The sequence below is a fragment of the Castanea sativa genome, chromosome 1 (genome assembly GCF_040712315.1).
Source record: "Castanea sativa cultivar Marrone di Chiusa Pesio chromosome 1, ASM4071231v1".
NCBI classification, from domain to species: Eukaryota; Viridiplantae; Streptophyta; class Magnoliopsida; order Fagales; family Fagaceae; genus Castanea; species Castanea sativa.
Genome location: NC_134013.1, coordinates 62,029,520 through 62,083,835, shown reverse-complemented (window position 1 = coordinate 62,083,835; position 54,316 = coordinate 62,029,520). Strand labels below are relative to the sequence as shown.

Here is a 54,316-nt window from a genome sequence, read left to right as displayed (position 1 = left end):
ATAGCATGGGTCAATAGACTGCTCTCCATCATGTCGATACCTAATACAAACTGCAATGACATGTGAACATGGTATCTTGTACAGTTTCCATTTTTGACATGTTCAAGTTCTTTGCAGCAGATTAACTCCATGTGTGTGATTCTCAAGTCCAACAGTCCCTGGATTATGCGGTGTATCTACTTGATATGATTGTTGTTGCGCGCTCAATCTCGTCACCCTATGATGCTCCGCCTTCCCATAGGCAGGTATCATCGCGAACCATGGATGGGGCTTGACATGTCTCCCTATGGGCAAACTTATGGGATGGACCCGCATCATCATGTGCCATGGAGCTTGTGTCATAACTAGTGTCCAAACACCTCTCATCTGCTGTCTGACTTACCTCCTCCATGGTGTGGTTATGCACGGGTGTGTGACGCCCACCAGATGTGTGATGGTGACCGGTTTTAGGGCGCCGACTAGATGTATGACGCTGACTAGATTGACGCCCTCTATGCCCTTAACGTCCACCTGCTTGCCGACCACACCATACAGCTGGTTCACTTGTGTTGCCCGCAGTGCGTGCATTGTCCAAGGTCAACTGACTGATCTCTTCAACAGATTGCAAGGCATTAATACAGTCGGTGTAGATCTCGGACCCTGGTTCGCACTTCGCCATAATCCTCAACTGTGATTCAACCTGTCACAAGTATACAAGAGTAGTGTTAGAAGGTTGAATTAAACTATACGAAGCGAGGTACATTTATTACAGAACAGTCTTTGTAAACTTACCAAAGTGTCCCAGTACGAGATCTCTTTTGTAATATGCCAAACAGTGCGGGGACAAAACCACACCATACACTCGTCATTGCAGCTCATCTCCCCATGAAAGGGTGGTGCATCAGCAATCGTGGCGTGCACAGCCCATCTAGCAATATGCGTGTCATGTTCTTTAGCGCAGTTTTTTTTGTGCTTGCCTTGGAGTGTTATCTTGTGAAGTTTAATTGAAGTATCGACATTGATCGGTACGCCTTGCTTCATCCCAAACTGATGGAGAACACGTTCGGGGTGATGGCCTTCAACCACCCAAAAATGTATGAGCAGCACGATAGACCTCCATATGTGTTGGCCTGCCATACAATATGCGGGTAGGGAACCCAAATTATTTCTATATGGCTCTTAGAAAATCTACAATGATCCAACAAATGCAAACAACCATATTAACAATATAATTAGAAAAAATGTGTAACAAATGTGAACAATACATGGCAACAATGTTTAACTCTGAAAGGTATTAGATTTATTCATTCCAAAGCGAATTGTAAGTACAACAACTACATGCCAAAGCGGTTCCCACTTATATAGCACGATACCTGATTTGGTCATAGCGAAGCAAGCGACACACGATAAGCGCGTAGGACGTGCATTAGATGTTCAGTTGTTATCTAAGACCCTTTCCATCTAGCAACCAACATAGACATAACCTTTGTATTAGTTATTTACATAATTCCCATGTGAAAAAAGTTAATGCAGAAATGTAAAATAGTAAATATCTAAGATCCTACATACTTGATAGCAAGTGGACCTGGGGGCAGTGCCTGGTGTGGATGCCTCATCACAGGACATATGTGTGGAAACCTTGCCCACGCCCACAATTACACTAACAGCAGTGCACCACCAATTTGGTTGGCTGTCTTCTCTGAAGCCTTACAGAAATGTCTATATAGCCAACTTAGTGCTGCACTACCACAACTATAATTCTTTCCATTGCTGATTGGATTGAAAAATTGTAGATACATGATTAACAGCTGTTTGCCAGACTTGTCCATAAACAGCATACTACCCAACATTTGGAGTATGTAAGACCAAGCATACTGCTGCACAAGCACCTCAGTGGCGTCAGTAGGGAGAGGGTTGCAAAACCGCTCCTCGAGCCATTTGGCTTTTATCCTTGGCCCTTCCATCATTGCAGTTTTCTTACCATAACCGACTGGTCTGTCTGGCGGACTATGCCCTAGCAATTCGTAGCAGAAGTCACGCCAATTATCCATATGGGTAAATCCCACCACCGGCAAGCCATGTACAGGTACCCCCATTATGACCTCTATGTCTTGTAGCGTGATGGTCATCTCACCGTGGGGCAAGTGGAATGAGTGCGTCTCTGGCCACTATCTCTCCACTAAGGCCGTGATTAGTGCATGGTCAAGGTCCATATGTGGGACCCGAAGTAGCCCATCTAACCCCGCATCTGTGATATAAGCAGCAATCCATGGATCTAACCCACCTTCAAACAGACCTTTCTCTCGGTGATGACAAGTCAGTACACCTGACACTTCTTGCAAACAGAGTAGCTTAGTATTAATAATAGCATTCACTAAGCACGTAATAATTACACTTCAAACTTAAATGCCAAAAATCTTTCTACTACATATATTGACTACGATTTTGGACAAGTGTATACCTCGCCTGCCAAAGGAGCATCCCAAAGCAAACTTGAACGATGCACAGCCTGCCTCGTTAAGACAGTCCTTATAGAGGGTCCTGCTAGATGTGGATCCATATCTAGCATAAATTAAAGGTGATTAATGGCCCATTAAGTGACTACTGGCCCATTAGGTCAAATGCAAAGCATAAACATTCTAATTCTCTTTTTAAGGAGCATGATAGATTCTAAATTCTAATTCTCTTTTTAAGGAGCATGCCCAAGGCCTAACCTTTTAGATCTTTTTAAAATATATATATATATATATATATATATATATATATATATATATATATATATATATATATCATCCTAAATAGATTTGAAAGCGCACACACACACACACACACACATATATATATATATACACGCACAAAGAAAAGAGACACATTTTATGGCCTCAGAAGCAAATAAAACATTTACTCATGCCTAAGCCACTTGCATTAGATATTAAAATGAACGAATACAAATATATTTTCTTTTCTCAAGTAATTAATCCCTTAAAACCAGCAAAGCCAGTATAAGTAGAGCTGACCTCCCTTGATCAATCCCAATTTGCAATATATATATATATATATAAGAGATATTCAAAGCAATCAAGTTCAACAAGTCTACACACAACTACCAATTTAACAAATAAAGAAACATAATTCAACACCCCCTTCACAACCCCACCACCACCATTAAAATCAGTCCTACCAGTTTGGTTCAACAAGGATCCCATCAACCACACTTATCCTAAAACTCTAATAAGGAAACTGTTCAAAGTCTTTTATTTTCCCAAGTCTCTAAAGCAACCAAACCAAACAAAGCATTACAAAGCCAAACTAGCGTTACAAAACCATAAATAGGAAAACTAGTAGAGAATCTGAGATGCGTTAGAGCAACCTCTTACAATTTTTCTTCAATAATCACCTATGACCTATCAAGTAATCCAGCCACATCTTTCATGGTCAAACTTAAGAAAATGTAAAAATCTAAGACTATACTAAAAAACCCACCTAATAAAAACGTAATTTTTAAAACCCACATAAAGTTTGCTACTTTAAATTTTGTAATCTTAAACAGAAGTGTTTTTTAAAAACTCATGGAAGTGTAAACCAGAAAGAAAAAAATTTACCAAAACGTTAATCTTTAAGTGCAAGGTCGCTGACGAGAGGAGAGTTCTTGTTTTATGTCGTCGATGAGATGCGCTTGTCTCCGGTGGAGTGAGTGCGAGGTCGCCGACGAGAGGAGAGTTCTTGATTTTTGCCGCCGATGAGATGGGCTTGTCTCCGGTGGAGTGAGGGTTTGGGGTTTGTACGTTTGGGTGTGAAGGAGAGTGAGAGTGTGTTCAGGTAAGTGAGTGGTGAGTGAGAAATGAGAGTGACAAATAAAATTTGAATCTTTTGTGTTTTTAGTGGTGTACAACTCGAGTGATACTCGAGTTTTAGGGACTTGGGTACTACTAAGACAGTACTCGAGTCCACCACACTCAAGTATTAATTTGTAAGATTTTGCCATCATACCCGAGACATACTCGAGTTTAGGGAACTCGGGTACTACACTAATGCAGTACTCGAGCTTCTTAAACTTGAGTATTACATGACATTTTTTAATACCAAATGCTAGATCAGCCTGGGACATGGTGGCAGAACTGCTAGGTACTCGAGTTTACGAAACTCGAGTACCAGTTAGTACTCTAGTAATGGTAGTACTCGAGTTTGAGAAACTCGAGTACTAGAAAAGTGGTAGATCACCATTTAATTCCGAAACAGTGCTAACTTGACAATAATTTCAGACAAAGGTGGTATTTGGCCATTTTGGCCTAAATGAAGTAAAAAACATTTTACACTTCCCTTCACGCAACTCCCCCCCCCCTCTCTCTCTCTCTCTCACGAGTCACGACTACAACAGCCCAATTCCCTCTCACTCTCTCAAGTTCTCTCTTTCCACAAACCAAAGCCATGGAGCCATTCATCACTCTCAGGTTCGTCGGCGTCACTCATGTCCAACGCCACTGCCACTTTTCGCTGTCTCGTACTCCACCATCATCAACTCCAACCATTGATTTTTGGTTCAAACTTTTTTTTTCTTTTTCCGGTCCAATGATTCAGTTCATTATCCTCCATCACTGGCTCCACTTCCACCTCCATTGTCGTTGACTGAACCACTGATTCTTAAATTAGGAATTTTTTTTTTACCGCTGCATTAGTTTATCATTAGGGTTTTTTGGCTGGTTTGTGGGTTTTGGTGGGTGGCTAGTGGCTGGGTTTAATTTGTGGGTTGCAATGAGTGGCTTATGGCTGGGTTTTTGAGTTGCGATGGATGGCTGAGATTCGGGGTGGGTTCTCCATGTCTTTGCACTGTGGGTTCTATTAGATTTCGATTGCTCTCTTTAAAAAAAAAAATTATGGTAATTTTTTTGTGGGTGATTTATGGTTGATAAATTTGAGTCGTTTATTATTGAATTTGAGAATTGAGTTTGGGTTGTTGAGAAGTTTGAGCTTGGGTTTGAGAATTTATGGTTTGATTCAGGTTTAGGATTTGATTGAAATTTGAGTTTGTTGGTTGAGAATTTTTGAGCTGGGTTTATCCTAATGGGAGGAAAATTTTATGCATTTCATGTACACAACTAAACACGGTAAAATGCAAATATTTTCAGTAAAATATTTTACATGTATAGTATTTTACACTTGAAAATATTTTATATCGAAACAAATGAATTGTTAGAGTTATATCAAGTGTAACCGAAACCAAAAAAGAATTTATTGAAATAACAGAACCTGTACAAACTACTTTGAATTTCCAACTAAGGTTTGTACACCACAAACAGACATCCATTCATGCATAATTTTATGGGTCATTTCAATTTTGAATGATTACTAGAAGGGCGATTTTACGGGCCATTTCAATTTCAAAGGACTACTAGAAGGATGAGTCCACAACGGAAACACTTTACAAAGTGTCAAATAAACTTTTTAAGTTTTTAGGGGCTGTTTGGTAGAGTAGTTTGAGATGAGATTTTTGTAATTTTTTGAAATACGTGTAGGTGAAAAAGTGTGTCAAAAGTGTGTAATATTATTTAAAATGTAAAAATGTGAGTTTGAAATGGTATAACAAACAGGCCCAAAATATTGTGAAATTGTCAATTATGGAAGGAAGTTTGTATAAGATAGCTTTTTATAATAGTATTTTTGAAACTTGTTTGGACACAAGGATAGGGCACTTAAAGTGAGAAATCCTACAAGCAAACAAACCCAATTAGGTTGTTATCAAACAATAGTATTGTGAAAAGAAACGTTTTCTTTAGGCCGAGCCAATAAAATAAAAAACCACACCATTAATGGTTCTCAATTTAAAATTTCATTCAATTTGATAGCATGTCGATTTTTCAGAGTTAAATTGGTATAATATAATTAAGGCTAAGCCAAAAATGTTGGTTTAGACACTGGATTTGGAGGGCCAAAGTGGGAATAAAAGTAAAATGTAAATTAATATTAGAGAAGCAATTTAAGATATAATTGAAACTAACCACCATACACCCTTGATGTAATGGTCACTCCATAAGTATAAGTGCTTGTGGGATGTGAGAGGAATGGTCAGGGGAAGAGTCGGGGTTCAAGTCTCTAGAAGAAAGCTTCACACATATATACACTTAGAGTAGAATTTCTATCTTGTATATAAAAAAAAAAAGATATAATTGAAACTTTAAGCAAAGTATGATCTATGGCATTTATCAACTTAAATGTGGACCATTATATATATACTATTCCAATGCTAATGCTATGTACGGTTAATTAAAAAAAATTATATAAAAGAAAAATATATTATCAAAACTGTAGTGAGTCACTTGTAACTTTAATATAATTTCACCTAGATTAAATTATAGAAATGCAAACATATATTAAGCTACTCGACGTAAGGATGGCTTATAATATGTAAATTTTACTATATTAAAAATAAAAAATTATGATAGATGATCAAAATACTTAAAATAAAATTTAAAATTTATTTTAACATACTTGAAATTTTTTGAAATATAATTTTAGTTGGATTAGATTTTTAAATTTCATGAAAATTAATTAATAAAGTTTTACCTAAATTGAACTATAGTTGGAATAAAAATTTAAATTACTCGAAACTTACCTTCTCAAAAAAAAAAAAAAAAAGTTCATAGATTTTTACCTAAAGTGAACTAATTTAATTAATGAAAATTTTAACATTTGTCATAGAAAGAAGATAGCCACTTGGCGCAGGCATAACTTCTAGACCCAACCTTTCTTATAGAGTATTGTGTATGATACAAAAATTTATTAGGTTATAATATATGTGGTAATCACATATTAAAAGTAGAGACTTAAAAGAGAAATTATATCGATCTAGTATTTAGAGTTTACTCAAGCAAACTTTCTGTTTGAGGATTGCTTGGGTGAAGACTGAGCGAAGTTCAAGTTTTAATGAATGCCCAAGCAAGTCATGTAAAGATCGATCGAACTTTATTTTTAAGTCTATTTGAGGTTTGCTTTGCGTTTGGTCAAGCAAAATCGTTTAAACTTCAGTTTTCAATAGAATTGTGCAAACAAGTGTACCTAAAAATTCTCACTATTACTAACATTTACTAATTGTTGCTAACTGTATTTAGAGTGTCTCACTCTTCATTGGTGACTTTTCAATAATGTCTCTTCATTCTCTATATATGCTGTTTTTTCCATATTCATTAAAAGGGTTAGAAAAATATTCAGAAATTTTACGAATTCTCTAAAATTGTTATTTGTAGAGCACTTATACTAGTCTAATGTTTATATTTTACTTGATTGAACTTTCTGTTTCAGGCTAGCTCGGATGAGTGAATCTTGAAGATTGAGTAACGCTTTTGTTTTCAGGATTACTTTAACATGTCACGCAAAGATAAATCAAACTTTCTATTTGAGGCCATTTCTATTCACTCATTTGGACAAAGTCATTCACTCATTTGGAACTTTTTTGTTGTTGTTGTTGTTGTAAAATTGTTATTAATGGCCACTGATTGTTATTAATCGTATTTAGAGTGTCATGAGTCATGACTCTTCATTGGTCACTTTTTAGTGCTACCCCTTCAATGATGTCTCTTCATTCTTTGTATATATTGTTCTTTTCATATTCACTAAAAAATTCAAAGTTTAAAGGTGGGAATTTCAGATGTAAAGCTATGTGTGGCCTGGTAAATTAACCGTGACAATAAATTTCTGTAAGGATCGCTTTCTCTTTTTTCCTTCAAATATGCAAGGCATCTTCTAACCTCAGACTTGACTTGTAAATATAATTCATGAGCTTTGTCCCTGTCTTTTAATTCCTGCTTCAAACCTTCAGAACATGATTAAAAATTAAGGTTAACAATTACTTGCATCTTACTTACCTCATAAAGAAAAACAAAAAAACAAAAACTTGCATAAAAAATTCAACCTATTAAAGCTCAAACTTCCAATGACTACCGCTCAAGCAGAGGCACAGGTTACAAAGGTCCTAAGATTCGGGTAAGATACAGACAAATTGAAGAATGAGGTTGACTTACAGCACCTACAATGTTTATTTGCTAATGTGGCCCTGCATAACAAACACCCTCTACTATATTGTATATCTGGCTTCATAAGAACACATGTTTCATGTTTTTCAGTTGGAAATGATAAGCTATAATCATATAAATGACCATACTGAGATGCCATATCAATGCAGGTTTGAACATAATTCCCTTAGTAAATAAGAGAATGGCATGGATAGATATGATAACAACTAGATGAATGTTGCTTGAAATTATTCTTCTTAGCCTGCTTCTAATGATTTGGGTATTTTGCATGATGATCTACCAATTGAATTTGTTTCCAATATAGGGGATATGTAAGGTGGCCATCAGTCCCAATTAGATGCACCGCAATATCATAAAGCCATTTTTTTTAAAGGTTCACTTTCATTTTAAAGAGGCCTTAAATTTTTATTTTTATTTTTAAATTCTTGTTTTAGGCTAAACTTGATACAGTACACTTTATTACTAGCATCAGACATTCAAAGATATTGGTCATCTAACTAATAATCATACCTTCTGTTTCAATGGGTTTGCCGAAGTAATAATAAAACCGACCAGGAAATTTCGGTAGAATTCCTGGAAAATGTAAATCTTGGTTTGCCACCTCCCCAGTAGCATCAGTCCTACAATTCAAGATCATGGTAAAATTAAAATAAGTAACAGGAAGAAAAGGGCAAAATAAAAGACCAAATTTATGGAAAGAAAAGATCCAATGGAAGTCAATGCCAGAGGAACTTAATATACCTTAAGTTTACAGCCGCATTTGTTAACTTCTCTATTTGATTCTTCAAGTAAGGAATCTTCATTTGGTCATCATAATCAAAAACTAGCTATCAGTTGAAAGAAACCATTTATTCATTAGTGAGAAAACCAGAAAAACCCAGTCACAAAAAAAGTGAATCTAAATATAAACAAGACAGAAACAGCAAATTGCAGTAATGTAGATATGTCAAGTTTAAACTTTTCTTCAAAGCAATTAGCATGTCATACCGTTCTCAAATGAACATCCCTATTTCATTGTGTACAGGGACACTGATAAAAAAGTTCACCTTAATTTACATAGAAAATTATAGGGAGAAACCCTTTGTTCAGCAATTATGGTTCTCTCCATATAATACAAGTAACATTATCAAACAAGGATAAGCACATACATGTAGAATTGTGAATTAAGATAAATTAATAAGACTATGAATATAGATCCAGATTTCAACGTTTAGATTTAAGAAAATTTGGAAGAAATAAGGCATCAAGTGATGACTCGTGCAAGTGGTATTCAACTAGCAGCTTAGCCAGCTATAAACTACAATTCTGTGCTGCATGCAGATGTGAAGATATGCATAGAATGGAAATTAATAATTGATGAAAAAAATGTTACAAAGTGAAGTTCTTAGCTTACTTCACTTATATCATCTTCTCCAACAGCACCAAAAGGTATGATTTTGGCTCCAAATCTTGCAGCCATCCTGACAAACTCTGACTGTTCTGGCCACATCAACTCGTATTCTTCACCCTGAAAGTACAAAAAACCAAGCATTTCAAAACTATTAAAGTTGTATATTCTAAAAAACACATCTCATTTATGTTGAAATGAAATGCACACAATCAATACATTCGAAAAAGAGTAACCATGTCTGCACATGTCAATGCATATAATTGTATAAATCACACCGGAGCCTGGAGGGAGAGAAGGCAACATTTTGCATGATGAGATCATCTAGCATTTCACCTTAGAATGTAAATTTCTTGAGTATTTTAATAATAAGCATTAAGGTTGAAGGGGATTTAATTTTCAGTAATAAGCTATAAATTCAAAAATAACCAAAGCATTGTAATTAACTCATCCAAAGGTTTGTGAACCATCCATTAATTCACTACCTTCTGTTCTAATTTTACTTGAAAAGGCAAGCCAAGTATTAGAATATCTTGGACTGCAAGTTGAGGTGGTGGAAGCAAATCAAGCAGAACCCAACCAGTAAATTGACAAATTTTGTTTTTTCCTAGCTTGGATTGAGCCTCGATTGAGAACACTACCAGAACTCAGGAAGGGCTAAGCTTAAGTTATAAGTCATATTTTAAAAAGCATGAAATTGTATGGGTTATATGTGTATGATCAATGACATAATAGATATCAGGAATTGATTTGCCTAGTTTTAAGAATACTTCATATTCTTTCCTTGTTTTAATCTTGACATTTTTTTATTATTAAAATTGTGAATTGTATATATATTGTGTAATACCCCAATTTTTATGATCATCACTGTCATTAATATTATTATTATAGAGTTAAGGTGCTATACGCGAGCACAGTAAGACAGGAGGAGACGATTATGTGATGCTACAAAATATGTGAGAGAACTAAAGTTTTAGAGCATACAATTTTGGGTGACAGTTTAAAATATAAAGGAAGATGTAAAGTGGAGGGTTACTTTGTGGGTTATGAATATAAAACCTTTAGTTTTCATTCTTTTCACAATTAGGGATTTTTCATTCTTTTCAGTTAGGGAAAAGTTAAGAGAATAAAACCTATTTGGATAAGAAGTTTAAGAGTTATCGGAATCCTTTGGAGTTCCAGCCTATCTAAACCACTAAACCTTAATAGCCTATCTAAGCCGATAAACCTTAAATTGAGGTTGATTAGAAATAAAAAGTCTTGGAAGCATATTTAAGCTGTTGGGTCTCTTCTTTATACGAGTGAATCATAAAAGAAAAAGGAAAGAAAAAGAGTTAGAGAAAGAGAAAGACGCTAGAGGCTAGAGGCTACATTAAAAGGATTAAGGATTAGAGGCAAACTTTGTTTGTAGCAAGGTAATTTGTCTCTCACTTAAGAGTCCTTTATGGGTTTTTGATTTAATATTAAGCCTTGATCACCAGTTGTGGGGTTTATATATACAACTAGGCCTGTTCGTACTACATATGTTGTAGTAACATTGATTACTGGTGGTGTACAGTTTAAGAGGATTGATGTTGGGTTTCACAATATTATGAATTTGGCAGTTACTTATGTATACCTTTTAATTGGTGAACTTGGATCAATTTATAGATTCTAAACCGCAAAACATGTATGAGAATGACTTTTACAACTTAATTATTCTATGATTGGTTGAGGACCTAAATATCAAGTGGTGGCCTAGAATATCAACTGTGGCTATAGAAGTTCGTTTGAACTTTAGTATTATAGATTAGCTTTTGGGGTAATATTGTTGCGGAGGGACCTTAATAAGGAATATTAAATTGATTAATTCAATGGTGTATACGAAAGTAGTTTCCATACCTTAGTTTTGTAGGACAGTAGGAAAGAAAATGAGTTTAGTTAGTAGGTTTCAATGATGAGATTTCATGCTTACTGATTGAAAGCATTCTTTTGTTTAGAGCACACGAAAGATTGAAGTGTTTGGCTGTGTTCAGATATATTAGCAAGAGAGATATGTAATTATACATAATATGCACAAGTTTTGTTGATTAGGTCCTTAGAAGTCAAAAGTTTTCAAAAGTTATGTTTTCAAGCATACGTTTTCTTAAGTTTATCAATAGCATTTTTACATCATTGAAAGAGAAACTTCGACTTTTATATAATGTTTTAAAGAGAAATTTCGATTTTTAAATAACGTTTTGAACATCTGCATCTTGTTTGAAAGATGATTTCTAAACTAAATTATATTTAGAAAAGAATTGAGTTTCAACATAAGTTTTCTAAAAAGGTTCTTGTTTTTGTTTAAAACCATTTGATTTCAAATTCGTATTCCGACTTTCCAAATGGTATTTAAAACGTTTCTGTGGGGAGTAAAAAAATCCAAGTGGGCATATGGGCCTTTGGACTGTAGCAAGGAGGGCCGACCTGCTCTTGGGCTAGGAATTTGTTAGTACTGCGAATCGGCTCATACGCCGAGGGTCCGAGGACACATCCGAGGGTAAGTTTCTCCTCGGATAGACCCAGGAGAACTCGGAGCTTCACTATGAAGGTCAAGGCAATATTCCGGAAAGACTGTTGGTTAAAAGGGAGAAACCGTGAACCTTCGAGGTACACCGGTGTTAAAAAAATACCAAAAGCAAAGACTGCCACCTCTACATTAAAGACTCTGCACCTACCTCCCTGGCCGCATTAATGGGGAAGTGACCCCTGAACAGTAAAACTGAAACTTCTGGTCACTATTCAAAGGCACTAAGAAAATAAATATCTAGGAGGGAGGGGGTTGGAGCAACACGTGGATAAAGTATCAGGAAAATAAGTATTTAAGGAGGATGAACGCCAAAGAAAAGGGGCGGTCTGTAACTAAGAAAGAAATTAAGAATTATAACTTTTAAGAAAGAAAGAGAAATAATACAGAAATAGTCCTCGGCTTATGTCCGAGGAGGCCTATCACCAATTATTATTTGTTATTTACAACTGTTTGTAACTCTTAGCCTGTTATCAAGTTCTCAGTACCTCTAACCTAGATTTCAAGCCCACACTCTACAAATTTGATTGTTTAAGGCTTATTGGGCCTGAGCCCGTAGTTGTCTTTGGGGTCCAGGTGCAATTGTGCACTTACAGTTTCTTTTCGCAAATTGAGTTTTTTTGGGTTACTTAAGAATTGTAAAATATTTATATAAACTACCCTGTCCCTATTTATTCCTTAAGAGAGTCAAGCATCCTCTTATTTATGTTCAATTTGATATTGTGATCTTCAATATGCCTTCGTATTTGGAATGATTGTTACTAATAAGTAAATTATTCTATTTTTGTATAAACTTTGCTTTTGTGATATGTGACTCATTATATGTTTTTAAAATTAATCAGATATATGTGTAAGCACGTTTAGAGGGTTATATGTGAGAATAAGTGTTGAACTCTCACCAGCAAGGGTTAGATGTTGATATCCGCTCACAGGATTGTATATGAGAATATGTGATGTGTATGTGACACTCTGCTCTGATAAATTATTTGTATGTATTTTCCAATAATTGTGGTATTCAATTACAAATGTGTTAAGTGGTTCATTATATGTTTTGGAAAACTATGTTTGGTATCATTTGAGTGGATTTGTGAAATTAAAATACTCATGCTTTGCTTCTATTCTGTTCATTTGTTGTGTATTGTGTATAATTGCTTACTAGATGTGTGACACACCTTATCAATTACAATTTTCAGATTAAAGTTTAGTTGGGAAACAATACCTTTGGATCGCTTTGTATAGTGCAAGGTAGAGTTTGGGATGATTGGAGCCTTATTTATCTTTATTTCGCTTTAGTCTTTATAATAATTGGAGATTATTTCCAATTATGGATGTTTAGAGATTGTAAGCAGTTTATTAAGAATATAATTTATTCGGAGTTTTACTTAATTTTGAAATTAATTATGTTTATGAAAATATGCAAGATCAACAAGTTAGTCATGCATCCAAATTCATATTCTATAGATTTGGGTCGTGACATATTGCTTTGGTCAACATGAAACCACCTGACTCAACTGGTTCCAACTTCCAACTCAAGCAGAGTTGACCAGGGACATGGTGAGGCTAGGTTGTGCTGTGGGCCAAAGGTGTCATCGCAGGGGTTGAGCAACGGTAACCGCTTCCCAACCCAACCAGCCAGAGTTGCAGCCAATTGAAAGAGGAAAATTCATATTACTTCTGAAGCCATGTTACTGAACTTTTATTCACCAAAAAAGAAGTAAACTAGAAAGGGAAGAAAAAAACATGATTTAACCTTCTTGTGTGTATAATAAAAGTAAATCAAGGTAAAATGTTACCTTCCGATGAGAAGCCTCACGCACGCCTCCTGGATACAGCAGGACATGGGACTTGGAAGACAGAAGCTTGAATAAGTTAGATGCTGAGACAGGAACTGCCCCCATAATTCTGAATGTGTCATATTGTGACACATCAAGAAACGTTTCCTGTATATTGCCTTTTTTCATAAACAACATTGGATGTGCTATCCCCCTCACTAGGATATTTCTTTCCCGAAAAATATTGGCTATCAAGGGAACCAATTCAAATCCCAGTAACATGTGATAGCCTACTAGCAAGACTGGACCCTCTGAAGGTATTCCAGCAAGGCCCCTCACAATCTTCCCATCCTCTAAAGTTGAGAGCATAACAGGGCTAGTAAAAGCACTAATCCATCTGTGAACGTCAAAAGTGTGAGACAGTAATGCCCAAAATGTGTTTTACCACACCGAATCAATCAGAAAACTCTATAAATAAATTTAAAAAAAAAAAAAAAGATGTCTCCAGGTTTGTCAGTTTTTTTTTTGTGAAGAGTTTGGTAGATTCATATAACAAACAAGACAGAAAGTCTACACGCTTACAGACTTTACAACGCTGAAACCAGAGAGCAAACAAAACTACCAACTAGCACTCCCATTACAAACTAAGCATTAACGGTCTGTTTGGTTCAGAGGATAAAAAACGAGAGGATAGAAAAGATTTTAATTTTCCTCATTTGTGTTTGATTGAGAGTAGAAAGGTAGAAGAATGAAAAACTTTTTTATTTGGTCAAAAAAAATTAGAAAATAAAAAAAATTATAAATTTACTTACATGTCCCCGTAAGATAAACAAAAAGATAACACTTTATATATATATATGAATAAGCAATTTTTTTTTTTTTAAAAAGAACACAAGAAATTTAAGAGCTTAAAATTGTTTTCTAAAAAACCAAGAAAAAAAAAAAAAAGGAGGCCTAAAAAACCAAAACTGGTGAAAAAAAAGAGGAAACAAATAAGGCATAAAAAAAAATTAAAAACAACATATAGGTTGTCAACGTTGGCAGGGACAAAAAAAAAAAAAAAAAAAAAAACTTTGTCACGTTGGAGGCATGGGCATTTTAGTCCAAAATTTTGAGCCCCGCTTTCACTCTTATTTTCTTGTCGTTTTGAGAAGATTGAGTTTTAGTGAGCTTGGAGAGAAAACAACCGGACTGTACCATTTTTCTCTCCCTCTCCCTTTCAACCAAACACCCTTCCTACTCATTTTCTCTCATATTTTCCATTTTTTTTTTCCATCCTCCCTAAAATCATCCCAACCAAACATACCCTGAAGCATCTAAAGCATTTGCTTAAACTAAAGAAAACACTAGAGGTTTGCCAGGTTTGGTGTAAGCATTCTGAAGTTTATGCATATTGATCAGTGCAGTATGCTATAAGATATATAGTCCACTTTCAAAGGCATTCTCCAATCTAATCGCACAGATGCAATGAAAGTTTAAAGCAATCATATCTCTCTATTCTGTTAGCCACCTTTTTATCTAGTTTCATATGCATATTGTTCTATGATAAGTTTTAATGTTTTTAGCAGACAAGATAATACAAACCGTTATCTCTGGCTGACCGGCTGACACGAACAGAAGCACCTACGAGTGTGGTGCGGCAACAGGGCAATTTTTGAAAAAGTAGGACATGAGTGCGGCGGGATACGTTTATTAATTAATTATTAAATATATTTTTATTTTTATTTTCATTATATTGCTAAGTTTTTTTTTTTTTTTTTTTCATGTAATGGTAAATATATGTCAATTTAAGAGTAATAATTAATGAAAAAGTGAATACATAACCATTACAGGATAAATCAACAAAAGAAAAAAGCAATCAACATTTTTTCTTTCAATCAAAAGTAAAACTTATCAAAAAAATAAAAAGCAATCAACAGTTTTTTTTAATTATTAAAATAAGAAAAGAAATCAACATTTTTTTTTTTCAATCAAGAAATCAAAATTGTTGCGAAAATATTGTGCTTATAAGTTATAACATTACTCTTTATATAATAAAACTTTTTAGTTTTAAAATTTTTTATATAAAACATTTATGCACTTACTTGTATGGTTTATTAAGCATACTCATGGGCACTAGCATATCTGTAACACACTACTAAAGAGAGAAAAGATAAGGAGAGAAGGACAGAAACTGCCGGTGGTAAAAAAAAAAAAAATCCGTAGGGGACGTGCGTGCAGCTACATCCAGGCCACACGCCGCGTCCCCAAGCATCCGACACAGGTGCGGCGAACCTGTGCTTCCCAGACACGAACTGACACACCCCATACCCATATATAAGCTATGGATGGACTGGTCAAGTACCAAGAATTTTAACGTGTTATTTCAGAAAGTATCTGGTAGAAAATATGACTTACTTGTTGTCTTCCGCTACTTTTTTGAACTCAGTAGGGGTTGGTAGCATGTAGTCCGAAACATAGTCGAGGTATTTTCCACGGCGATAGAAGCTAGCACCCTTGATGATAGTTACCAAATCAATACCATCTTCCTGCCAAACATGGGCAGTACTTCAAAATGAATCATAAAAATAATCCAAGATTCATGTGATATATCTGAAACTCATAATATTATTATTTGAGAACTATATAATGTATTTATTTATATGAAAAATTCAGTAATTTTGCACATAATATAAGGTTAAAGGATCTGTTTAAAAACAGTAGTTTTATGTCTTGTTCACACAAATGCTGATACATGATAATCAGGCATAAAACATACATCAAACATACATTTTCAGATATGAATACCCCCGCCCTCTCTTTTTTTCTCATCTTCTGTTTGCATAAAAGAAACCTTATTATTTCGAATTGTAAGGAGAGCATTCTAGACTTACTCAAAATTCATATCTAATTTTTGTGTGTTTCCAAGTCATTGACTACGCCAAAATAACAAGGCAAGTTATAAATTCTATTTTATACGTGCACACACGAGAGAGAGAGAGAGAGAGAGAGAGAGAGAGAGAGAATCCTACCAACAAGAGGAAATGACCACTGTTATTGAACTTACGAATCTCACATTTTGGAAGCGCATGACATAGTCTTTCACCTTCTTCTTGACTAGGTAGCAACTGATCCCTTCCACTAAAACAACACACAATGAACTCCACCCAATTATCCTTGAATGTACCACAAGATCAAAACAAGAAAAGCACAACAAGTATACATTGCACAACAATGCCTTTATAATAGAAGAGGAAAACAAGTTGAACAACAAAAACTGCTTATTCCACTGGAAAAGAGTTTGTGGAAACTTGTAGCCTATACTTAGAAGATGCATATGCCATTTACACAAGATATATGATCTCCAAATGACTGGGGCACCCATCGTCTAAAGAAAACTTGTTTTGATAGGCTTCACTTAATTCTATGAAGAAATGACTACAAGAAGACCAGTTACTACTAATACACTATTTGAGGAGTGAATTTTCTAAATGACCTAACTAAATGTTGAATAAAGTTTTTGACTCAGTCAGATGGGACTTTGTTCTTTCAGTGTTGAGGAGTGTTGACTTCGTTGCATTCTCTCTCATCATATTTCACATTCTGTTCTGTGATGTTGGGGAATCACTGTCAATACCACAGCTTAACCACAGGCAAAGAAAGAGTTTCCTTTCTTTGCTAAACATATGTTTGTTTACTTTGTTATTGAAGTAGGTTTTTTTTTTTTTTTTTTTTGGGGGGGGGGGGGGGGGGGGGGGTTTGGATCAAGTAGTAAAAAAAGAAAAACAAATAACAGGAGATTTGGTTTCCAAAATAAGTATTGAACTGGGTTTTCTTATAGAATAGAATAAGAACCTGGAAAGTATCAGCGTTTGAGCTTTTACAGCATGCAGGCGTGAATTGGAGACTGCTGAACCTGATTTAAGCATCTGCAGCTTCCAGCGAAGTGTTTCTCTGGGTAAGATATCAGCCAGAACCTGTGAATCCATTCATCAAAGGATTAAGGACATGCCAGCTATCTCGTGTGAACTCCCCACAGAAGTCAGTAGTTAATATTTTAAAGTCACATAGAATTGCAAGTGATATTAAACTTAGCCAAAGCAATTACAATTTCAGATGGCCCAGATGAGGGCATCTAATCTAGGCATGTAAGTGAAGAGTATCACAATATATTCTTTTAACAGTCCTTGATATATTCAATGATGAAATATATTTAGTCTCATAGGAGTTTCAATCTCTTCTAGACAATAGTTAAATAACATTCAAACTTTAATATAACGCTAGTCTATGAATGTTCTAAAGTTGAACCTTACAGAAAGGTAAGATGAAATTGCATCTAGATCCTGTGATAGCTCTCCAACTGTTTGTTGCAGAGGAAGTCCCTTCACCACACTCTCTATTGCCGTCCTCAAAGGTTGACCTAGATGGATGAAAAATTACTGACAGCAAGGAGATTTATGTATAATATATATAACTACATATATAATACACATTTATTTATTTATGGATGTATGTGGGTATTGAGTCCTTAATTTGCAAATTGTACATTTCTCAGCATTAATAATTTTCACCATGCTTTGGATATGGAAAAGAGATACACTAAATCAGTTCCTGAATAGCAGTTTCAATTAGAAAAGAATTTGGTTTTCTTATTTCAGTTTCAATACGTTCATTTAAAAATAGAAATGCAACAGACTGATAGACCATATATTACATGCTCTCCAATTTTAAAAGAAAAGAAGTTCAGTCCCAGAATTCCGACAGTTTTGTCAGCCGGCCCTCTACACCTTCATTCAGTTAAGTGATATGGGAACAAAAAGCAGGCAAACATCTCCATTTACATCGAAATGGGGACGTGGATAAATGATTTGGGGTTAGAAGTTGACAACCTAGAAATCTGTTATAAGTTTGTACACCAAGGGAGAAAGGACTGGAGAAAATAAAAGAGACCTAGAATATATCGCAAATAAAAGAATTTGGATTTCTTATTTCGGTTTCAATATGTTCATTTGAAAATAGAAATGCAACAAACTGAAACCTATATAACAGAATCACATTATGCCTCTTTTATCTTGGCATCACATGGTCAATCACCTAAGATCAATCAGCAAACTCAACAAATTATAATCATCTCCCAATGGTCACAGTTGTGCGAGGATAACTAAGAATGTTTCCAGAGTCAAATGTTGGTCACTACAAGCTGAAATTCCAAGTATGATTTGAACGACTTCGACATAATCAAGTTATCAGCAGTCTTCATCTAGCTATTGTATAGACTTTCAGCAGTTTTAGGGGCTTTGATGGAGGCAACAGAGAGTTTTCGTTTCTGAGGCATGATCAAAGTTAACCCAAGGTGGAGACTTGTGAGTTGTGACATGGCTCGAATAGAATACTTATTATGTCAGTTAGCTACAGCTTTGTGTTCTCTTCATACTCGAAAACAATTAATTATTTGTGTTTGAGTGGTTTCAGGATGCCACATGCCGAAGTCTAGTTAGCTATATGAGAACCCCTTAATTGTTTGGAGAGGTTGTGCAGTGCAGCAAATAGGGTAGGTAAAAGAAACTTCTCTATTCTTTGTTATTTGTGAAAATGAGCTCATTGGGTGTATTTGGGGTTTGGGTTTTAAAAAAGTACCTCTCTATACTACCTTTGTAACATCCATATTTGCTAGTAAAATTTTCTCCTTATCGCTACCTGTGAATATAGGCCCAATGCTGAACCATCTAAATCTTTGGTGTTCTCTCATGTGTGTGGTTGTGTTTTTTCCAACATTTTATTCATTCCAATTAATCTCTTTCTCAAATCCATAATAAATTTTCACAATCCATATTGTGTTGGAGAGATTTGGGAGGCTCTTTTCCACAACACTTTTGATCACACAAGTTTCTAATCCCAAAGCGAGAAGAAATCTTTTAAGACGAGAGCCTTTCAATTGGCCACACAAGTTCCTACAACCAAGAAGGGTAGGAATCCTTTTCCATCACATGGCTTACTACATATCCAACTGAAAACAGGCTTTATTCCCCCCCTACAGGCTGCGCCCTAGTGCTGAGAATCGAGCCATGGTTCACAAATCTCCACATCGGTGGAAATCAAGCCACAAACACACATGGCTTGCAGATTTGGATGTTGCTCCCAGTCTCCCAAACCCAATAACCTGAGTCTATAATTATTTCTTTTTATCTGATTTGTAAAGAAAAAAAAAATGTAAACCCTTATTTTAGTGGTGAATCTTATATGTAATATCACGTGTTAAATTCATTTTCCTGACACAAAATTTACGTATCACGTGTTAATACGATACCATTCAATGAATATGAACAGGTTTGTAGGCTATGTTAGCTCCAAATGGAAAAAAATATGTATTTCAAGCAACTAGGAAAAAAAAAGAGGAAACAGGAAAAGCAAACCTGTCATCAGACTCAACATGTTAGGAGGGCTAAAAGGGAGTTGGTCGGGAATGAATTCCAATAATGTCATTAATGGCTGTAGTTGAGATCGGCTAATAGACGTAGCTGTGAAAAGAACATTAATTAGGCAATATAAAATAAAAAACAAAAAAAAAAAACAAGTGAATGTCATCTACTAAGAAGCTAATATTCTTGAGTGTTGAAGTGACTTCGAACCGGGGTTTGAAACCAAACTTCTCCTCAGGAGGATAGATGGGGCGATTCAGGTGAGATCCAATGTAGATCCAACTTTCTATTCAATCGTGGGATCCGGGCGGTCCGGGGGGGACCACCACGGCTCCTCTCTTCTCGAGAATCCATACATCCCTTATCAGTATATGGACAGCTCTTTATTTGTATGACTTAGATGTCTCGTATTTCTCGAAAAAGCGATTCGAAAGAGCATTTTTTTTTAAAAAGACCTCTCTATAGTCATAACTCTTTATTCTACCAGCAGAGTTACTCATTTTATGGGGGGAAAAGCTAAAGCTGAAAGCAATGGTTGTTTCAAAGAGACTAAATTCTTACTTGGGTTAGCCAAAATTAGCACAAGATCAATATCAGGATTAGAAGCTGCTACAGCCAGAGCAAGGCATCCTCCAAAAGATTCTCCAACAAGATATATAGGTCTGTTGGGTGAACGGTCGTTCTCTGATCGAATAGTTTTTTCCACCTGCTTCACCAGGTCTAAACCATGAAAATTTACGGTAATTAGATTCAAAATAAGAAAAGAAAGGTTGGTTTTATTCTCAACCAATCTCTTCATGATACGCCATTAGAATTCCCATAGGACAGCTCAGGCACTATGTTTTGATCTCAATATGAGTACCTTAAACCTCAGACCAGAGCAACAGTTGATGTGACAGTTATTGCTACACTATTTATCACCAATGATACACAGACTCTCAAGTATATTGCATGCAGTAACAAAAGGTAGTAAAGAGAGAGAGAGAGAGGACCTGTAAATGGTGTTCGATCCATGACAGGAATGTGCAAGCACCATATCTCAAAAATCCTACATCCAAAGGGGAAAAAACTCATAAATTAGGCAGTGTCATATAATTATAAATTATTAGCTTGTAGCCATTCTTTCTTTCTTCTATGTCTTTATATTTCTCTCTTGATGGCTAGTGGAGAATTCTGTGTATGACAAGTAGCTTTCAAATTCTCCATTACTTCTATTTGATAACTCAAAGAAAAAATGATGGTACTCATTGTTCATAGAATTCAAATCAGGGTGAATACTTACTTTCCAATTCTACGATGATTCTTAATGAGTCCAAGGCCGACGCTAAGAATGCCTGTAAAGTTCCAAAGTAAAAATAGTATACAGTGAGTACTATCCTTCGTCTAGAAGACGAAGGTAGTAATAATAATAACAATAATAGTAACAATAAACTTGATATGGATACAAAGCTTAATAATAAATTTGAGATGCATACGAAAGTGAGCCTGGCACTGTTTTAAGGAGCTGCTAAAAAGCTTAAAGTTTAAAATCTTTAACAGAAAATACAATTAGTTTGGTCCCTAACCTTTTAGTACCGTGTCAATTTAATCTTTACTCTCTACCATTATCTATTAGATAAAAATTGTTGACATAGCAAACAACTAAAATAAAAAATTAGTTTATTGCCACATTTTTAGAAACTAATTTTTTACTTTGGCCGTTAGCTATGTTAGCAATTTTCGGTACTAAATTGACACTGCACCGAAAGGTCATAGACTAAATTGACACAATTGAAATGTTAAGGATCAAATTAAAATATAGTGTAAAGAATAGGAATCAAATACATAGTTTACCCAAAATAATTTCAATGGTGGGCCTAGATTAGAATTGGTAACAATTTGCCACTTATAATTTCCGGTGAAATTATTGTAAAAATATTTTGAACATAGCGTTACTCATCATAAAATGTATAAAAATCAATTAATTTTCGTTAGATTAAATCATATATATCATTTTTATATGACCTTAGCATACATAGTTTAATATAAGAGAAATATGGTAATGAACAAAATGGAAAAAAATTCTTTTGGAGTCAGTTTTCTTATGTTTAAGGATGACATTTTCTATCACAAAATGCAAGTCAACAGAAAATAAGTCCAATAGATTAAATACTAGTTTTTTTTTTTTCCACATATACAGTAATTTCACAACAAATTATAAGTGATGTCACAAATCACAATATATGTGATTCTTGAACTTCAACCATTTAATAAATAAATGTTTGAAATGTATTTTGGTGATTAGTGTCGCATCAATTTTTAAGTTCATGTAGTAAAAATCGTAAATATCCATAGCATTTCTCTTTTGTGATATACCAAAAGAAAATGCGATCAAAACAAAGTGTTAATTGGTACTGTAAGGACCAAAAACGCATAAAATCAGCTTAAAGACTTTGCTGTTCGTTTATTTACTAAAGGTCCAAATACAATACATTTGGTAGAGAGGGTTTAACAACAAAGGTCCCCCTTCCATATCTTCCAGCCCCTATTTATATCATTCATTCCTCTTATCTCAGCCTTACACCTTGCCATCTATCAAGCTTTTCCCCCCGACACCTGTCTGTCGGTAACAGAACAAAGCTCTTACTCTGCGTTACATACTGTTCAGGTCATATCTACATTAATGCAACAGACAAAGTTGGTATTTTCTAATTAATGCGGCCAGAAAGGTTGGTGCCAGACATTTAATGCAATCTTATAGGTTATCCTGCCACATTCAGATATTTGCAATATGTCCCTTATGTCATCAGTGTCCGTGCCACCTCATCTTCGGGTATTGTCAGGTGAAGTTCCTTATTCCTTTATATCCTCTTGCTTGCTACGTGTTAGCCTTCCCTTCCTCGGGTCCTCGGGTCCTCAGGCTCCTGGGTCCTCGGCACCTCACAACAGCCCCTTTAACACTTGAGTTATTAACCATAAATTAATAACTAAGTTTTAACTTCGCCTACACGCTTCTTACCTGTCCCTTTGTTTTCACACGTACAGACGTCTTTTCACTGCCCCATGACCCGCGTCTGGCGCCTCGTATCCCACGATGGAGCATTTATGGAGTCTGGCGTTTCTTTTCCCGCGCACGTTCTACGGCTGGATGGGTAATGTACGGCTTAGATTTCGCTTCCAGTTATGAGCGGGAAAGTTACCGCCCTTATTTTTACCTCATTACTTCTACTTTCTCACCCCTATAAAAGCAAACCTTCAAGCTGGATGCAATTCATTTTGGCATTTTGAAGTATTAAAAGAAGAGTGAGCTCCCGAGGACCAATTTTAAGCGATCTTTAGAGGTGTGTTCATTTTCCTTTTGCTTCTTTCTATTTGCGTGCTTTTCTCCTTTTGTCACGGGGATTAATGGGTAGGTATGCTAAGCTAGTTAACACAGACGAGGCAAAGGCTGCCTTTAAAAACCGATATAGGATCCCCGATGACGTAGACATCATGTATTGTGAGGAAGAAGAGATTCCACTCGTATCTCGCCCACCTGAATCCGTTTTGATTCCCATGATTGCGTTTATCGAGGGGGGCATGGAAATTCCTATGGGTAGAGTAACCAGGGATTTTTTAATAAACTATAGGCTTACCCCCTCGCAGTGTTCCCCAAACGTCCTTAGAATTTTAGGATGCGTAGACGCACTTAACCGAAGGATGGGGACCAATTTGACATGGCAAGATGTAAATTGGGTGTACAACTGCCAAAAAGGGGATAGGACTAAATATTACATGAAATGTAGATTCCCCTCCATTAGGTTGATCTCTTGCTTACCCGATTCAAGTAAAGGGATGGATGAAGATTACCTTGTCATCTCGGGCAATTGGCATGACGGCTTACACTGCCCTACCCGAGAAGGGACGCCAGGTAGTGTTCCCGAGGACTGACCTAGTACTTAGGAATGACCAAATTCTTTTTATGTGTTTTATTCTGCTTAACTTATTCATTCTAACAATTTCATTCCTTATTGCAGACGATTTCCATACCGCTCCGAACTTATCTGCTGTGAACCATGCTGATCTAAACTGGATTCTTTGGTCAGAAATATTTGTACACCGGGACGGACAACTCCGAGCAGCCCACATCATCCTCGGGTACACACCATCTACCAAACGTTTCCAAAGCCCGATGAACGTAATCAAAGTGAAGGATCTACGATTAGCTCAGATTGACGTTGCGGCCCCTGGATTCCTACTGCCCGCACCTCCGCCTGCAGGAACCCAAGACGCACAGCTTCCTACCCCACTTGCCGCCCAATTACTTTATCCTCCTTTGGACCAAGCTGCTAATCTTGTCGCAGAGGAAAGATTTGCCACGCCCGAGCCAGATCCTCCCGAGGTGACCGAGAAGGATTTTGAAGTATTCTACCGCCCAGACGCTCCTTCCAGTTCCCACCTGTCGACCAGCGTAATGGGTTTTCAAGAGAAAGAGCCCGACCTGTTGGCCTTATTGCAGGTGCACGCAGGCGATTCTTCACCGGCGGTGCCGGTCCCTCCTTGTCCGATTACCCCGGCTGTTACTCGTGCACCTTCCTCGGAGGTGGCGGACAAAAAACGAAAAAGATGCCAAAGTAGCAAAAATGTGATAGAAATCGAAGAAGGGGAGAGTCTTGACTCTTCTGCTAAAGATACCAGGGCTGGGAAAGCCCTTTCCAAAAAAGTTGCTCCTATTGGTTCGTCGAAGGACCCCAGTAGTGAGTCTACAAGGAAGGCGTCAGCCTGGCGACCCAACTTCACCCTCAGCTCGGGTCACCCTGTTTTGGATGATGCCAACTTGAGGGATCCGAAGAAGGGAAGCTCGAGCCTGGTGGCCGAATGTTTAGAGAAGGCTCTATGCCTTCCTGAAGATATGGCTGAGTTGCGGTCATTCCGCAAGAGAGAAGTCTTCCTGTCTTTGAAACATGATTTAGCCAAGGTATTTCTTAAATCTTTGCACATTCTGTTTATGAGCTTAACTGTTTGTTATGACTAACTCTGTTAATTCAAATGTCTCATAGGCGGTCCAGGCTTCTTTTATGGCCGAAGAGTGGGTAGACCATTCGCTGGATCTAGCCCGAAAAGCTGAGCATAATGCCGAGGCGGCAGTGAGGGCACAAAAAGAAGCCGAGTTAAATTTAAAAGAAACCCTCACTCGCTTGTCTGAGGTAGAAAAAGCCCATAAAAATGCTGAGGTTGCCTTGCAAAGCTATGAATCGCAAGCAAACCTTGCTCTTGAGGCCCAAAAGCAGGCTCAAAATAGGCTCGCTCTCACTGTTGTTGAGCTTAAGCAAGTGCAAGGGTTGCTTGCCACCAAGGAACAGGAGTAGGCCGCAGCTGAACAAGCAGCATACGATGCTGGAATGAAAAAGGCCTCGGATAGCTTGACCGCCCAACTCAAAGGGGTTGTTAGGGCGTTTTGTTTGGAGGTATGGGGTCATGCTCTGGACGCTGCCGGGGTAGCTGCCGATGCTGAACTCCGGGCTCCAGACAATGTTTACTACCCCGCAGCATTGCGACTAGCTCCTGCTCCCCTCATGCCACCAAGTGAACCTGCTGCGCCCATTCCTGCTCCTGACCCTTCTGATGCGCCCACCACGAAAAACCCTTCTCCCACAGCTCAGCCCGTGGAAGAAGTAATTAAGGGTGATTTGGCTGAAGAGCCAACAAAAAAGAAGAAAAAAGATAAAGAAACAGAGAAAAGAAAAGACAAGCAGCTTGTTGCTTAGTCATTTTTTGTTGTTGTCTTCTTCATTTTTTCTTTTACGGGTGTAAGGGGCTATATGATTGCTCCATTTTTGTAACGAATATTTTCTAAGAAACTAATATTAGCCTTTCTCTCTTTGTTTTTTTTTTTTTTTATGCAACTCTTATTACCATATGTTGCCGTTCAACTGTCACTTTGTACGCATTCAGATAGAAGCTTACACGAATTAAAAATCATAATATCACTTCAAAGTTGTTCATTATTATACTTGTGATTTTAAGAAACACAAAAGGATTAAACTCGGGAACCATAACTTAACTGCGTAACCTTTCATGACGTGTGAGAACTGAAGTATGAAACAAGATTAGCTGAACACACCTAAGGTTTGTTTACACTTATACTTAACTGTTTGAGATACATTAGCCCTTACCTTGTCAGATTTATGACTCTTGAGTTATGGTCCGAGGAGCCAGTTGAAATCAGTTTAACACTTGTGTTTTTACAAGTGATCAACTTCTCTTAGACTTGTGGCCCGAGGAGCCGAACAAGAGCTAAGGTCAGTTTAACACTTATGCCTTTGCAAGTGGTTAATTTCTCTTAGACTTGTGGCCCGAAGAGCCGAACAAGAGCTAAGGTCAGTTTAACACTTATGCCTTTGCAAGTGGTTAATTTCTCTTAGACTTGTGGCCCGAAGAGCCGAACAAGAGCTAAGGTTATTTTCACACTTATGCTTTTGCAAGTGGTTAATTTCTCTTAGACTTGTGGCCCGAGAAGCCAAACAAGAGCTAAGGTCAGTCTAACACTTATGCTTTTGCAAGTGGTTAATTTCTCTTAGACTTGTGGCCCGAGGAGCCGAACAAGAGCTAAGGTCAGTTTAACACTTATGATTTGGTAGATGCAAGATTGATACGCATAACAGCAAGGCGACAACATTCATGGTACAAAAGGAAATTTTCTTAATAATAATAACGTCGTAAGTTATTTACATTCCAAGGACGAGGCACCACCCTCCCGTCTAGATCTTCTAAATGATAAGCCCCTACACCTGCTAATGAAATGATTTTATATGGCCCTTCCCAATTGGGTCCCAACTTTCCCCAAGCAGGACTTCTTGCTGCACCCACTATTTTCCTCAACACCAAATCACCTGGTACTAGGGGCCTGGACCTAACTCCTTTGTCATACGTCTGTTTGAGTTTCTGCCGATAGTTATCCATCTTCACGCTGGCTACTTCTCTTCTTTCCTCAATAGTATTCAAACAATCAAACATCCTATCACGATTATTTGCGTTGTCATACTGGTCAGATTTCAGGGTGGGAAAGCCCGATTCTAATGGTATGATAGCTTCCATACCATACGCCATTGAAAAGGGTGTCTCGCCTGTCGATCTTCGGGGTGTAGTGCGATAGGCCCATAATACATGAGGCAACTCTTCTACCCAGCCTCCTTTAGCGTCATCCAATCGTTTCTTCAACCCTGCCAAGATGACTTTATTTGTTGCTTCGGCCTGACCATTTCCTTGAGGATAGGACGGTGTTGAATATCCATTTCTTATTCCCATTTCTGCACAGTACCGTCGGAAAGCCTTGCTATCAAATTGAAGCCCGTTATCAGAAATCAAGGTGTGAGGGATTCCAAAGCGAGTTATGATGTTTTTCCAGATGAATTTCTTTGCATCCACATCCCTAATGTTGGCTAACGGCTCGGCTTCCACCCACTTCGTGAAGTAATCCGTACCGACAATGAGCCATCTCTTATTACCAATTGCCCGAGGAAAAGGTCCAACAATATCTAAACCCCACTTAGCGAAGGGCCATGGACTGGTCAACGGATTTAAAACACCTCCTGGTTGATGAATGTTTGGCGCAAATCTTTGACATTGATCACATTTCTTGGCATACTCTTGGGAGGTTTTCTGCATGCTCGGCCACCAATACCCTTGAGTCATGGCTCTATGAGCTAATGATCTTCCTCCGGTATGGCTCCCACACACCCCCTCATGCAACTCTTCCAACAAAGGTTCCACGGCTTCAGGATGTACGCAAAGCAGGTACGGCCCTGCATAGGAACGCCTATAGAGCTTCTGCTCTTCCAACAACCAATAACGGGGAGCACTTCTTCGTACCTTCTCGGCCATTGTTCCATCTTCAGGTAGTACTCTGTGCTGCAAGAAAGTTATAATTGGGTCCATCCAGCTTGGGCCCACATGAACGCTGTGAACCCATACCGCCGAGATGCTGGTCAAGCTAGAGGTCAGTAAATCCTCCACCATGACCATACGTGGTAATTTCGAACCCAGTGAAGTGGCTAACATTGCTAATGAGTCAGCATGAGCGTTATGTCCCTTTGGGACTTGTTGTACTTTGAAACTTTCAAACAAACCCAACACCCCTTGGACTCGTTTGAGATAGCTTTTCATTCGTTCATCTTTTGCCTCAAATTCCCCATTAACTTGCCCTACCACTAATCTGGAATCACAATACAACCTCACTACCCTTCCTCCCAAGTGTTTAACCATTTGGGCACCCACCAAGAGAGCCTCGTACTCGGCCTCATTATTAGTGGCTGAGAATCTCAGCCTCAATGATTTTTCAATGACTAGCTTTTCGGGAGAAATTAACACGACCCCAACCCCGGCTCCTTTTCGATTTGATGCCCCATCCGTGTAGACTTCCCAAGGAGTGACGTTTTCCATCCCAATAGTCATTACTGTCATCATGGTATCTTCGTGATTAATCTAACCTTCCGTGAACTCGGCCACGAAGTCGGCAAGGATTTGCCCTTTGATAGCTGTCCGAGGCATATACTTGATATCATAAGCTCCCAGTTTGGTTCCCCACTTTGCTACACGACCCGTGTAGTTCGACTTCCTCATGATAGCTTGCAAAGGCAATTGAGTGAGTATTACTACGGTGTGAGCTTGAAAGTAATGGGGCAATTTCCTTGTTGCATGCACCACGACTAGAAGTGCTTTTTCCAAAAGTAGATATCGATGTTCTACTTCCTGTAAGGACTTGCTGATATAATATATTGGTCTCTGGACCCCATCATCATTCCGTATCAAGACAAGACTTACGGAGTGATTTGTGACAGCTAGGTAAGCATATAACACTTCTTCCTTCTCTGGTCTTGATAATATTGGTGGTCTAGATAGGTATTGCTTTAAGTCCTCAAAAGCCAAGTTGCATTCATTAGTCCACCGGAAATCTTTCCACTTATGCAAAAGGCGATAAAACGGGCGGCACCTATCTGCGGACCGAGATATGAACCTGTTCAAGGCTGCAATCATACCGGCTAACTTCTGCACTTCTTTCGGATTCCGAGGGGAATGCAAGCCTAAGACAGCCTTAATTTGATCGGGATTAACTTCAATTCCCCGATGAGTAATCATGTACCCTAAAAACTTTCCCGAGCCCACTCCAAAGGAACACTTTGATGCATTCAAGCGTAACTTGTGTTTCCTTAAAACTGAGAAAGTCTCATGCAAATCCTTCAAATGATCTTCCGTTTTTTTACTTTTAATTACCATATCATCAATATATGCTTCCATATTACGCCCTAACTGCGAATCGAACATTCTGGTCACCATCCGTTGGTAAGTGGATCCTGCGTTCTTAAGACCAAAGGGCATCTCGATAATGGTAGTTGCCATTAGGGGCGCGAAAAGCCGTCTTCTCCTGATCATTTAATGACAAAGGGATTTGATGATACCCCTGGAATGCGTCCAAGAAGCTCATTCGGGGATGCCCCACAGTCGCATCCACCAGTTGATCAATTCTGGGTATAGGGAAGGGATCCTTGGGACATGCCTTATTCAGATCTGTAAAATCAATACAGACTCTCCATTTCCCATTCTTCTTTTTTACCACGATAGTATTGGCCAGCCACTCAGGATAGAAGATCTCCTTGATTGCACCAGCTTGCTTTAGCTTACTAACCTTCTCTTTAACCGCCTCTGCGTGCTCTTGAGATGCTCGCCGAGGAGGTTGCTGTCTAGGCGTCGCATGGGGGTTAATATTCAAATGGTGGCAGATCACTTCTGGATTAATTCCTGGTACGTCATAAGTCGTCCATGCGAAAACATCAATATTATCCTGCAAGAATTGAACCAACTCCTCTCTTTCCTGTATCGGCAGCTTGGATCCGACTTGAAAATATTTCTCTTTATCTTCCTCAATAAATACCTTGTCTAGCTGCTCGGCAGAGCCCCCATCCTCATCTAGGCCGACTTCCTGAGCAGTCTCCTTTAATTGCTATGATGTCTCAAGAACTTCCGCTTCCAACGATCCTCGGCCTGTTCGAATAGTGGCAGACGTTAGACATTGCCTGGCTACCATTTGACTGCCATGTAGTACTCCCATGTTTCCTCGTATAGGGTACTTCACCATTACGTGTAAAGTAGATGAAACTGCCTCCATTGCATGCAGCCAAGGTCTAGCCAAAATGGCCGTGTACGGGGAGTATGCCGTAACAACTATGAAGTTTACCTGTACTTCGGAACCCTCCACCTGCACAGGCAACCTAATCATCCCTCGTGGGATCACCTGCTTTCCATCAAAACCGACCAACGGATGGTCATATTTTTCCAAATATTTTTCTCTCAATCTTAATCCATTAAATAGGTCCGGATACATAATCTCGGCACCACTTCCATCATCCACCAAGACTCGTTTCACATCATATCCCCCGATACGAACTGTAACCACCAAGGCGTCATCATGGGGTTGAAACGTACCTTCTTTATCCTTATCAGAAAATCCTAATATGGGCGTCGCCGAGAACTTCACTCTTTTATTTGCTTGGTGACTTTCTTCCATGACCTCATTCCCACATCTGTTTTGAACGGTCATGACCCGAGAAGGTTTCCCAAATTCTCCTCTCGGCTGGGTCAAGATGACGTTAATAGTGCCTAGAGATGGTTGAGGGGCATGACCCCAATATTCCGAGTGTCTAGTTGTTCCCTGTTCCCATCCGGCTTTGCCAATAAATGATTGATCTTCCCGGCCTTAATCAATTGATTCAGATGATCGCGCAGTGTCCGGCACTCCTCCATGGTGTGTCCCTTATCCTAATGATAATGGCAGTGGAGATTCTGATTTCTCATAGATGCATCGCCACTCATTTTGTTGGGTGGCCTAAAGTATGGTTCGTGCCGAATCTTCTCCAATATGTGATGCACGGGCTCGTTGAATAAGGAGTTAATTAGAGGCATTTCGGCAGTCATCGGGCGGCTTGAAAAGTTTCGTTTAGGCTGACTATCTTGAAACCCCCCTCCCCGAGGATCTTTCTTCTCCGGATACACTTTCATCTTTCCTTTGCTTTGCAACTAGTCCTCTTCTACCCGTTTATACTTGTCTATCCGGTCCATGAGTTGACGCATATCTACCGCGGCCTTCATCGTCAAGGACTTCCTTAACCCATGCTCCGTGGGAAGGCCCACTTTGAAAGTTCTCACGGCTACGCTCTCCACATCCCCATCAATTTCATTATACATTTCCCAATACCGATCAGAATAGGTTTTGAGTGTTTCACCTTCCCTCATAGTCATAGACAATAGAGCGTCCAAGGGTTTAGGAATCCTCGTACAAGTTATGAACCTAGCTCCAAATGCCCTAGTCAACTCTTCAAAAGACTTCAGAGAACCTTCAGCCAGAGCATCAAACCACCTCATGGCCACAGGCCCCAAACTAGAGGGAAACACTCTGCACATCAACGCCTCATTGTGCGAGTAAACGGCCATCTTTTGACTAAAATGACTAACGTGTTCCACAGGGTCAGTCCTCCCGTTGTACATAGTAAAAATGGGCTGAGAAAACCTACGAAGCAGTTTTGCCCTATTAATCCCGATCATAAAAGGGGATTTGGCGATTTGCCTTAGGGCTTTACCCATTGCATCGCTTCCATCATCATGATATATCCCATCGGTAGTTGGCCTCCCCATCTCCCTCTCCTTCTTTGCCCTATCACCCGAAGATACGCTGACACGGGTTGCACTTCGAGTAGGTTCAAACACTGGGGGCTCATTTCCTCCAAGGTTTGCTTCCGAACTATCACTGGAATCACAAGCATGACTCTTACGTTTCTGTTTTCTACTATCCACACGCTTGCGCAAGTAAGCTATCTCAGATTGCATTTGTTGCAACACCTCATCGCGAGACATGTGCCCCTCAGTTGGTGATCGCTGTTCAGCCCCCCGTCTGCTATCATGTGCTTCCACCACCGCTGAGATATGTCCCTTCCCTTTTCCTTGCTGGAAAATTGCAGTTACATCCCTGCTTCGTGAATTCACTGATTCCTCCCCTTCTAGATACGCCTCAGCCATATATGCCTAAATAGAATGTATTACGTTGTTGTTCCCACAGACGGTGCCAATTGTAAGGACCAAAAACGCATAAAATCAGCTTAAAGACTTCGCTGTTCATTTATTCACTAAAGGTCCAAATACAATACATTTGGTAGAGAGGGTTCAACAACAAAAGTCCCCCTTCCATATCTTCCAGCCCCTATTTATATCATTCATTCCTCTTATCTCAGCCTTACACATTGCCATCTATCAAGCTTTTCCCCCCGACACCTGTCTATCGGTAACAGAACAAAGCTCTTACTCTGCGTTACATACTGTTCAGGTCATATCTACATTAATGCAACGGACACAGTTGGTATTTTCTAATTAATGCGGCCAGAAAGGTTGGTGCCAGACATTTAATGCAATCTTATAGGTTATCCTGCCACATTCAGATATTTGCAATATGTCCCTTATGTCATCAGTGTCCGTGCCACCTCATCTTCGGGTATTGTCAGGTGAAGTTCCTTATTCCTTTATATCCTCTTGCTTGCTACGTGTTAGCCTTCCCTTCCTCGGGTCCTCGGGCTCCTGGGTCCTCGGCACCTCACAGGTACTTTAAAAGAGCAGGGAAGGTTTACCAATTTAAATTTTTAAACAACAGATTCTAAATAAAATGGGCATTTGGCTAAAGAGTTGCGGTCCAAAATAAATTATAAGAATTTAATCATAGTATATATATATATATCCACGCCCACTATGTTAAGAGGATCATTTCTCTAAAAAAAAAAAAGTTAAAGAGGATCATGACTTACGACATTAATGAACCTCGAATTGGACCGTGCATAATGATGGAGTCAAAATTTTATCAGACTATGATTTTTGAATGGAGTTTATATCTAGGTTTTAAAAACCAAACCGGCAGGTCTGACCGGTTTAACCAGGATCCGGCCTTCAATCCGGTCCGGTTATGGGCAAAAACCAAAAATGACTTAAAAACTGGAAAAATTCAGAACCGATTGATTCAACCTGAAAACAGGAACCAGCGTGGTCGAACTAGTTAATGGCTGGTTGGGTTGAAAACTTAGAACTACAATGTTTTTTGACTTTTTCCCAGCCTAAAACTACGTCGTTTTGGATAGGAACCTAAAAACTAACCTAAAAACATAATATTTAAGTTTATTATGTTAAGGATGATTGTTTTGTAATGTTATTGTAGGGGTATTGGGCCCAGTAATTTATTAAGGATGGCCCAACGAAGTCTTTTGGGCTAGAAACCCAAATCCGAAAACATCAAAATGATCATGGAGTATCTAAATGTCCAAATACGTCCGAGGAGTAGATTTGTCCTCGGATTGTTAAGCCGAGGACATAGGAAGAGAAGTTTAGTGTCCCCGGGTTATGTTATAAAGAATCCTACGACTATGGGAATACACTGTACACGTGGAGGACAATAGAAAGAGCGGTGGAATGTCTAAAGTAAAGCTGCTACCACCGCCCATACATTAAAAGCTCTGCAATTGATACGCTGACTGGATAGATGGAAGGATGGGACCTGAGCATGGAGCTTGGAACTTGGTCCCTAATCCCAGCGGGCTTTAGGGAAGAATGGATGGGACAAGTATCCGAAATCAGGATTGCAACCATAAAGTGGAAGATGATGAAGAGAAGAGAGAGGAGTATAAATAGAAGGGGAGACATACGAAGAAGGGAGAGGCTTTTTGAGGAAGAAAAAGAGTCAATAGTAGATGATAATCAATATTTGTATCCAAACTCAAGGAAATACTATTATAAACTATCCTCGGATTTCGTCCGAGGAGGAATTCTCAGTCTGACTTTTGCAAACAATTCTTTAATTTGTCCCATTGGGCCCAAAGCCCGTCCTTTCCCTGATTGTCTAAACCATCCTTGAAATCTAGATTACAAACCCATCCTCTACAAATTTATTGTAAAGAAAGGCCTTTCAAGCCCATATCCCTCCAGTCATAATTTGGGAATTTGAATTGTGTCCTTACAGTTATTATGTTAAATTCTTTACAAAGATGTTATATATTGTATTTTCTTTAAGAAAACATATTTATTACTGTTGGTTTGTTAGTTTTAGTATATTAAAAAATTATTAATTATTTATCTAATTTAAATAAATAATAATTAAATTATTTATGACGTTACCAGTTCGACCATCGGTTGGACTCCGATCCGATCAGAAAACTGGTAATTAGTTCATTTTTTGGTTTTCTCACCGTACAGGTTTTTAAAACCTTGGTTTATATCGATTTGTTTCTCATAAATAAATAATTTATCCTTGGGAGCCAAACAAAAATTTAAAATTTGATGAATGACTAATTGTTTTATATGCTATGTTCCTACTGTATATAATCATAGCATCCAACTTTACTGTGGCAATCTAGTCAATTACTCATTGCACACATCACTCATATATGCATTGGTCCATCATATTTAGGTTAATACCATAGGTTGAAACTTTCCTAAAAAAAAAAACAAAAACAAAAACAAAACAAAACATGCACGGGCTGCAACTAATAGCATTGACGTTTTTTATTATTATAAATTTTGGTTCTATGTCAAGAATATTATAAATAGCAATTCTTTAATAGGTGATACTTTTTTTTTTTTTTTCCTTCTTGAGATATTTTCAACCTATAGCAGTTTTGATTTTCTTAATATTATCATGCCAATATATCAATTAGTTTTTGGTGTAGATGGGAATTGAATCACAGATCTCTTATTCAACCATCAGCAACTTATTGAATTCCAAACATGGATTATTACAAAAACTTTTAGCCAATCAGAATCACACACATACAGAAAATTTTTACTCCAAAGTATTCTAATGGTTTGTAACCGAAAATCTAATCAGAAAGAGAAACTGAAAAGGTTTTTTGCGAGGTCTTCTCCACAAGTGACAATCTCCATCCCAATAAACACGTTCACGTGCACCTTGGTTTTTTTTTGGTGGTAAATTACAAATTGCATCTTTTTATTTTATCTAAAATTGATTTAAGTTTTATAACTTTTATTCATTTTCAATAGTCCTTCCATTTCCACCTGAGAGGCTGCCATGAGTGATCCAAAAGAACATAGTTTTAGTATTTTTTTTTTTTTTAATTTCCAAAACGATGTCAAAAGTTGAATAAAGGTAATAAAACTAAATTATTGAATTATTTTTAATATTTTTTAAAAACATATTGAATACATCAAAAACTACCGTACCTGCAAAGTATATTTTTAAAAATATATATATACTTGCCCTTTGTTTTAATATTTTTTAAAAATAAATAAGGAATTTTAATTATTTTTGAAACTACCAAATATAAAAGACTACAAAGTATAAACTTCATATTACTACATCCAACTCTAACCCAAATTTATATAAAATATAAAAATAAATATAGTGAAAAAATATACTTTCGTTTATCCTAAACCACAAACGATAAAAAAATAATTTATTATTGGTATATTGACGTGAAGTATGTCACTGAAATTTTCACAATTCCTCTTATGTTTTGTTTTTTAGTGAATAAGATGTACACAAGGAGGTGATTTTACATGCACCGAATAGTATACTTTATAAATTTTCTTTTTCTCATAAATGATGGGTAATTATTAAATATTTTGAGAGTATTATAAATATTTATTCTTTTCTCTTATATAATTGTGAGTTTCACTAATTAAATTTATTATAAAACTTACTATTTATGTAAGAAAAAAAAATACATATTTATAATACTTAAAAAATATTCAATAATTTTTCGTAAATGAGGAGGGGCACTCATTACAATAAAAATGCATTAAAAACTGTACAGAAAGTGACAGTAAAAATAAATAATTAAAAAAAACCGTAGTAATACACTAATACTTTATGCACACTCTCATATGAGGCGGACCCCACTCTTGAGACTCACCCCATGGGACCATGACTAACCCAATTGTCACCGGACTCACTCATACAGTCCCACCCGTGCAAAAGTTTGTTATGAACAAAAAATGAATCTTGGAAAATGTTTTCTTGAGAAAGAAAAAGTAATACTGTTCCACAGTAAACCAATGGTGGCCATACTAGAGTTTTTAAGGGTTCGTTTGGTGGGAAAGTTTGAGTAATATTGTTTGGGTATTTTTGATATATGTGTGTGTGAAAAATAGGTAAAAATGTGTGTAATGTTATTTAAAATGTAAAAATGTGTATTAGAACTAAGCTACCAAACATGACCTAAATATTTTTCATCAAATTATTGCTTGGTGATTACCAAAAGGTCATAAACCAAAAGCGTGGACAGAAAATCTACGAAAAGGGAAATCATATCAATAATAGTAATAAAGAAAAATGTTAACGGGTGCTTTTAGGGTAATAATTAACAATCTATTTAAAGAAAGTTTTTATGAAAAAAAAACAGTAATTAATATTTTGATAATTTTTTTCATGATGTCAAAATTTTCTTAAAATTGATTGTTAATCATTACCTTAAGGACATTTGTTAGCACGATCCATTAATAAAAAACGAGTACTCAATATCACATCATTAAAATAATTTCTTACAAATGAGTTCCTGTGGCCCTGTAATAAGTAATAACACTAACGTGTGCAATTAAGTTTTTGTTGAAATTTAAAATTTTATTTATTTACTAAAAATTAATAAAAATCAATTATATACACAAACAAATAAGTTAATACAAAAGCTCCAAAAAATTATTAGTTGAGACAACAATAATCAAATTTTACGACAAAATAGGGAAAATGGAAATGTTCAGTTTTGAGTAAAAAAATAAAAAAAATGATATGCCCATAACATTCTCACAATATTTTTACAACAAATTTTAAATGGCAAGTTGTTACCAGTTGTTATTCTTGAAGTAAAAAAGTAACCTTAATGTTAGGTTCAAATTTTAACCAATAACAACTAACCACCTGTAATTTGTTGTAAAAATATTGTAATTGTAGTATTTCTAAAAAAAATTATCAGTATCATCTATACTACTACTATTTAAGGACTTCCCTTATTTAGACTGAATTTTTTTTTTTGCCTAAAACACCGTTACATTCCTATATTTAAATAAAAACAAAACTAAAGAACAATTTAATAAAAATATAACTTAACTTTTACTAAAATATTACTTAAAAAATAGGGTCCTCTCTTATTAATTTTTAAATTTATTTATACACCTATCAATTAAATTCAAAATAAAAATGATGAGCATAAAATAAAAAACATAGATTTTTTTTTTTTTTGGGCTAGTAACACTAAAAAAGAAAGTCTCATGAATCGCGAGCTCATGATGAGGCTAGTAAATTCATAAGCAAAAATGGAAAGAGTGAGAAGCGAGAGATGACCTGGCAAAAAGAGAAGCAGAGGAGAGTTCTTCAACGGAGGACCACTCTCCAAAGGCGTGAACCACCGCGGCGGACCACCGTCCGATCTGCTTATCAACTCCTTTGATCGCTCAAAGTATTCCCTCCACACTCTCCCATTCTGCTCCACCTCATCAACACTTGCCGCTACTTCTGCCTCTCCTAATTCCTCACTTTTTTCCGAAAAACGACGCGTCGTCGTCGGAGTAGCTGTCGTCGTTGGCGTTTGCGTTTGCGTTTGCTCGGTGGAAACAGCAAGTCGCCGAAAGGAAATCGAATTTGACTTGCTAAACTTCCAGACCAGTGGAGTAAAATCCCGGTGGATTACCGGCGATAAACTGGAGGGAAAAATGGAAAATCCGGTGACCGCCATGGCAATGCTAGTAAACTCTCTGCTGCTGCACGGAAACACTACAGAGAGAGAGAGAGAGAGAGAGAGAGAGAGGGAGAGCTAGGCTTGCGGTCCTCTGGGCTCAGAGTCAGAGATGTAAAAAGGCCTCTCAAAATCTGAAAGAATTAAAATAATAAAGATACTATGCAAATAATACAGTAGTGACAGGAACAGGCTGAGCTGTGATAAATAATAGCCTATTTGACAGATAAGTTTTAGTAATATTTTTTACATTTTAAATAATATTACACACATTTTTATATACTTTTTTATTCACACATATATAAAAAATACTGAAAGAACATAATTCAAACTACTCATCTAAATAACTCCTAAATAGTTAGTGGTAAGAAAGAGAGAGAGGTGGAAGGGCAAACGTTTCATAGTTATGAGTAATGAAGGGTGGAGCGAAACGTTTCATTTATATATATATATATATATATTTTTTTTTTTTTTTTGTGGGCTCCATTCATTTTTATATGTTTGATTGTTTATACGCATCACTACTCAATTTTATGGAGCAACCACGCTTCCGACACTCTTTGTATTTTGTTAGGGGAGACATTAACCATTTATTTTTAAAAAGTTTTTAATGAGAATTAAAAAATTTGTCAAAAAAATTATTTACTTTTTTGTTTTTCATTAAAATTTTCTTAAAACCTCATATTTTATCATACAAATTTTTTTTTTCACAATTATCTATTATGACAGGCTGAGATTGATTGTCTATCATTTTCACATTAACTCTTTTTTTTTTTCGCCACTCATTACCTATGACTTGGTAAGTTGACATATAATTGAGATGTATAATAAAATGAGTGTTAGTGGTAGACTAGATGGATTTGATGTTCAATAAGTCTAGGAGTCACATATCTTATAGCAAACTTTACAAATTTCTAGCTAGTAAGTTGTTGATACAAATAATAAAGTGATTTCAATGGTAGAGCATATGATAATTAATACTAGAATGTCAGTTGTGAAATTTATTATCAAAAAATTGTTTTTGTAGCATTGCGCATATAATGTTATTCCAATCACAATACTGTATATCAATAATTGTAAAAATATTATATAAATTTTTTATATTTCTAGTGTGAGGGCAAGATTTTCTTGTAGCCCATGGCCCACTCGAAACAGTGGCTGTATCAAGTCAATCCAAGCCCAAAACAAAGAATATGTAAATAGAGAACAACACAACAGAGAATTGGCCCATTCTGAGGGTCGGATAGGGAAGAAAACAAGCAAAATCTAAGATTAAGTGAATCAATCACATTCTTTAAAGAAGTCCCGAGGAGACTAAGTTACAATCAAATAGCAGTGCTCATTACATTACTTTCACCACGCTCTTCCTGCTTTTCTCTCTTTTTTCCTCCCTCTCTACTACACTTGATCCTCTTCGACCTGCTTATATTTATCTATGCGATCCATAAGCTGGCACATATTTGAAGCGGTTTTCATTATCAATGACTTCCTCAGATCATGCTCAGCAGGGAGCCCCACCTTGAAGGTCCTTACAGCTACATCCTCAAAATCACTATCTATCTCATTGTAAGTTTCCCAATATCTATCCGAATAAGTCTTGAGTGTCTCCCATTTCCTCATCGCCATAGATAGTAACGAATCTAATGGTTTGGGGACTTTGCTGCACGTTATGAATCTAGCCCCAAATGCCCTCGCCAGTTCCTCTGTTAAGGGCATATTTTATGTAGTTGGCTAATTCTTTGACAAAACGTATTTTACTTGTAATTGGGCAGATCTAGAATGTGTTTAATACTTCAAGAAACATGTTGTTCAAGTTTAGTATTAAAGCCATGAAGATTGGACCAAGAAACAAGTGAAGAAAAGGCGTTCACTAAAGCTTGACAGATAGCTCGACACATGCGAACAGATAGCTCGACAGCTGCTCGACAGATAGCTATCTATCGAGGTTTAATGAGGCTCGACAAATACTATCTATCGAGGTATCTATCGAGATTACGAAAATCAAAATTTTCAGATTTGATTTTCGGCTTATGCTTTTGTATTTGTGTAGGGTTTCTTTTCTCACAACCCTAGACATATATAAGGCTTATTTTAAAGGTCGTCACATAAGATAATACAATGAGAACATATGCAAAAGGTGATCGAAACCTTATTCTCTCTAAAAGAAGCTACTACGTCTTTACGTCTTAGGGTTTTGTAACCAAGTGCTTCTTGATCTTCATTGTTGATGAAGTGAAGAACTTTGCAGCCAACATTCTTCTTCTTCAAGTTGGTGAGTGAGTCACGTACTAGGATTCGTGCAAAGGAGTTAGTCACGTACTGGAATTCGTGCAAAGGAGTTAGTCACGTACTGGGATCCGTGCATTAAAGGGTGATGTTCATATATTGAAGAGTTCAGAGATATTGAAGAGTTCAGAGGTTTTGAAGCGGTAAAAGGTTTCTGCTGTGAGTTTATTTATGGGGATTGTAGAGTCTAGGGACAAAGGTTTTGTACTAGATCTGAAACTTCTCTTTACTATAGTGAATTGTTTTTCGGGAAGGTTTCCCCCAGGTTTTTTACTGTGAAACTAGTTGGTTTCATTGGTTTTCCTAGGTCATCATATCTTGTCTTATTTACTTTTCCGCTGCATATGATTTTGACATGATATTGATGTTTGTTTGTTTGAACAAGTTTTATTCATAATAAATCTAATTAACAACTTGGGTTTAAAACTTGTTAATTCTATCAACTGGGATCTAAATTTTTCAACATTCTCAAAAGACCTAATGATCCCTCCCCTAACACGTCAAACCAACGCATAGCCACCGGACCCAGGCTGAATGGAAAATCTTTGCACATCAAAGCCTCATTGCCCAAGTGAACTACCATCTTTTGGTTAAAGTGGCTAATATGCTCCACAGGATCAGTCCTCCCGTTGTACATAGTGAATGTTGGCTGAGGAAAACAATGAGGGAGCTTGGCCTTGTTAATCCTCCTAATGAAAGGTGACTTGGAAATTTGCCTTAGGGCCTTATTCATTGGATCATTCCCTGTGCCTTGGTGAGAAGGTCCCTCCCCAAGTTTGCCACCATTTTTTTCCTTCCTATTCTTACGAGAAGAAATAGGAAAGGATTTGCTAGAGGGAATCCTGGACCTATGACAATAAGTTCAATCCCTACTAACTTTGGAGCCATCACTAGATGAGGGAGAAAGACTCCTCTTGTCATGCTCCCTACATTTCAACTTCCTTCACGAGTGATCTATCTCTAGCTGCAGCTTGCATGTCTCCTGATCATGAGAAATGTGACGTTTAGTCTTTGAATGGCTCCGCTCAGTGTGATAAGACTCCACCACCACACTTGGGATGCGCAGCCTATCTCCCCTTTGCTCCATGTTAACAAATTGGTTCTCCCTTTGCGAACCAACTGACTCCTCCAATCTTGGCCTATGCTAGTCATGTACTCTCAGGATGAATCCACCAGGCTAAGTTGTTCCCACAGACGGCGCCAATTCTCTGTTGTGTTGTTCCCTTTTTACAAATTCTTTGTTTTGGGCCTGGATTGACTTGATACAGCCACTGTTCCGAGTGGGCCGTGGGCTGCAGGAAAATCTTGCCCTCACATTTAGTATTATTCTATTCTTTTTTATTATCGTGACAATTTTTATTAATAATTTAGATTATAAGAGCATCCACAGCAGATGTGCCAAATGCCAAATATTTGGCACATTTGGCACACTAAACACCAAAAAACCCTCTTTATCAGATGTGTTAAATGTGTCAAATTTTTGGAACATGCTACAGTACCCTCACAATTTGGCACGGTATAGACAAACAATGACAAAATATATATTGTTATTTTATTCTCGTTTTCTTTCTGCTCATCACAGATATCTCTCTCTCTCTCCGTCTTCTCATCTTTGTCTTCTCTATTCGTCTTCCACAGCACATCGATCACCAAAGGCCACCACTTGACGCCGCCGATCTCACCAAAGACCACCACTCGACGCCGTCGACCATCTGTCTTCTCTATTCCGCTTCGGGTTCTTTTTTTTTTTTTTCCTTTTTTCTTTTTTCTGTTCACATTTTTTGGCTGTGGTTTGATGGGTGTGTTGGGCAATGGGTGGGTTCGGGTTATGGGTTATGGCGGTGGGTGGGTTGAGATGGTGATGGGCGGATCAGTGGTGGTGGGTGGGTCGGCTGGTGATGGGCGAATCGGTGGTGGTGCCGATCTCTGTTTTGATTTGTTTTTGTTTTTGTTTTTTTGTTTTGGTGGTTGTGATTTGATGGTGGATTCGGCGACGGTGGTTGAGGGTTGATTTTGGTGGTTGTGTTTTTTTTTTTGGTGATTGTGGCCACAACAATTTTTCTGGTTGTTGTTGTAGTTGCTGCTGTTGGTGTTGATGATGATGATGGGGGAGAAATTTAATATATTATTTTAATGTGTTGTAAATATTATTTTAATGTATAGAATTGAAGAATAAAACATCTGATAAATGAGATGTTGTAAAATGACGTGGTAAAATAATAAAGTAGGTTTTTGGTGTGTCAAAATGACATTTTTTTTTGCAACATCTGCTATGGATGCTCTTAGTATGTTAACTATCTTCTTCAAATAAATATTTGAGTAAAATATTAAATTTAATGTTAATTTTACTAGAACAGAAAATGTTTTAATCTTATAATATGTAAATATTACACAAATATAAGGAAATGTATGGATTATTTTGTATTATTGATCAAGTAATGCTATAGATACAACAATATTTAAGAAGTCCAGCTCTAGGTCATTTTAGATGAAGACCTCGTGATTCAAGCCTCCCAATCCTGTCTATCTGATTATTAAAATAAATAATAAGAGAGCATGTCTATCTAGTTAAAATATTAAAATATACAGCATGTTGCTTTCCTTGGTTAAAAGCTTAAAATAGATCAGAGTCAAATTTTTATCGAGCATAAAAAAGTAAGAAATTTTAAATAATGAAAAAGAAGATATGCAATATGCGTTACACAGTTTTCCATAGCTTATTTATTTATTTATAGAGGAGAAATTGATTATCTAAACTTATATCTATCTTTTATTTATTTATATTATATAAAGAGATGGTAAGTCTTTGATAGTTGAATAAAAGATCTGAAATGCAATATCAGTCTATACCAAAAATTGATTGATACTTTAGTTTAATAATAAAGAGTTTTTCTCAACAAAAAAAAAATAATAATAATAATAATAATAATAATAATAATAATAATAAATAGCTATTATCAGGAGCGAATGTCATAATTTAACACTCTCTTAAAAAAATAATTGATATTTTATTTTATTTTTGAATAAAATAGCTATGATTGATTATCGTGGAACAGCATGGCTAGAGTCTTCACAAAATTATACTATCCAACCCTTTTAAAAAAATGAATCTTCTCCTTGGCTCAAGGCGTAGTTTATGTCCTGTCACATTGTGACTTTCTTAATGGAATTATTTCGTTAAAAAAAGGATTCTTACCCAAATTATGGATGAAATTTTTTAGAAATTTGTATAAATAATTATGAATCTACCAGAAAGAAATATTTTATTAGAGGAAGTATTAGTGCGAAAGGGCAAGAAACTTTTACATTACATTTATAAAACCTCAAAAGGGTGTCATTTTGTGAGATCCCAGGAGAGAGAAGTACATTGTAGCCAAAATTCTTACCAAAAAGAAGCCCTAGCCAATCACAATATCATATTGAAAATACTGAAATTTATAGTGTAAACTAAGTCAATGCCTGTGGGTTCTAATTAGCTCAATTGGTAAAGTCTCTGATGGTTGTATAAGAGACCTGGGGTTCAATCCCCGCCTACACCAAAAATTGATTGGTGTCTTGGTCTGATGATAAAGAGCTATTATCAAGAACGGACGCCATAAGTTGAAACTCTTTTAAAAAATAAAGAAAAAAGTCAATGCCTCTATTTTTCCTCCCCCCCCCCCCCCAAAAAGTCAATGCCTCTATTTGTTTTATTATATAAGTTGATAATTATAAGAAGATATGAGGTATTTGAATCTTGGATGTCTTCATTGAAAATACTATAAAATGTCAGTTGAGTTATAAAACTTTTAGCGTCCGTTTAATCGGAGAGATGGAAAAGTTGGAAGATTAAAAATGAAGAGGGGGTGGAAAAGTGGGAGGATATAAAAGATTTTAGTTTCCCTCATTTGTGTTTGGATGGTGGAATGGAAAAGTGGAGGGATGAAAAACTTTTTTGTTTGGTTGAAAAGAAAATTGAGATGATAAAAAATGTAGTTTATATAAACTTACTCTTATACTCTTATCTATATATATTATAATACCGAAGCTTTTGATTTTTTTTTTTTTTTGACATTCTAATATTGTGCCATATCAGATTTGTTGGCTTTACAATTTTACATATCAGCACTTATTTTTTTAAGGCATAAATGCACTTTTAATCCCTACATTTTTCACTTTTTTCATTTTGGTTCCTACATTTTATTTTTACCACTTTTAGTCCCTAAATCAATTGACGCCTGATATTTAGATCCTTTTCGTCACCCAACTAATAGCAAAAGCTGACGTGGCTGACGATGGAATAAAAAAAATAATATAATCACACACATTAATTAATTAAATTAAAAACAAATATTAAAAAAAAAACTCATTAGTTTTTTAGAAGAACATGAAGATCACAAGAACTCGAACCCAGATCAAAGAACTCAAGAACACAAAAAATATCTAGGCATTCAATATCTTTCCCATAAAATTTCTTTCAAACCAAATAAAAAAAAATTCACATCTAAAAAGCCAATGCATCATAATATTTTCTTTCCACCCAAAACCATAAATTTTCTTATAAACAACACACGCGCACAAACCCAGCCAATTCGGCTCGCAATAACAACAAATCCAACCAAACTCATAAATTTTTCTTGAACAATAATCAACATTTTCCCCAGAAAATCTAGATTTTCTTTCAAACTAAACACTAAAATAACTCACATTTAACAAACAAACATAAACACAAACCTAGCCAACAAACTTAAACACAAAATTTTCTTTCCACTCGAACCCAAATCCAGAAATTTTCTCTCTACCCAAACACAAAAAAATCTAGCCACCACCTCCACCAATCAAACCCAGCCAACAAACATAAACACATACCTAACCAACAGACTTAAACATAAACCCAAAAATTTTCTTTCCACCTGAACCCAAACCCAAAAATTTTCTTTCTACCCAAACACAGAAAAATCTAGCCACCACCTCCACCGATCAAACCCACCACCACAACACTTATCAAACAATCAAGAGAGAGAGAGAGAGTCAGGTTTATATAAAGAGAAAGTCAGATCCCCAGACAATTGCCTCACTTTGACTTGGTCTCGACTCGCACCCAGCAAAGTCGTGGTCAAACCTGGGAGTCAAGCTCTGGCGTCGACTCGAGAACGGTCTTGTCATGGAGAAGCTTAAGGTTGTCATCACCCTTGCCGAGGGAGTGAGATCGAGAGGTAAAGATAGAGGTTTGGAGAGATTTGATGGGGACTGTGGAATAGCTCAGAGAGAGGAGAAGATAAATTTTTTTTTTTTGGATAAGTGGAGAAGAGAAATTGGTTTATAAGGATTTGTTTGGTTTTAGTTAGGAATTGTAATTGGAAATGGAATTGGAAGAAAGAGATAGTTTGAACATGTTTCCAACTAAAGATTGGGGAAAAAACATGTTTTTATGAATATTCTAATGAAAAAGAAAATTTTCCAAATATTTTGTTTTTTAACTTTGTTCAAGATACTTTTTAGATCTTAATTTTAGTGATTTTTGGGTTTTAATTCTGTTTTTTTATTTAATTAAAATTAATAAATAATTTTTAAAATTTATATGCTGACGTGGCATTATATTTTGTGTAATTATATTATTTTTTTATTCACTGTCAACCAAATTAGCTTTTGCTGTTAGTTGGGTGACGGAAATGACTTAAATGTCAAGCGTTAATTGATTTAGGGAATAAAAGTGGTAAAAATAAAATGTAGGGACCAAAATAGAAAAAATGCAAAATATAGGGACTAAAAGTGCATTTACGCCTTTTTTTAATTAATTTTTTGGTTCAACTTTTACTGGATATCTCTTCAACTCCCCACTCGATAAGAGCTTCTTCTTCTTGCTTCAACTTTTAGACATACGTTGGAAACTATCATTACATGCCTTTGACTTTTTTTTTTTTTTGACATTCTAATATTGTGCCACATCAGATTTGTCGGCTTCACAATTTACACTTCAACACTTATTTTTTAATTAATTTTTTAGTTCAACTTTTACCGAATATCTCTCCAACTCCCTACTCAATAAGAGCTTCTTCTTCTTGCTCCAACTTATAGGCATACGTTGGAAACTATTACTACATACATTTGAAACTATCGCTGCATAAACTAAACAGACTACTCCTCTAACCAATCACTCAAGAGTTGACCAAACTTTTGCAAGTTAAATTTGGCCTTATGCAAGCGTTGGAACACTTGCACTACATAAGTTTCAAAGTTGCATTAAAAACACCAGTATCCCCATGGCAATTGCAATGGACGCAGCCATGAGAAATGAGGCTACTAAAATTGGGACCCTTAGTTGCCTTCGTGTGGACCCCACAATTATATGACCTGATGATGCATGAATCGTCAGTCCTGTAGGTTCGTCCAGATGATGTCGAATCCTCGTCACTATCCCTGCGAACGTAGAACAAAAGGTCTCCTAGGGTGGTCATCGGTGTGGTGCCTGCCACAATGCCTCCGATGCCAAAGTTAGTATGCAGAAGACTTTTCAGAGAAATAAGAAAGTTCTAAATATCAAAGTTATATGTCTAAGAGTATTTTTAAGGTCAGTATTTTGTACCTCGTTTGCCTCTGATCGGCGTGTATATATAGGTTCATAGTTTCTAGCAGTTGGGGCCTTAATTGTGGTTTTAATACTCTTTACGTAACGCCCCAGGGCTCATTAACGCGGGCTTTGATGTTCCTCCAACGGTCTGACAGCTAATTAGTAACTATCTGAAGCATTGACTCCCCTTATTAATGATTTGCTTGCCTTCGTTTGTGTTGCGCCAAGGTGGACGAGTGTATATGATAAGGTTGTCCAGGAAAGGAGAGTTTGTCGGTCCCATCAGCTGCCCCCCAGGTTCTGTGGTTGTTGTGGCATGTCATGACGACCACTAGAAGATGAAAAGTTTTTTGCCCAAACATGTCTCTTAGGGTACCGTTCTACATTTGATGCATAGTGGCGGCGCCACTCGCATCGTGGCCACATGGCATATTCTGTTCAGTGGAGTTAATGCCCCATTTGTGTGACTCTTGGGTTTCCCGCTGAATTTCAGTTTTTTGTGCCTAGCTTTTTAAACTTCCTCTCTTTCTTCTTCCCCCTTCATTTTTTCCAAATCTTTCTCAATCATTGCTCTGTGCTTCTTCTTCTCCAATCCACTCTGCGATTTTCTTCGAGCTTTTGCATTCTGTGGTTGCTTCCTTTGAGGTATGTCTCTCTTTTCCTTTTTCTTTTGCTTTTTATGGTGTAGGTAGATTGTGCTGGCTTCTTATTCCCCTTCCCCCCTTTTTTTACTTGCTTTTAGGATTATCCTCCCTCTTCTTTCTTTGTTTTTTTTTGGGTTTCCATGGTTAGTAGCTCTGAGGTTTGGATAGCTTGCCCTTCAATTTCATTCCTTTTTGTGCGTTTTGGGGGATCTTTAGGTGTTTTCCCGTACCTTGAAAATTTTGTCTCTGAGGGTAGTAGTTTAAGCGTAGTATTGGCTGATTTGCTCCCCTTGCTCTGTCAGTCAATTGATTGGTACGAGGGTTTAGCGAGGGAGCGAGGAGTAATGTCTGAGGTGAGATCCAGTGAGCTCGAGATAGGGTTGTCATTTAGCGACGATCCTGTGGAGATTGAGGGGGATACTGCTGCCTTAGTCCCTTAGGTGGTTAGGGCTTTCTTTGCCCTTGGAGAGGAGTGTAGCCTAGATGTTGAGACTTTCTCCAGGTTTAGCAATAGGTTCCAATTTCTCGAGAGGGTTAGAGTTCGTCTTCCTCGAAAAGAGGAACAAGTTTGTCATTTTTTACCCGGGGAGGTGTGCATCTATGAGGCTGCCTTCTTGAGCGGGCTTAGATTCCCTGTCCACCCCTTCATCATGGAGCTCTTAAACCACTTCACAATCGCTCCTAGGCAACTTATGCCAAACTTCTAGAGGATTGTGGTCAGTTGTATGGAGATATGGCTGGCCACCACTGAGGGAGATATGATCAGGGTCGATGAGCTCACCTACTTGTATTGTTTGAAAGAATCCAAGGAGTACGAGTACTACGAGCTAGTGCCTTGGGTCAGGGAAGCTAGAATTGTCAAGGGCCTGCCCTCGTCGTTCTGCTACTGGAAGTCCCGGTTCTTTTTTGTCTCCGGGGATGAGTGGGAGACCCCCTTTGGTGAAGTTTGGGGAGACGTCCCTAGGCTGCTCCGTTAGTGAGGAACCCCGAGTCTAGGTACAACGTCTCTCCGCTAGTCCTTCATCAATATTATTTATTTCTCTCTCTTTTTCTTCTGGTGCACATCTCGTCATTATTAACTTTCTTGTTTGTTGTCTTGTGCGCAGTTAAGAGACAACCAAAACTTAAGAGTAGATACATGTAGCGTGTTGAAGCAGCCATCAAGTACGCGAGGACGATTGAAGAATTTGACGATCTAATCGACCCTCGAACTTTAGCCCTTCACTGCCTTGGTCCAGAGCCCTCCGCTTTCGTCCTGCGAACTATTGAAACTGAAGAGAAAAAGAGTAAGTATTTGTTAAGTTTGTCATTGCTACTCCTTTCCTTTCCTCTATTCTCTCTCTCTCTCTCTCTCTCTCTCTCTCTCTCTCTTTTTTACAAGTGTTTTGTTGCAGGGATGACGACCAAATTTAATCAAGGGATGTACGCGAAGATGAGGGGCAAGAAGAATGAGCCCCTCTCCACATCGGGAAGAGGACGGTGCGGGTAGTGGAGAAGGGCGTCTTCGTCACTCCTCTTGCCCTCGTCACTAACCCTCGAGGACGGCCTCCCCAGCTACCTCAGTAGAAGAAATCACTCCTATCCGGAAGAGGCCCCATGTGGAGGAAAAGAGGAAGGACAAGGCCAATTCTAGTTTGACCATTGTTTTTGACGATGCTGGCCTTACACTAGCGAGGGCACAAGAGTCTTTTTCCGCTGAGGAGTTGAGGGTTTTCTCAAGCGTGCCTTCTCACGAGATTGTGGGTCACCACATCCACAACTTCGTCCAGGTATTGTACTTATATAATTTTTACTATTTTCTTTTTCTTTCCCTTTTTACTTCATCCTGAATTTTGGATTTCCAGGTATTGTACTTATACAATTTTTACTCTTTTCTTTTTCTTTCCCCTTTTCCATCTTCTTGAATTTTAGATTTCCTTCTCAAGTGCTGGGGGAGAGCCTTCACATTAAATCTGAGTACCTTACTCACGAAGCCAAAGTTGCGTCGGCCGTGTCCAGGGTGGGGGCCTTGGAGGCAAAAAATTTCAAGCTAAAGAAGGACCTCATTGTTGCTATGGACGAGGCCAACACCGTTAAGGAGGAGGCCAAGATTTTGGGAGATGACCTCAGAGCAGTGAGGCAGCTCACCTTGGAGAAAGATGAGCAACTCCAGGTTGCGAAGTAGAAGTTGAAGACTATTGTTGCCAAGGCCGTCGAGGCTTTCTAGCAAATTGAGGAGTGCAACATTGTACTCTTCAGCTGGTACTACAAGGGCTTCGAGCTTCTTTGTCAGTACCTGGTCAAACACCCCTTTCGATTAGACCTGGAGAATCTGGACATGGAGGTGGTTGACCAAGAAATGGCAGCAGACAAGGCCTCCCAATCTAATGCTCCTGTTGAAGATGCTCCTGGTGATGCTTCTCAGCCTCCCCAAGATGGTGATGACACGACCACTGCTTGAACTTGCCTTATGTTTTTTTTTTTGGTGCCCAGTGTGCTTTGGGCTTTTTTGATTCTTTCAGAACAATATTTTCATTTTAATTTGAGAACAATGTTTTTGCCCAGTGTTTATGGGCCTTATAATATTGAAACGATGCTGGTTGCCCATTGTTTTTGGGCCTTCAATTACATTTGAAATTCTGTTCTTACTCGCTTTCGTTCCTTCCTTGCATGATACTTAGTGACTGCATGTGGTCTTTGTCTGCTTCATCTTGTTGCGTCAGTAACTTACATTGTTGTCACTTGGTTAAAATTCCCATTAAAGGGGTCTTGATCCGTCTGTAATTTACATCCGTTGAGGCGGGCTTTTGCTATTTAGCCAATTTTTGTGACTAATACCCATTGAGAGGATTTTGTCATTCTTTGGCTTCTTCAATAACTTACATCCGTCGAGGCAGAATCTTGTTACTTAGTCAATTTTTTGCGACTCACCTGTTGAAGGGGTATTGCCACTTTTAGGTGCGTCAGTAGCTTACATCCGTCTAGGTGGAATCTTGCTACTTAGGCAATTTTTGGTGACGCATACCCATTGAAGGAATCTTGTCACTTCTAGATTCGTCTGTAACTTACATCCATCAAGGCGGAATCTTGTTACTTAGACAATTTTTGGTGACTTACACCCATTGAAGGGATCTTGTTACTTCTAGATTCGTCTATAACTTACATCCATCAAGGCGGAATCTTGTTACTTAGACAATTTTTGGTGATTTACACCCATTGAAGGGATCTTGTCACTTTTAGATTCGTCTGCAACTTACATCCGTCAAGGCGAAATCTTGTAACTTAGACAATTTTTGGTGACTTACACCCATTGAAGGGATTTTGTCACTTCTAGATTCGTCTGTAACTTACATCCGTCAAGGTGGAATCTTGTTACTTAGACAATTTTTTGTGACTTACACCTATTGAAGGGATCTTGTCACTTCTAGATTCGTCTACAACTTACATCCCTTAAGGCAAAATCTTGTTACTTTGGCAATTTTTTTTTTTGCACACATTATACTGGCAGAATAATTCTTTCAGTGCTTACGTATGGATACAATTGTCTTATTACATTTACTGATAGTATTGCTTTAAATGCTCGATATTCCATGGTCGTGGTAGTTTCCTCCCGTCTAGTGTCTCCAAGTGATAGCTGCCTTGCCTGGAGTAATGAATGACTCTGTAAGGTCCTTCCCAAGTTGGGCCAAGCTTCCCTTGGGTGGGGTCCTTGGTTGCAGGTGTGACCTTTCGCAGGACAAGATCTCCTATGTTTAGTCGCCTAAGCTTCACCCTTCTATTGTAGTATTCAGACATCTTCTACTGATACTTCGCCATCTTGAGCGATGCTCCGTCTCTAAACTCATCTAAGCAGTCCATGTTGATTCTTAGTTGATCTTCATTGCCGCCTTTATGGAAAGCTTCTCGCCTCAAGTTGGTGATTCCTACCTTGACTGGGATTACTGCTTTAGTGCCATAGGTGAGACTGAAGGGGGTCTCTCTTGCTAGGGTCCTCTTTGTAGTCCTGTACGCCCACAAAACGCTAGGGAGCTCTTTCGGTCATGTGCCCTTTGCTTCGTCCAGTCGGGCCTTGATGATCTTGAGCAAGGTCCTGTTTGTCACTTCTATCTGGCCATTGGCTTGGGGGTGACCAGGGGATGAGAACTGGTTCTTGATTCCTAGTCTTGAACAAAATTCCCTGAAACCTTGATTATCAAATTGCCGCTCATTGTCTGATATGATCATCCATGGGATCCCGAATTGGCAAACTATGTTCTTCCATACAAAGTTCTAGACCTTCGCCTCCGTTATGGTTGATAGTGCCTCTGCTTTGACCCATTTTGTGAAATAATCAATGGCAACCAGTAAAATTTTTACCTGTCTTTTACCTTAAGGTAATGGGCCGATGATGTCAAATCCCCATTGAGCAAATGGCCACAGGGAGGATATTGTTGTCAGTTCTATAGATGGGATGCGCTGGACGTTTCCAAACCTCTGGCATTTGTTGCATTTCTTGACGAACTTCTTTGCGTCCTACTGCAGAGTAGGTCAAAAGTAACCCGTTTGGATAATTTTGCTGACGAGAGATTTTGGACCTGCATGGTCTCCACAGATTCCTTCGTGGATCTCTTCCAGAATGTATTTTTCTTCCTCTTCGTTGACACACTTCAGGTAAGGCATGGAGAAGCCTCTTTTGTATAAGGAGCCATTTAGGAACCGAGTTGTCCTCTTCCTTACTTTCCTGGATTCTTCAGCGTTTTGTGGGAGCCGTCCATCCTAAAGGAAGGATAGGATCGGGATTATCCAGCTGTTCCCACTTTGGATTGCGAAGGTAAGGACCTCTTAGATGTTGGGATGTTTCTGAACTTCAATCTTCAAATTTGTATATATTGGCCCTGCTTTTGATGATGACTGCTTTCCAACTCATCTACCCCCATATTCTAGCTTCTGGGATTTGTGCGAACTCTACTTGATCGAACTCCTATGTCAGAAGTTTCGTCAACTTCAAGTACTTTTGCATCCTTTCCTCTTCCGCTTCGAACTCCCCCTTTATTTGACCCACGACGAGCTTGGAATCACTCTGGAGGAGTAAATTTTTTATTCCTAGCACCTTCCCAACCCTTAAACCCGTCAGTACTCCCTCATATTCATCTTCGTTATTGGTGGCCGGGAATGCTAACTGAATTCCGTACTTGAGCGTCTCTCCTTCGGGGGAAATAAGGCTACTAAAATTGGGACCCTTAGTTGCCTTCGTGTGGACCCCACAATTATATGACCTGATGATTCATGAATCGTCGATCCTGTAGGTTCGTCTAGATGGTGTCGAATCCTCATCACTATCCCTACGAATGTAGAACAAAGGGTTTCCTAGGGTGGTCACCGGTGTGGTGCCTACCACAATGCCTTCGATGCCAAAGTTAATATGTAGAAGCCTTTTCAGAGAAATAAGAAAGTTCTAAATATCAGAGTTATATGTCTAAGAGTATTTTTAGGGTCAATATTTTGTACCTCGTTTGCCTTTGATTGGCGTGTATATATAGGTTCATAGTTTCTAGCCGTTGGGGCCTTAATTGTGGCTTTAGTGCTCTTTACGTAACACCCCAGGGCTTATTAACGCAGGCTTTGATGTTCCTCCAATGGTCTGACAGCTAATTGGTTACTGTATAAAGCATTGACTCCCCCTATTAATGATTTGCTTGCCTTCGTCCGTGTTGCGCCACGGTGGACGAGTGTGTTTGATGAGGTCGTCCAGGAAAGGAGAGTTCGTCAGTCCCATCATGACCAAAATCATCTCTTATTATTATTATGCCTACTCCACATATATACTCAATATATAGCTTTAATAGCCCAATTTACTTATAACAATTTGGAGGTGGAGTTTGTCATCTAACCTCAATTGGACCGTACTCAATCCAACTCTTTTAACTTTACTGCATGAGAAACTTTACCCAAATGATCTTCAATGGTGTAATTTGAGATTTTTTTTTGTAGGTGTTTTATACTACACGCGAAACCTAGTGAACCGTACGAATAGTGTAGTTAAGGCTTGTGGTGGTCTGAATATATATAAGTTTGGGCAACTTTGCCTATGAAAGGATTTTATTTATGGGTTTGAGTGTTGTGGGTAGTTCTTTGATTAAATTATGTGCAAGGAGTGGTACAACAATAATGCATGGTTTGTGTGTTATGTGGAATGTTGTGCCAAATAGTTTACTTCTCTAAAACTATTTTTGAAAATCATTATAGTAGAATTAGTTCGAACTCAATGACATTTGCTGGCATATATTTTGTTTAAGCTTTGCAATTTTTAGTCATATGGTTCCTTCTCTTGATAGTGTAATTTCGCAGTTAAATTTTATGTTATTCTTATTCAGTGACTATTAATTAGGTTGGAAAGAATTGATTCTATAACATATGCATAATTTATGAGGAGAATTAATAAGAATTGAAGGAGGAATTTTCTATATAATGATAACGGAAATTTTTTTATAGAATGTCTATTCAAAGTACATCAATTGAAGATGTAAAAGATATTAATCAATCTTTAATGTCTTTGTTGCATCCATCCAGTGTTAATATTATTTAGAGAGATGTTACGTCCACAACATTCTTACAACACTTTCACAATAAATCATACGTGGTTAGTTGTTATTTGTTCAAATTTGAACCTAACACTAAAATTACTTTTTTGCCATAACAATAACAACTAGTAACAACCTGTCAGTTACGATTTGTTATAAAAATGTTGTGAAAATGTTATGAACATATCATTTCTCTATTATTTATCATCCAATTGTTAATACTGATGGTTCGATCAACATAGCTTCAAACATATTGAGTAAATGTTGGCAATACTCCAAGTATTAACATATTGCCCATATCTACATATTACTTCAGTTTTCTATACAACACAAATTGCTAAGTAGGGTTTTTTTTTTTTTAAATTTTAAAAGGAAAATTTCCAGGTAAGTACGTAGTCATTCATAGAGGGGGGAAAATATTAATATATAATTTCATATCAGTCTAAGACTCTAAATAAAT

At 37.5% G+C, this 54,316-nt stretch overlaps 1 protein-coding gene and 1 pseudogene across 1 annotated transcript; both read right to left on the bottom strand.

Moving 5' to 3' along the window:
• The window catches only part of LOC142631626 (pre-mRNA-splicing factor SLU7-A-like), a 5,419-nt pseudogene extending 3,311 nt beyond the window's left edge, over positions 1-2,108 (bottom strand).
• Positions 2,109-7,512: 5,404 nt separating this feature from the next.
• Positions 7,513-37,953, bottom strand: LOC142612123 (phytyl ester synthase 2, chloroplastic-like). The gene is made up of 14 exons (XM_075784248.1): positions 37,447-37,953; positions 21,391-21,442; positions 21,101-21,156; positions 20,670-20,828; positions 20,103-20,207; positions 18,003-18,109; positions 17,545-17,666; positions 16,722-16,830; positions 16,108-16,238; positions 13,732-14,107; positions 9,400-9,513; positions 8,748-8,833; positions 8,517-8,626; positions 7,513-7,786 (listed from the first exon to the last, which is right to left on the bottom strand). Exons 1-14 carry the CDS (start codon positions 37,835-37,837, stop codon positions 7,596-7,598), a joined length of 2,109 nt encoding a protein of 702 aa, XP_075640363.1. The 5' UTR covers positions 37,838-37,953; the 3' UTR covers positions 7,513-7,595.
• Positions 37,954-54,316: the final 16,363 nt, after the last annotated feature.

What these genes read in the sequence shown, in the direction of transcription:
- LOC142612123 (XM_075784248.1), bottom strand. Translation starts at nt 37,837, where the DNA reads ATGGCGGTCACCGGATTTTCCATTTTTCCCTCCAGTTTATCGCCGGTA. An exon ending in CAATTTCATCTTACCTTTCT is followed by an intron (nt 17,667 to 18,002) that starts GTAAGGTTCAAC and finishes ATGGATTCACAG; the next exon opens with GTTCTGGCTGATATCTTACC. An exon ending in GAGAAGATGATATAAGTGAA is followed by an intron (nt 8,834 to 9,399) that starts GTAAGCTAAGAA and finishes TTCAACTGATAG; the next exon opens with CTAGTTTTTGATTATGATGA.